General features: G+C 36.9%; 6 protein-coding genes across 6 annotated transcripts in view; 3 read left to right on the forward strand and 3 right to left on the reverse strand.

The window, feature by feature from the left end:
- Positions 1-7,310: 7,310 nt before the first annotated feature.
- On the forward strand, positions 7,311-15,424 carry chgb (chromogranin B). The gene is made up of 5 exons (XM_066705751.1): positions 7,311-7,510; positions 8,054-8,097; positions 8,241-8,334; positions 10,482-12,715; positions 15,016-15,424. The coding sequence occupies exons 1-5, from the start codon at positions 7,465-7,467 to the stop codon at positions 15,097-15,099; spliced, it is 2,502 nt and encodes an 833-aa protein (XP_066561848.1). The 5' UTR covers positions 7,311-7,464; the 3' UTR covers positions 15,100-15,424.
- Positions 15,425-15,853: 429 nt separating this feature from the next.
- trmt6 (tRNA methyltransferase 6 non-catalytic subunit) lies at positions 15,854-21,431 on the reverse strand. Its single transcript, XM_066705752.1, has 11 exons — positions 21,218-21,431; positions 20,424-20,554; positions 19,868-19,977; positions 19,248-19,339; positions 18,823-18,906; positions 18,292-18,416; positions 17,634-17,977; positions 17,320-17,405; positions 17,062-17,164; positions 16,895-16,981; positions 15,854-16,455 (listed from the first exon to the last, which is right to left on the reverse strand). The coding sequence occupies exons 1-11, from the start codon at positions 21,322-21,324 to the stop codon at positions 16,294-16,296; spliced, it is 1,431 nt and encodes a 476-aa protein (XP_066561849.1). The 5' UTR covers positions 21,325-21,431; the 3' UTR covers positions 15,854-16,293.
- An 87-nt stretch (positions 21,432-21,518) lies between these two features.
- On the forward strand, positions 21,519-31,532 carry mcm8 (minichromosome maintenance 8 homologous recombination repair factor). Its single transcript, XM_066705753.1, has 19 exons — positions 21,519-21,583; positions 22,201-22,405; positions 22,658-22,756; positions 23,101-23,183; positions 23,483-23,632; positions 24,159-24,262; positions 24,570-24,768; positions 25,657-25,742; positions 26,510-26,658; positions 27,145-27,343; positions 27,758-27,788; positions 27,942-28,082; positions 28,499-28,640; positions 28,959-29,154; positions 29,504-29,723; positions 29,821-30,030; positions 30,372-30,448; positions 30,600-30,789; positions 31,084-31,532. Exons 2-19 carry the CDS (start codon positions 22,225-22,227, stop codon positions 31,174-31,176), a joined length of 2,550 nt encoding a protein of 849 aa, XP_066561850.1. The 5' UTR covers positions 21,519-21,583; positions 22,201-22,224; the 3' UTR covers positions 31,177-31,532.
- A 595-nt stretch (positions 31,533-32,127) lies between these two features.
- crls1 (cardiolipin synthase 1) lies at positions 32,128-37,219 on the forward strand. The gene is made up of 7 exons (XM_066705756.1): positions 32,128-32,957; positions 33,532-33,669; positions 34,397-34,526; positions 34,858-34,943; positions 35,682-35,750; positions 36,001-36,092; positions 36,806-37,219. Exons 1-7 carry the CDS (start codon positions 32,313-32,315, stop codon positions 36,894-36,896), a joined length of 1,251 nt encoding a protein of 416 aa, XP_066561853.1. The 5' UTR covers positions 32,128-32,312; the 3' UTR covers positions 36,897-37,219.
- On the reverse strand, positions 37,046-41,306 carry LOC136750693 (leucine-rich repeat neuronal protein 4). The gene is made up of 5 exons (XM_066705754.1): positions 41,196-41,306; positions 39,930-40,545; positions 39,688-39,838; positions 39,088-39,201; positions 37,046-38,898 (listed from the first exon to the last, which is right to left on the reverse strand). The coding sequence occupies exons 2-5, from the start codon at positions 40,522-40,524 to the stop codon at positions 37,947-37,949; spliced, it is 1,812 nt and encodes a 603-aa protein (XP_066561851.1). The 5' UTR covers positions 40,525-40,545; positions 41,196-41,306; the 3' UTR covers positions 37,046-37,946.
- A 2,242-nt stretch (positions 41,307-43,548) lies between these two features.
- fermt1 (FERM domain containing kindlin 1) overlaps positions 43,549-53,875 on the reverse strand; it is a 14,668-nt gene continuing 4,341 nt past the window's right edge. Inside the window, exons 3-15 of the mRNA XM_066705765.1 lie at positions 51,642-51,875; positions 50,290-50,433; positions 49,903-50,092; positions 49,593-49,695; positions 49,182-49,289; positions 48,270-48,401; positions 47,746-47,795; positions 46,963-47,087; positions 46,566-46,672; positions 45,910-46,134; positions 45,440-45,564; positions 44,731-44,872; positions 43,549-44,151 (exon numbers count right to left, since the gene is read on the reverse strand). Coding sequence (XP_066561862.1) covers positions 43,978-44,151; positions 44,731-44,872; positions 45,440-45,564; positions 45,910-46,134; positions 46,566-46,672; positions 46,963-47,087; positions 47,746-47,795; positions 48,270-48,401; positions 49,182-49,289; positions 49,593-49,695; positions 49,903-50,092; positions 50,290-50,433; positions 51,642-51,875 — 1,859 coding nt within the window. The 3' untranslated portion in view covers positions 43,549-43,977. The remainder of the gene's footprint in view (positions 44,152-44,730; positions 44,873-45,439; positions 45,565-45,909; positions 46,135-46,565; positions 46,673-46,962; positions 47,088-47,745; positions 47,796-48,269; positions 48,402-49,181; positions 49,290-49,592; positions 49,696-49,902; positions 50,093-50,289; positions 50,434-51,641; positions 51,876-53,875) is intronic.

Below are 53,875 nucleotides of genomic sequence, written 5' to 3' on the forward strand. Positions count from 1 at the left end.
TTAGAAAGACGCAAAATCTCCAGTTTGCTGTCATATCGAGTTTGGGGAATTGCTCTTTCAGTACTTCCAGAGAGGTATCCCATTATTTCTGAAGAAGTGCAACTGACTGGTAATCTAGCTTCTGATATCCTACCTAACTGGTGTTTTGTCTTGCAATTCTATATAGATTAGATATTTGTGGTTATAGTTGTTGGACAGCAATTTTCATCAGATTATTTTTTTCTTTCACCAGCTGGAGACATTCTTTATGAAGATGAACCATGCAGGGAGCAGAAAGCTTGTCAGTCTACATCTTTGGTCAGATCTGAATTCCATTCAGCCCAGGAAACAGTTTCCACAATGCAGAGGAATTCCACCTGCAAGATGTCTATATCACCTGCACAGAATGAGGAGGAAGACCGACAGTTGCAAGAGAGATTGGAAATCTTCTACGGCCATCAGAGTGAGCATCAAAGAACAGATAAAAAGTGTAATTTGATTTCAGAGTTACTTGCCTCCAAAGTGTCAGAACTAAAGGAAAAAGGTGGCAAGAAATATGTGCTGAGAAGTTTTCAAATGGCTCAAATTCTGCTTAACTGCCATGGAGACAGAATCTTTCAGGGTTATTCAAGGGATTTAAGCTCCTCAAGGACTTCAGACACTTTCAAACTAGTTCCAGGGCTGTCAGCTGAAGTGGTGCAGTATGTATTAAGCAATTTGAATGCAAAAGATAAAATATGATGTTTGGTAAGGCAGTGGTATGTGATATATTTCCCCAATCAAGCAGTCTTTCAAAAGACATATCCCATTCATCTGTAATTGTAAAAATATGAAAACGTGTGAAAATATAGATCCTAGAACACATTATTCTTATAATTCTCCTAAAAGTTACAGTGCTGTAGATGTTACCCAGGTACATCACATACACTTCTCTTGTTTGCAGTATATTTCCTCTGTGATTTGCAGTTGTGCTGTGGGGTACAATTATTTGCCATTCTCATCATTTTGCTGTTACAGTACAAAAGAAAAATGCTTCTGAAAAGATTTCTCAGTACAGATTATGAGGAAGTATTTTTTGGCAACTATTTTCCCTGGAATAATGGAGTTCACTAGTGTGTAAAATAATAGTCTAAGCATAAAACAACAAAAATAAAGTGATGAGAAAACCAATAAAAATGTAATGAGCATAAATGAAGCCAAGGAAAGTGCACTTCATGAACCAGTCCTTTATACACAAGGTATACAGTTAATAGGTGTCTCCTTTAAGGCTGTTGTTTTCCTAATTTGTTTCAGAATTTCTGCTGCAGATCAGAAATGTCTCAAGGCATGCATTAATGAAGTATAGTTTCCCTATTACTTCCGATGTGTACATTCCCTGGAAAATCACCAGTCTCTGTATAGCATAATGCAAATGTAGCGATGCCACACTTCAGTCTCAGGGAAATTTCAGAGCCATTGAAGAGTGCCTCAAGTAGGACTAATGTGTAGTAATAAGTGTTTCAACTCACCATAATGACATGTCAAACTTACAAACATAAACATTATACTGTGTTAGTTTTTTTCCTTCATTTGACCAGTTTGTTCTAAATTTAGAAAATAAAGAAGTAACATTTTACATTCAAACCGTTTTGTTTTTGTTTAACAGCAAATGCATTCTCAGAAATGAGAAATTATGTCTATTGGAATGGTCTCCTAGAGTGAATGGGTCTCTAAAAACTGAGTGAATGATAATAAATTAGCCCACATGGAATATATGCATATAGGTATTAAGAGCAGTGTATAATTATAAGCTTAAATGTCTTCAGCTATTGCATTTGTTTGCACCACATTTGTCCTGTCTGTTTGTTTTATCAGCACCCGGAGGGAAATGCAGATTGGTCTTCTCCTGGCGAACTGTTCAATTGTAATTCTGAAACAGAAAGGGCTTCCTTTAGGCCAGACGGCTGAAACTGCTACACTGGCAGCAAAGGTTCCCAAGGCACGCGTAAAACAAAGTCATCAGTGAGGAGTGAAAGTGTTTATGATGCGTCTGAAATATTCTTTTTGAAAATCAGACGGGTACTCTGGCAGTACGTGAAACAGGGAATCTAGACAGCTATGCCAAACCTCAGTAGTCATGGCATACACTGAAAAGCAACATCATTATTTCATTCTCCACAGTGCAGGCAGCTCAAAACTACAGTACCTCTGTATATTTAATGAAGCTCCGCAGAAGAGACTTTGGGATTTTCGCAACGTTTAATACATCTTGCATATCATACTAAATATTTTATTTGTGTTTTGCGTAATGACTTTAATCTTAAAATATCTATTAAACAACTTGGCATAATGAGATATTTCCCCCTGCTGTTATGCTTTTGTGCTGGGCAATAATTATATTTACTACGTGTACAGGCATGAAAATTGCAAATATGCAAATTCATGCAGCCTGTGAAATGTTATATAAATATTGTTGTTGAATGGAACATTTAATAAGGGAAATGCCATCCTTTGTCTTACATAAAGGATTAACATAGAATATATATAAAATAGATAGATGAGAGATTTTTTTTTGTTTCACCGCCTTGCATAGTGTTCTTTGTATGACATTAATCTTTCAGGTAGAAGACAGCAGACAGTTATGTGATCAACCTGGCATTTGTAGGAGAAAGCCGAGTCAAGAACATTTTTAAATCTCCTCTAAAAAAGGTAACAAGATTCCTGAAGATGAATGAGTTAAATTGATTTTAATTAAGAACTGGTTGAATGATCTGTGCTTTCATTTTCAGTCCTATTTAACATGTTTATATCTGCATCTATTTATTAAATTATTAACATTACAAAGTCAACATTCATCCCTTTCCAAATCTACCACACAATTCCTATTATAATATTTTCTGTAAGCCAGTATCCAGTATCTGGAATGCTGTTGATTACTATGTATACACCTACTTTGCAATACACTCTACTAGTATCAGATACAGCAGTAGCAATGCATGAAAACTCAAACACCAGATTGGTAAAATAATTCTCCTAGCTCTTCCATCAAAACTTCTTCATAAAATATTAATCTGGCTATCAGCAACTGAGACGAGCTGGCAGAACATGATTGTGAAATATTCATATACATTGCCAAAGTACCAGCTCAGAATCTGAGACATTTGTGAACTAAAAAGAAATCGACCTATGAAACCCAGAGTAACATCATGTTAACCAAGAACCTGTACAATTATTTCACTAGCAACGCCAACATCTTTTTTTTATATACTGACTGACCTATTAACAGAAAGCAATATTATTTAGGGAGAAGACAGCCTTTAAACTGTATATCCCCGAATTTCAGATATCTTGAAATTACATATATCCATGTAGCACTTACCGCACATTACAGATTTGTTATATTGAAATGAAAATACATTAAATTTACCTAATCATTTAACTGACCAGTGTATTTATCCCCCCCCAATAGTTAAGCCTTTTCAGTAAAACAGAGGCTTCACATACAGCTTATTTTGCCTTCTAATTTTGAGCCCTTTGAAAAACATGATTTATGACTAAACAAAGATTACATGGAACCCTGATTTGCATACAATTGCATATTCCTCCATCAAAGGGGAAATATAAAAACATCACAACTACCCACACACATATATACATTGTGTAGATGAAAGTCACACTAAATGACACTGTAATGTGTAGAAGTTTCGTACACAGAGGGTCTGCATCCATAAGTTAATATAATAAATCCTGATGTATCCAGAATGCAATAAGATGTTTGGTTCTACTCTTATGCTGCTTAAAAATGCAAGACATCCATGCAAAAGTATTTCTCATAGTTATGAAACAAAATACTTGTAGACAAATGTAGACTTATGGTAAAATAGAAGGTTTGAATTGTAACCAAAACCATTGGATAAGTTCTAAACATCAGCATTAACATGATTTGTATAGGAGCAGTTGTTATGAGAAATACATGCTGCAGGGGATTTATAACAACATAATCACATTTTTCTTTATTATAGAAACTAACAATGAAGTCTGAGAAATTCTACATTTTGTTCAACCAACTCTACACTTAGCAACATTTGCCATATGTAACGTTTTAGAGTTCCTTGTAAGTTTTTTATTCAGTAATGAAGCATTGTCAGATTGATAGATAGATAGATAGATAGATAGATAAGTATAACAATAAGCCGATTGTACTGTTAAGAAATAAATAATAACTTCGCACTTCATGAGTCGTGTGATGTCACATATTTTAGTGCATTATGGTGGCTTGAGAATAATACATATTAAAGAGGAAAGTTCTCTGCTGTCCTTAACTTACTTGAAACAGTTTTCTTTCTAAATTGACTGGTTTCCCGTTTTTTGGACTGCCAAGGCTATGACAGTTTTAGTAGCGTTGGAATTGGGTTGAGTACCATCAGCCAGAGGGTCACAGTTTCAGCCATCCTCCAACTGGCCAACCATTCTGGGCTGTCATTATTCCAGAATCTCAGTATGAAACGATGTGACTTCCCAACACGTGTCTAATCATGGGTTTTGGCTCTCCTAGACTGGAACAAGGTTGCATAATCCTATGAGTTAAATAGGATATTAAACCATACTTTAATATTTTGAAAATGTGTAACAAATACAATGTTAACAACATGGTCCCAAGTAATGGCCCAGACCATACAAAAAGATTGATCCACCTGCAATCACAAATTGCAGCTCTAATACTTTATGGCATTTCTTGTTTTGTTTATTTGACAGAGCAAATGGACAACAATTATATTTTTCAGTATGTAATTACAACTCATATGAGGAGATGTAATAGATTGTACATTCCTCATAATAAAACATGTACTGCTTCCATTTAATACAAAGTAATAAAACAACTAACTCCTTTTATGGAAGACTGTTCTCTGTTTAGTCAGATCTGTTTAAGTATGGGATCATTCACAGGCAGAAGGCTTATTTGTCCTGTCAAGTTTGACCTTTTTAGACAGAAAACTTCTGTGACTGTCAGATAAGCTCTTTAATTTGTCACGAAACTGGAACCCCCAAGGCTTTCAATTTTTCAACTCCCTGTGCAATTGTGTTCAGGACAGTGTCCCTTATAAAGATGCTGTAATTGAAATCAATATAAATGCAACCTATCTAAATTGCAGTTGGCCTGTATCTTCAATCTGTTAACCACAATGAAAGACCCATCTACTGCAAACACTAACCAGAGGTAACATTAGCTGTGCTAACTTATTTTCCTTAGCTGATATTTTTTATATCTGTAGTACATTTATGTGATCACGTGTATGCATGATCTTATTTGCATTCACATTATTTGACAGTTGTGTGCAAACTTCCTCCACCAATTATTTTTAGTATACAGAGCAATATACTTGTAGTTTCTGGTTATGGAATTTTCCATAGCAAGATGCAGATATTGATATTCTTACAGTCAAGCAGCAAGCAATTAAGTTGGTAAGCAGCTTCAAAAAATGAAAAAAAATCTTAGTCCTCAAGAAAGTGCTCCTGTGAAGAAAAATAAAAGCCTGAAGCATTATCATTCTTGAGACAATACTTCACTTTTAAAGGAAACCTGCACAGTCACATTATTAAAACAGCATTGTGATTCTGAATTATAAGAACAATGCCTCATATTAAAAAAATAATAATAATATATATATATATATATATATATATATATATATATATATATATATATATATGCAATTTAACTGAGACTATATTGTTAACCAAAAAAGGTGTACATTGCATTGCATAATTAGGGGTATTGGGCACAAGAAATCAACAAACAGAAATCAATACACATTAAAAAATAAAAGGCAGTACATACATACACAAAAGGCCAAGACTTGAAATACCGTAATATGCTTGAAAAGATACCACAAGAGACATGTTATTTAAATCATAAAATACTGAGATATGGTCTTAAATATGTGCCAGCTGGAACATATATAATTAAAAGCCACAGTTTTATATCAGTAGGAATAAAGTGAGGTTGCCTGAATGTTTTTATGAAGATTTTAGGATTGGAAGGTAAAATGGGTGTGGGATTAAAGTTACTAATATAGTAGCTTCTCAAATAAAGAGAAAATGTGTTAAATGCAATTTGAAGTTATTTAACTGGAAATATTAGTAAGATTAAAGAAAATACATTACCTTTTTTTTTCTACCTTAGAAAGTGAATAACTATTGAATGAAAACGAGTATGATACTGTAAGGTAATGGTTCTGGGCTGAGTAATAATTAACACAGTGACTGCATGAATTTGGAATTAGGTCATTTGAACATAAAATTACCTAATCAATAAAGGAGAGGAAGGAATATTTCAGAGATATTGTGTAGTGTAAAAAAAGGCATTCGGTGTTTTGAAAAATGTATGCTACCTAAATAATGCAACAGCAGGGCTTGCTGGAGGAGATGCTAAAATAATACAAAGAACCCCATCCTCTGTGAATGATCGTCAAAATATTGAATAATCTAACTTGTTTAATAGCTTAAATAGCAGAAGAATAACTCACACTCATACTCAGTATTTTAAATAGACTACTCTGGAGAATACCACCATGTTTTTCACAGCTGAGACATCCTTCTGCACACTAGAGCTTCTATAGAAGCTTTATGAACATGTCAAAGTATAGATATTTGAACAGACCCATCCTTATTAACAGTATAAATACTGCATAATCAATGCAGTTTTAGAAAATTGATCATTCAGACAACTAAAACATGCAATGAGAATTAAAGTTTAGATCATTGACAACAAACAAACACAGCTTCCGAATATAACCCTTTTGTAGATCATTTATATTCTGTGGACTTGGACATGCTTTACCGTTTCATAAATTGATAAACAAGATCCTAATATATACACGTTGGTCTGTAGGAAAAGTGCACCAAAATAATATATATATATATATATATATATATATATATATATATATATAAAGTATATAAATTACGAATGTGAATTATTATAGAAGCATCTTTTATTCTTGGAGTTGTTCTTCAAATTTGCATTTAAAAACGCCAAACAAGTTTTCACGAGTTCGACCTTTGCTTCTGTTTTTCAAAGAAACACATTTAAAAACAACTCAAACAAGAGAACAAATTCAAGTCAGGGAGGTGAGCATGAGGTAATATTTCCCAATGCTTCTAATTGTGGAACAATAATGGCATTATGCATGTGAACCCACGATGAAGACTTGCATATGGAAGAGCGCTTTTCTTGGTGAGGACTACATGACGCAGGTTTGGAAGGAGAGTCAAGCCGCCCCCGCCTTCTCCAGCTGGAGCCGCGTTTCGTGTGCCCCCCCCCACACACACACCTCCTGGTTTATATCCAACACAGGGACCCAGCCTGCCGTAGTGAGCCGGAGACCCCCGCTCCACAGCGCACAGCCGGAGAAGACAGCGGACCGGATTCCTTAGGCTGCCTGAGCAGCTACACTACTGGGGAAGGCGACCAGATCTTAGGAAGCGTTGCAGCACCTTGTCACTATGAAGCTGACGCTCCTGGTCGCGGTTGTGGTGTCTTTTCCACGAGGTAGGAAGCCACAGCAAGCACGTCCGCGCACATCAATGCGCAGTGAAGGAGCGCGCCGCTTTCAGCACCGTGGACAGCGCCGCCGCCAACCAGCCAACAGTAGGACTGTAGTCTCAGCTCCTGGCAGCGCTTTAAAATACAGCGTGTTTACACCTTAGCATAGCGGTTGCTGGTATTATTATTATTATTATTATTATTATTATTATTATTGTTGTTGTTGCTGTTGCTGACATTCAACAATTTACTCATATTAACTCAAAAAATATTTCGATGTTTCCATTTTATTTCAAAGCTGTATTTCGTTATAAATACTAGAGCACAGCGACGGTCCTTATTTCAGTATATGCATAAAAATAAAAATAAAACATGGAAACATGCGGCAGATTTCTTTTGTTTTCATGTATTAGCCCACCACCACCACTACTACTACTACTACTACTACTGGTAGTTGTAGCATAGTGATAATAACATAAACACCCTTTTCAGTACTGTCATCAGTGATTGCACGGACTTATTCTAAACTTTTTTATTTGTCTTTAACAGTTACCTCATCTGTACCTGTTGGGAAAGAAAGGAAAGAGGATTTGGTACGTTTGCTTTTCTGAAACTTGATATCAATAGGCAAACACCAAAACATGTTAACGGGGCAATTCGTAAAAGAAACTAGAACTAGTATCCATGTGCATTTGGGAAATTAACGAGGCTAACAAGCATGACTGTTGAATTACAGGTGACTCGCTGTATAGTGGAAGTCATTTCCAACGCACTTTCTAAACCAAACGCTCCGCCTGTGGATCCAGAATGCAAAGAAATTCTTAAATCGGGTAAGTACAGTCCTGATGTTGTCCAGATACTTTGTAAATATGATAATAGCGTTTTAACGCTTTACTTGGTTTAATTTTGTGACCAAGGCACTGAAAACGCATTTTGTTTGTCTTTATTTTTAAAGTGTGAAAAAAATAATAATTAAGGAATCAAATACATTTTATATACAACCAAATGGATAAGTACGCAAATTATTTTGGTGAATGTTTACCCCAGTGATAAAGTGGTCGATAAAAGAAGCGTTACTTTGCAGGCGTGTATAGTATAAAAACTGCACATAGCATAAATCTGGGTATTTTCCTGTACAATTACTTAAAATGCTATACAAAGCGGTTTACTCACCGGTAGCAACATTTCCTTGATTTATTATTTTACTTGCACCCATCAAAATAAAGCTAAAATATTGTCAAATGTATTGACATAAAATAGGACATATTGGTAATTTTCTGCTCCTTAGACCTGTTCTCCCTATAGAAAGGTGTGTGCTTGAAATAAATGCATATCCATAAATAGCTTGTTTTTAAAATAAATAAATAATACATTTACTACCTGTACATTGTCGACAAAAGGCAATAGCAAAAACCTGAAAATATAAATAAATATATATATTTAATAAATCTGCTGTTTTTTATGCACCTGCAACTCCCCTCATTGATTCCCCATGAAATCAGGCAGAGCTTTCACTAACAAAAATTGGTCAGATAATAGGATGATGTTTACTGCATTATTACCCTATACTACTAAGTGGTTAAGAAAAAAACGAACATGTATGGTGCTGTTTGGTTCAAATGTATTAATAGGAGGAGACATAACCCTTCAGCTGTTTAATATCTTGTTTTTGTCTAAAACTAAATCAGCTTCATTCTATTGAGAATTAAATATATCTTTGAAAGAAAACAATGTGATTTAGAGGTGGAAGGTGTTCAGAAAAAAATGGATTAATGTCCATTTTAATTATTCACAATAAAAAGAGATGGGGGTGGGAGTGGGGGAATCTGTGCAACAATCATCTTAGAGTCTGTGCATCCTCCACATTTTACACCAAATATCAAAGACCTGTATAGATCAAATAGACAGCTATTGTTTTAAAAAGGTTTAAAAATGTTTATATTCAGATTTAGCAAAACCTCTTGGAGCAATAACCAGAACTGTGGCCTCTTGTTAAAAAAACACACAGTTGTAATTATTAAAATATAGTCTAAAGTACAAAGTGTGTTTTTGAATGTTATAACTTGAATTATGTATTTTATTAATTGCTGCTCACATTACTATACACAAATATATATATGTTTTGCTCACTAGGGATTTGTACAACACACCACAGTGTGTGTGATATGCTCCAGGCATTCTAAACCATTGTACAGTTTCTTCTACAATACCTAACTCCCAACTGAACAGTTAAATAGTATGCATTTAAAAAAATATATTAATTTGGTTATGAGGTTATTAAGCTCCACATTTTTTTTTTTTTTACATAAACCAACATATGCAGTCAGTGTGAATGTTGCTGTCTATCATCATTCACACCAGCATTTTAAACGCAAGATCAGAGGGGTAGATTTAATTCACAATGGACACAATGGTTTTCACACCTCGAAAGTGTCATGTTATGAGTATACTATTTTGGAATATATTTGGACTGGATTACAACTACTGAAAAATGTAACCATTTACCTTGAAAGATATCAAACAAATTACTATAACATTAGGCATGCATCTATTTCCAAAATATTGTTCCCATTTCTTTATTTTATGTACCTTACATGCACTGAAATTAAGACAATGAAGTGGAAGCATTTTCATTGCTTTTTACAATTTAAGAATACAATATATTAATATCTATCAAGAAAACATTACATAATTAATGAGTACAGTTTATGCTTCTTCCCAGTTGTAACTTCAGTTGCTTCAACAGAATGTTATATATGATTATTAAATGTCAATACTGGATATGGAAGAATGAAAAATAAATGTAGCAATCAATAGTGTATGGACCACATAAGTAGCATTTTATTAATTTTAAATAAGCACAAACTGCCAAGCTCTCTCATCATAGTGTGTATGTTTCTCTCAGAACAATTCATGAACATATACTTTTATTACAATCAATCAGTTGCTTACTGTTTTGTTCTTTGTTTCTTTGAAGGTTCAAGACATGAAACAGCAGAGAAGAAGAACAATGAAGAGGTTGTGCATTTTGAAGAGAGCCAAAGTCAGGAGCCTGAAGAACACTTACAGAGAAACCAAGAGGAGCCCAGTATCAAGGAAGAAGGGCCTGGGGAGAAGAGGAGCCACCATGAGGAAGAGAACTACAGCAAAGCAGGTGAACAGAAGCAGATCAGCACAGAAGACAAAAGAAGTGAGGAAGTAGTCAAAAGATCTGAGGAGAAAAGGCACCACAATTTGGAAGACAAAAGGCACCTCTCAGAGAGTGAAGAAGATGACGAGGAAGAAAAGGAATTCTCCAAACGCAGCCACCACAGAGAACCTGAAAACAAAAGACACCAAAGTGAAGAGGCTTCTCAAGAAGAGAGTGAGGAGCCCTGGAAGAGATCTCACCACTCACTCAGCCAAAGGAGTGAGGAGGAGTATGAGGATGAAAGGGCCCAGGAGGCCCATGAAGGGAAGAGATCTGAGGAGTCTAAAGAATGTGAGGAAAAAGAGAAGCGCCGCTATGGGGGCAGTCACAAGCATTACCACAGGAAACACAAACGCAGCGGCACTTCGTCCGAAGAACTGAGAAGCGAAGAGTCTGAAGAATCGGAGGAGAAAAAGCATTTTGAAGAGGAGGAGGAAGAGGAGGAATACAAGCAGCACCAGGAAGAGAAGAGACACTTTGGAGAGGGGAGTGATGAAGAGAGGGAAGACAAAAGACATGGATATGCAGAAAAGAGACACCATGTCCCAGAGAAAAAACACCACTGGGAGGAGAGTGAAGAGAGACGGCACCACAGTAGGGAGAAAAAAAGGCATCTTTCAGAAGACAGTGAGGAACAGGAGGAGAAACGCCACCATGGGCAAAAGAGACACTACTCCCAGGAGGACAAAAGACACCATGATGAAGAAGAGAGAAGCATGTGGGATGATAGTGAAGAAGAGACAGACACGCATCATGCTGAAGAAAAGAGACACCATTATAGAGAAAGCAAGGATAAAAGACACCATGCCTTTGACAAAAGACATAGATTTGACAGCAGTGAAGAGGAGGAGGAGAAGGAAGACAAACATCACCATGAAGACAAGAGACACCATTCAGATGAAGAAAAGGAAGAAGAAGAAGAAGAAGAAGAAAAGAGACACCACAATCCTGAGAAAAAACACCATTGGGAGGAACCAGAGAGAAAGAAGAGACACTCTGAAGAAAAGAAGCACAGTTTGGAGGAAAGTGAGGAGAATGAAAAGAGACATCATGAAGACAAGAGGAGACACTTTCAGGACAGCAGAGAAGATGAAAGGCACCACAGCTCAGAGAAAAGACACGTCTCTGAAGAAAGTGAGGAAGAGGAAAGACATCACGGAGAGGCCAAGAGGCAAGGTTCAGAGGAAAGTGAGGAAGAAGACCAGCATTATGAGGAAAAGAGACACGTATTTGCAGACTCTGAAGAGAAACGGCATCACGCCGATGAGAAGAGACAGCAGTCAGAAGAATCTGAAGAAGAAGAGAAACGCCATCCCCTCTCAGGGGAAAGCGAAGAGGAGGAAGAAGAACCACAACACGGAGAAGACAAGAGACACTATAATGAGGACAGCCAAGAAGAACTGAAACGGCATCACCTAGAAGACGACAAGGAGCTAGAATTAACAGAGAGGCACCATCCGTCTGAGAAGAGACATCATACTGAGGAGCAGAAGAGGCATCACAATGAGGAGAAAAGACAGGAAAGTGAAGAGGAGGGGGAAGAAGAAAAGGAACAGGCCCTTCAGTACCTTGAGGAGCAGAAACGGAGTGAAGCAGAGAGACACCTTCCAAGTGAGGAAGAAGGCGGTTATGACAAAAGGTACCCTGGGGAGTACCGGGCATACTATCACCCTGCATGGTGGAAGAGACATTATGAGAAAAGAAATGGCCTGAAAGAGAACAGGTTTGAAAATGAGGAGGAAAAGAGGCATGTGGAAGAGAGACGGCAGTACCCAGGGGCTGAGGAAGAAGACTGGTGGGACAAGAGGCAAGCAGAGGTCGATTATGGAAATCATGCGTATGAGGAGAAAAGGAATTATTTTATTCCTCATCATTTCCAGGAGAAAAGGCCCTACCCAACAGGCAGGATGGATGAACTAGCCAAATTGCTGAACTACAAAAAGGCAGTGGAGTTCCCTGATCTTTCTGAGGCAGAGGAAGAGAAAAGGAACCTTCATCAGAGGCCGCTTACACCAGAAGAGGTAATGCTGTTTCCTGTTAGTCAGCCCCAGCCATATTAAAGCACATGAGTCAGTGATGTCAAATGGTCAATAATATATACAATGGTCACTTTGGCACTTTAGATTAGGAAAATGAACACTTGTGTACAATTTGTGTAAATTGCATTATTATTATTATTATTATTATTATTATTATTATTATTATTATTATTATATTATGATAATAATATAATGTGCTACCCTTCCACCTAATGGTTAAGCACTGAAACTGCAGGTAATCCATTATGAAGTTCCTATTGAAAAATCTAAACTATGTATGACTGTAATATATATGATTTTCCTTTTTGATGCTTATACATGCTGGGAGAGCTCAAATATATTCAATTGTTATGATTCTGATGCTGATTATGATGATGCTTTAAATCTCCATAATAGGCTTTAAATTAAATGTAAACCATATGCATGTCCCTCACAGGGTTAGACCGAAGGCCTTAAATAATACTCAGATATATACTTAGGACTGTGACAGTACCGTTTTCATGTATCAACCCTGTTCACTATCACTTGTGCCGAGAGTGCGTTACTGAGGTCGTTAGGAATTTTCTGTTTTTCTTTGACATTGTAATCTTGTCATTTAACTTCTTAAACATATATTTGCCTATAGCATAGTTTTTTTTTTAAATCAATTAAGATTACTGTGGTTGAGGGGGGATAACATATTAAGTCCATACAGAATACTGCATTATTTAAGCAAACAGAGGAATCCAGAGGGAATGCTGTCTATAATACCTGCATTCAATGAAACAGTTACCATAATCCACTTGGAAAAGCTGTAATAAAAACTAGCCTGATGGCACCCCATGGTCCCAGGGAAATACTGAAGTATAAAAGGAGTGGATTAGCATACAATATAAGATCATTATTATTATGTGTACATGCACATTTCCTCAGGGAGACAAGTGTGTTTGTAAGAATAAGGTCAAGCAAGCAAACGATAAAACAGAATCTGTTTTTCAGGCATTGTGTAAGACCTTAACATAGATTTAATTTCTGCAGCACAATGGGTGGCAGGCACTGGGCTAGAATCGAGAAGTTGTTAGTGACTCGGTGGTAGAAAATATAGAGTCTGCTCTGAAGCATTGGGAGCAAAACGTTAACAATGCAAAGACTGTACACTCTGGAGGCCGTTAGTCCAATTTGTGAAGAAGTGAAGTACAGGATTCTTTTAAAAAAGGTAGTCTAAACAGGGAAGCTGATATTGAAAAGGTAGAGCAACTGAATTGTCTTCAACAGCAATTAGCAGCTGGGAAAGCAGGAGAATGGGGAAGGCATCGAAAGCCAGAGCTGCACTAAAGCTTTGGAGAGCCGAGACGGGCGAGCTGTGATGCTGAGCCCCATTCACATAATTATACTTCAAACCATTAAGCCTTCTGAGAGCCGCAGTGTCAAACCTTTTTCTATGGCAGGAGGTATCTTTTTTTTTTATTCCCGTGCCAGGTCTGTCAAAGCAAACATTTAATTATAAAGCAAGCCTTTAGGAATTAATAGGACGGACAAGGATGACTTGTTCTCTGAGCTAAGGATAAGAGCACTAGTCCTTTTCCACCGGGACCTTGGGCCTAGGACTAAGTGACACTGTTCATTTCCACTGAAATCCTAGTGGTGCAGATTCTCCTATGCTGTAATAGTCATGCAAATTGGAACATAATTAGGCAGCTTTAAACTGGATAACGAAAGAAAGTGATCCTTTTAGGGAAGTATAAAGAGCATGCATTAGACTTCCGACTATCTTGCAAGATCTAACCCAGATAATCCTCACTTCTTTCCACGCAGTTCAGTTGATAAATCAGAACAGACACTAAAATCTGATACATTATTTGTGGATTATGGAGTCTAACCCAACATTTCAATGTGAAAGTCTCCCTTCTCTACAGATTTGATACAGATGTATAATTTGAAGTGTATGTAGCCTTTAATGCTTAGATTCTGTCAAAGATAAAACACAAGTATTAGACCCTTTGGAGGACTTCCTTAATTAAATTCTTATTATACATTTCAGTCATTCTTTACAGTTGATTGCAGTGGAAGCTAGAAATACTATTACAGAGCTAGCATAAGACCTTGTTGATCAGTGGTGACCAGTCACATATTCCAGCATGTCCCCTTTCACTGAGCAGATAAGAATAATGATTAACTACATTGGACTAATCGATTTTTTCATTATAGATCTCATTATGCGCCTCTTATGTTCTCTGCACAAAACAAGAAGACAGAAAATAATAAATAAAACACGTAATCTTTCTTTTCACTCCCTCTCAAAGGAGAAAGAACTGGAGAATCTGGCAGCGATGGACAGGGAGCTGCAGAACATTGCCGAGAAGCTCCACGAAAACCGTAGAGGCTGAACGACGTCCGACACCCATACACGAACTAGAGCCGATCATACCTGACCTACAAACCTGCCGTGTTGTTGTGATTTTCACTTAACTTGAAAAAATGACATTATTATCCACTACAAGCAGTGTTTTTAAGACATCGGTGGAACTATTTGTATTGTGCAATTTTCTTATTTAAAGATACCTGGCATGGGAATTGTTTAGAACAATATAGATACATTTTACAGAACTATGTAATGAATATATATTATTCTCAAATGATTTGTTTCTGTTTTTGAACGTTCTTTGTTTTTTGAGTTTTGCATACAATAAAATCCAACATTCTGGGACCAAACTCGTGCTCTCTTGGGACTATTTAAATGCAATTAAAAATGAACATGAAAATAAAAATCTAATATTAAATGAAAAAAATAAAAAATATTCTCTTATAAATAAAACTGGTAGAAATATCACCACTGTATCTATACTAATTAGTCTGGATTCAGAATTTCTTGACATATGCTAATAGTGCTTCATCTAATTAAGCACTGAACCAATAAGTATGGTATGAAGTGGGAAAACAATTACAGGATATCAGACTTTTCTCTAGAGACTTGGAGATTTTCCATAACAAATCTATACTTAGACTTTTCAAGGTCTGGCAGAGCTCTTAAATATAAATATCTAATGAGAGATTATATAATGTTACATAATACAAAAACTATTTTTCATGAATATTTTTGACAATCAAATTGACATGCAGTCATTAATACAAACGACACAATCCCTAATAACACTTTATTGAAAAGATCTATGTACAGAAGTGTTTTGTTAGCACAATTCTGTTGTAGTTAAATGCTCATTTTCGGCTTGGCACTTACTGTGAAATGAATTCATTCGACACATTTCAGTGATGCTTTCGATGTGATGGGAGGAAGGAGTTTAATTATTCTAAGTAAACCTTGGATTTTAAATAAAAAATACAAATAAAAAAGGATGGTGCTCTCATTAACATTAGCTCAATGTTCCCAATAACGTATCTGGGAGAGGAGCACTAATCGAACCCAGCAACGGTTTCCACAAAATATATTTAGGTGCATTCCACAGTACTCCAAGAAAAGCATTTACAACATATCCTAAAAAAACACAGATGCTCATTTCATTCCCAAAATAGGTTTACGCCGAATAAAAACTAAAATAGAGTGTGGGACTTTACTACGGCAGTCATCCTTGCGTCTCTTCAAGCTTGGGTCTTTTCGGTGCCGGCTCGTCAGCTTTCTGAGGTCCCAAAGGTTTAGCAGCATCCATGGCAACAGTGGTTCCCGACAAAAGATACCCTCCACCTCCACTCATCAACAGCTTGGGATGAGTTCTGTTCAGCAAAACCTTTCAACACCAAAATTAGAACAGGTATAATAAATATAAATCGCTAATTGAGGTCAAGTTCATTTCCTGTATGAGAAGACACTGTATAGTTTCAATTCCTCTGGGCTAAAGAGACCTTAAAGTTGAGGGGAAAAGCAATACCCTTATATAATATCAATCACTTACCCCTACATGACAGATCTGTATATGAAACTAAACATCAAAATATTATTACTGCAAAAGAGATTCAAGTACAGCTTAAATGAAAACCACCAAGGTTTAACACTTTGCCCCTAAAGGAGTTAAAATCAACCTTTGTAATGGATAATACAACTGCTATCCAAACCAGACTTAAAAAAAACAAAAAACTTCAATATTCAAGCATAATTAGAGATTCGTTAGCAACAGTAATCCCTCTTCTATAATGTTATAATAATGAAGCACAAAGAGAGCAGCTTACCTGATAATGCCTCAGCCAGGTCTCTGACAGTCTGAGGCTGACCACTCCTCCCTGTTCCCTGAGCTTTGTGTAGCACTCAATTAAAGGCTGAAATTAAAAGACGTGTGAGCTCAGAACCAACCTCAAAGGACGCTAAGATAAAACAAGAGCATAAGTAACCAAATTACCTCTTTATACTGGCAGTATATCACAAAAGGTCGAGACGGAGAGACAAACTTCAATAAGGTAAGGACCACCGGACATGGGTGAAACCTGCTGGCTATGACTAACCTGTCAGGAAAACCAAACAAATCCAAGATGAGTTGTCAGTGATTTTAATTAGTATACATGATACTTACAGATCTGGACAGAAAAATACTGTTTGTCCAGTATATAATAAAGTAGGATATAAAGCACTGATACACGCTGCAAATAACTAAACTCACCCGTCTGCATCTCTTCCTTGTAAAACTGCAGCAGCAGCCATCAGTTTCTTTCTTTTCTCTTCAAGTTTGACTTTCCTTTCCTGAATCTAAAACACACAGCACCAAGGGGACAAACAACCGCATCCAAGTGAATTCCTAGTTTTTCTTGGTCAAAATCAAGTGCAAGCTGCCAACCAGTATAAAATCGCTTTCATCATTCCAGACAATGTTATTTTATTCTTTCCCTCGGTTACATTAGAATTGAGACATTTTCTGCAGCCGTTTTTAAGCCGCTTATCTTTGACAGAAACTGTTAAGGCAAAGACATGGCCTACTTTACTCTCTCTCCGGTTTTCTCGGTCTTCTTTCTCCATCCCCCCTGGTGCCTCTCTGGTCACCTCCATAGCTTCGGCGGCCGGCCTTTGCTCCCCACTGTCAGTCTGTGCCTTCTCGGTCTTCAGGACAGCGCTGCTAGAAGGCTCTGCCGATGCCCCTGTGCTCTCCTCCATGCCCTCCCTCTCTTTACTGTCCAGGCTGAGAGTCCCAGCCAGCAGGGCATTTACTTTACAGAGAGGGAACTCGTGAAGCGTCTGGTGAAAGTGCTCTGGAAAACCAAAACTATCCGTGGCTGCCCTGACTGGTCCACCTCCAGGATACATCTGTATCACTGAGCCATAACCTGAAAACAAACATCAGGAGGGAAATAAACAAACACTTTTATTGATGTACTAGAAATATTACATTTCATGCATCAAACATCAGCAGATTATTTAGAAGTAACCCAGTTTCTCTTTCCAGTCTCAAATCTCAATTCAGTAGGGAGATTCATGTTTAAAATGACGTGGGCTCTTTTAAGATGGTAAACATCATGAAGTATTCAACAGAGACCAAACAAACATAAATAAGGCTTCCCAGAAGAAAGCCTGGCCTAGATGTAGTCATGAAAACGTCCTTTCCATATTTAAATGATACTTTTTCATGCAGAAATCATACCTCCCATTCTCTCCATGATGGAGCCCAACACCAGGCCAGCACAGGTCTCGAACACGATAATTTTGCTGCCTGCATGAATGTTTCCTAGGGTCAACATCTGCGCAAGAGTGTCATAACGCAAATGACTACAAAGGAAGAACGGAAAATATATATATATATATTAGGGAGAAAACCTAAATCCACCTGAAAACTGTATACTTATCTCATAGAACATCTAAAATCTGGCTCTATACACCAATTGTTAAATGATTGTAGGCTGTTATATCTAGAAGAGCTGGATTACTGCTATTCTCATGCACTTTCACAATACATTTATATTGCTGATTTTAATAAGTTCATTTTGATGGCACTGCAGGGGAACGATGGCCAGATGAATGTGTGCACAGGATCCCTTTACGACATTTCACAATCAATACACGCAAGATTGCTTTTTACTTCAACATAATAGTTTTTGGCACCTATTCCCATTTTAATGAGTTTCTACAGTTATTGAATTCATGGTGTTAAATTTGACGATTAAAAGCAACATACCAGATTTTTCCTGGTTCTCGACCATGATACATCAGTGCTAAAATGCGTGTGGATGGCTTCAATATGGTTACAATATTTTCATACCTGTAAACAAAACAATTAACAAAATAATAGTGTTAAGTCTACATACATAAATATGGCAGCCTGGTTAAAGCTGATTTGAAACAGTGTATGAAAACACAGCAGTTGTTAAAAGGTAGACAATGTTAATGCATATTGCAGTTGTATTTTAAGTCAATAAATATATGTAAAACTATACAGGTAAATGGAGATAGATAAAATATTATAATTTTTCAAAAAAGGATTTACGCACGCACACGTTCCTTTTCAAAGCCTTGACATGCTAGTTCTTACACAGGATACATATTAAGTCACTGCAGATGTTCTATATTAAGGGTCTAATTCTGAGATTAACTGAAACCTACTTTTTCTTTTTCTTCTTAATGTACTTCTCCTGTGCAAACTCAGTTTTATCCCTGAAGGTTGTACTGTTCTCTATTAACTGCTGAACAATGTCCTAAAAGAGAAAAAAAAAAAACTTTAGCAATCCAGGAATAAAAACATCAAAAAAAGTACATATGCAAGTGTGACATTTCAGAAGTAGGCCATCTGAAAATAAGGGATAATGCATACAACTACAATACATACAAAAATACACCTAGTTAATTTGTTATAAATCCTAGTCATTATCTCTTGAACTGTCAATCAAAGGATAGAAATCAATTAGACAAACAATATATTCAGTCTTAACTCAACCTTCTTTGAGGCTGAACATTTGTTCTTCTTATGAAGTACCCCCTTCAATTTGCAAAGACAGATCTTAGATTCTAACTGACAATCTTTATTATAATGATTGATCAACTTTTCTGACTGGAAGGTTCTTTAATCATCACTCAAGTGATCTAACATTTGTTTCTGTGTAATTACCGCAATTTGAGGAAGACTTTAGCTCACGAACATATACATAAAAAAAAAAAAAAACATACACTGTAATATCAAAACTTAAAATAATCAATCCAGTAATTCCTGGAGGTTATGTACATACCTGTCCCTTCAATCCTTGCTCTTTTAAGGTTTCAATATCATCTCTGGTGAGCTTCTGGGATCTTCCGTCATCTACTATGTTTCGGTTATCCAACCCGGCTTCCTTGGTCTCTGTTGTTGAGAGAAAATAACACATTATACCACAGTGCAGCTATGAGTATGTTATTTCTAAGACTGTAAATTGTACTTTTAAATATTGTAATGACTGATATTACATTTCCTCTTCTAGACAGTGATGCACAATGCACAGTGATCCTTTCAATACAACTAAAAAAAAACATGCAGATCTTGATTTCAACACAACATACAGTAGTTCCTTTCAATCAAAGGATGCAGAATGGGGAGAGTTCATACGAAAATAAGCACAAAGGCCCACAAAACATCTGAGCTCAATAGATCTTTAATTCACATGTAGACAACTGCATGGTTAAAATATGTTTTTATTTATTTATTTATTGGCAGACACCCTTATCCTGGGTGACTTACAAAACATAAGAGCAATACAAAGTGCAAAAATGCAGTACAGGTAGAACTGATTAAGTCAATTTGGCAAATACCTGTAGGGTTATCCTCTGCATTCCCTTTTCTGGGCTGAAGGGTTCCACCAGAAACAACATCAAATGTAGTCCCATAGAGCTCACCAACAGCATTATCAAGGAAGATCCACTGCTTTTCAAAAATTATTTTCCTGTGTAGAAAGAGGTAGCATAATAAACAAATAAGTAAAAAAAAAACTATTATATTCTGACTATTTATTTTAGAGTCACTGATTGACAGTTAATTGGCCAACAAATACAGAGAAAGTAAATCGGAACAGTCTTTGATAATGGTTTTATTCATATATATGTGTGTGTGTGTGTGTGTGTGTGTGTGTGTGTGTGTGTGTGGAATATATAAACTATGCACATACGAGAAAGAGTACAAGTAGCATAACACCACCAATAAAAATACATTACTGTAAGAATGTGAAACGTATGCGTGAATAACACTAAAACAGACATTTCAATGGGTCTGGATTATGGTGCAACAGGATTGAATTTAGAATTGCGTTTGGTCCTTCAATCTAACGAGCGATTAATAAACAATTTTGCCAACCAGGGATAATACACCAGCTCATTCGCGATTATGCTTCACAACAGTGATTCAATTTGCTGGTGTTAAAAAAAGTTTTGATAACTAAAAAGAGCGCCCTGTCAAATAGCTACTAAAATACAATAAAAGTTGTGCACTGACAAGCTTTAAATGCAAGTAAGTGAGAATACAATGATGTACAGTAGAAAAACACCCGCACAAAATGCATCTGATAACCTACCACACAGTAGTTTACAACACGACAGTCAAATGAGGTTACCTTTTCTTTTGAATCTGAACGGCTTTAAACACATCTTCTCGTTTCAGCACGACGTAATCGCCTTCTTTGATTGTCCATGCGACAACACTTTCCCCATTTTCCTCCATTCCTTAAAATCCTCCTTTCCCTGCGGACTGGCTGTTTTCTGGGGAAGCGGGGGGTGAAGCGAGGTTAGGATTCCTTCTTCCCCACGTGTGTGGCGACTTCCTGCCGGTTTCAGGAGAAATACGCAGCCGCGCATGCGCATCGTGCGGTCACAGCCGGAGCAGCAGAGCGCAGACTTCTGATCATAAGCGGAACCGGTAGTGACGCAGTTCACGCGGCAAACCCGAAAATGTCAACATAAGCTCGTGAGAGTCACTGCAGGTATTTATTATCATAATGTCTCTGTCGGGTTCCAACGAAAATATCAATTATTTTGACCGAGTTCTGATTATAACACTAATTTTAAAACACCAATGCTGCTAAAATATATAAAAGTATATCCAATTTAAATAATGTTTTGTATTTTTACAAACTGTTGAAAGTATTGTCTCGTTAAGAAACTACGAGTTTAAAGATCTAAAAGTGTGTACATTAGTAGGGGACAGACAAGCTGGTTGTAATTGTAATTGAAATGAAGGTGAAAAGATGCGTCCTCTGTGTAGGTTATAAACTGAATGTGATCATAGACGTACAATTTTCTCTAAAAAACCGTATGCACTAGTGACACAGTTTAGTTAGTAGCTATTTTCCAACTGTAGTCATACAGTAAACAAGTCCTAGGGAGTCATGGTTTGGGCTTTCAGATCAATGCGCTATAGATAGATATAGATATAGATCTAGTGAATAGAGTGCCTCCTAGTGGTTGTCCATAATCAAAAGCTAAAGTTTTTCCTGTAAGGGGCTGCTATATCCCCTCGAGATTGAACAAAGGGCAGGTATCAATGAACTATTCTCCAAAAATCTGGATTTGTCATTTTATTTTATTATTTATTTTGTAGGATCTGAATGGGAGGCTCAATAAAATGAGTGGAGACTGGCGAGGCAGGGGGTCCTGGAAGGGAGGGGGACAGAGAGTCTGGAGACGTGGTGGAGGGGACAGTAGGGGTGGCTCTGGAGGCTGGAGAGGTGGGAGAGGAAATGGGGGCTGGAGGCCAGGGGGCAGTTCCTGGAGGGGCTCTACCCCAAGAGGCAGAGCTGAAGGAGGTTAGTCTCTTTTTGTCTTGTCTCACTCTACGGTGTTTTTACAGTTTGTTTCCTTGTTATAAAGAGTAGTGAAATGAGGCACAAAATCAAATAAACACACAAAACAACAACACAAATGTGTGTGTGTATATGTATATATTATATAAACACACACACACACACAATATTTGTGTTCTCTGTTTCTCCTTAATACAAGTTAGAAAGGTTATAAAAAGAGGTGCTGTAGGTCCCCTTGGTTTGTCTTTGTTTTAGATGGAGGATTTGGAACACCAGCTATTCGGCCTCGGATGACACAGACAAGGCTGGACCAGGTTAGCCAATACAAAGGCTGGAAACTTTACTTCTCTGAAGGTATAGTTATTCTGAATTATTATTATTATTATTGTTACTGTGATTTGCTTTCAATTGTAAATTCACCAAAACAGCAAAAGTATAAGATATAATTTCTGCTTGGGTGGCTGAATATGACCCAATGAATATCCATTCAGTTGTTGCAAGTGTATTACAATTTCAATTTCAATTACAGAGGTCTTATACAACAACAATGATCTATCTAATCAGTCAATGCTTTGTTGCTGCTTTTGAGTATGTATGTTATCTTCTTCTATAAAAAAAACTAAACAAACATTGACACCAAAATCATCTAGTTCATATTTATAATTGTATGTGGATTTAAGCCTCAATTTTATTTCCAGGTTACAGTGAGAGTTCTCCATATGTTCAAAAGATTCGGGCATTTGAAAATTACTTCATGAACAGAATTGATCTTTATGACAAGGTGAAGAAATTATGTTGTGTATAATGTTTATGTTGGTCCTAAATGTTCATGCCAGATGTATTTAATTTTTTTCCAAGTTGTGTTAGTTAATGACAAGAATATCACAGTACTTACAAATAAAACATATTGTAAGACAATGAATAAAGTGATTGCAAGCATTTCTTTCCTGCTATGTAATTACAAGAAATAATGCTACACATTAATTCATTGCTACAGTAATTTAATGGATACTATTTTTATAAGACTCAAGATTAATGTTTCTTGCCATTTTAAACTTTGACTTTGAATTTATTTAACAGGATGAAATTGAAAGGAAAGGCAGCATAATGGTGGATTATAAAGATCTTTTACAGGATAAAAATCTCTCGGACGCAATACCTGATTTTGCAGCAGAGTTCAGAGACATGCCAGAAAAGATACTGGACTGTTTGGGAATGGCCATACACCAGGTATGATTTTGTTTCAATATGTAGGTGTTCTGTTGCATAATGAATAAAACAAATAGTGTTTCTAAATTCTGATCTGGATTTTAAATGACAGAGATGCATGCTTGTTAACACATAGTATAATAAATTAGACACCTATGATTGTGAAAAATGGCTACATACTATTCATGTGTCTGCAGAAACAATAAGGATTTCCATTGCTTTGTACACCTACATTTTTTTTTATAGACCTGGGAGTTGATCACCTTTAATAAAGACCTTTTGATTGCCCATTGCAATGCAGGTTTATCATCAGTTATACTTTTAGAGCCACAGAGTTCTGGGAGGGTCTCCATATTTTCTTTTGCTCTCATTCAGTCATCAACACTTGATGTGGTTTTACTAGGATTTGTGAAGATCTAAGGAAACATACAGATCGTCTAGATGGCACTGTTGAGATTTTGTGACTCTTGCAGAAATACTTCGATGTAGGATTGACTGTCTTGTTTGCTCATGGTAATATTAAGTTTGGTTTGGTTATATTATTAAGGTTTTAACAAAAGATCTGGAGACGCATGCAGCAGAACTGCAGCAACAGGCAGGTCTTCCCAGTGGTGCCCCACCTATTGTCAACATGCCGTACATCCATGCCAGGTAAGAAATCTTTATACACATATCATGATGTTCTACAGCTACTTTCAGGATTAGTAAAAATGTTTGGCTTCTTGATGTGCTGTTATAAGAAATAATCTATACAAAACTTTATGTACACATATACAAAACCAGCAATGCCTCAATTGCCTAAAACTATTCAACGTGAAATAAAGGTCAATATCTAGAAGACATATTTTTTACCTTTCCATTTAATTTGATGCATGCATGTATTCATTATAATAGGATAGTAGATCATTAAATAGCTCCACTTGTGAATTACAGTGTTCATATTTATATATTTTTGTAGAGTTTACAACTATGAACCACTGACCCCATTGAAAAACCTCAGGGCAAACTTTTACGGGAAGTACGTAGCCCTTCGAGGAACTGTGGTTAGAGTCAGTAATATCAAACCGCTTTGCACAAAGATGGCTTTCACCTGCAACACGTGTGGAGATACACAGAGCTTTCCCCTCCCTGATGGCAAATTCATGACACCTAACAAGGTAGGTGCAGGCTAATGTGTTTTCTCTCATTTGCCCTTTTGCCTCTGTAGGTCAAATTGTGTTTTTTCCTTCAATCTATAATGGCCTAGACTGTGTTGAATTAAATGTCACAATCCTGTTTCATTCATTTCCTGGCATGGTTGCCCCAAACCAAGCTCTGTGCAGGATTTTGTAAGTAATGTGAGTCCATGGGATGATACCTCTGTTTTATCCTATAAACCTGAGCTTGCAGTTTGTCCTTCAAAATTTTATTTTAGACACAATTAAATGTAAACCCTGTATCACTTGGTATGCTGATTGAAAATAAAAAGGCCTCAACACAACAAGAAGAAACAAATCAGATACATAAGCGCACCGCATTTGTAATGTCAGACACATCTGCAGATGGGAGATGGTGGCCCAGTTTGATTACTGAAAAACCTCATGCTTTATTTGATAACCATCATAGGTTGTTTCTTCAGTGGCCTATAAATTCCTCTTACTCCAATGTTTTAAGCATTTGAAAGATGCTAATCCCTGATGCTTTCTGTTAAATATTTTATTTGGACACTGATAAACATGACAGTGCTTCCAAAACTGACACAAACATGTTTCTGGCATTGACTGCAATATAAATGAGCTCCAGTTCCCTGTGTCTGATGACAAACTGTCCTGGTGTTGTAACATATGATATGATGTTTAAGGTTCCTCTCAAAGCAGTTTGAGTTTGTCATTGCAACTTTGATTTTCTTTGTCAGGTTTGTTTTTAAACAAATATTAAACACTTTTTCCAGCAATGGAAAAGTGACAGTTTTTCTTTTCTACATTCACAGGTCATGGAGAGCTCTTTTTATGCTTTTAACTTCATATTAAAATGCTTTGTTGTTGTTGTTGTTGTTGTTTTCTCAGTGTCTGCAGCCAGAATGCCGTAGTCGATCATTCACACCAAACAGAAGTTCACCTTTAACACTAACTGTGGACTGGCAGACTATTAAGTATGCATTTGTTTTGCAGTTTGACACAATTATATAGCATCGGGTTATATTTTGTAAATACAAATGGACATCAAAGTGTGAAGAACAAAGGTGTTATGTACTTTGAACATAGAATCATTATAATGTGAAAGCACATCAGAACCTATTTAAAGGAATACTTGCCTAACAATCACAATATCTCATGATGTCAGTGTTATGGAAATCACTGTTTTAATAGCACTGCAGATGTCATTATCATGCAGCATAGGTTTCTAGACAAAGTGTGCTATTAAAGCTCGACGCCTAGGTATTGTTCTGTATTCATCATTGAATCGTTTGATTATCAGAGATTCATCAAGGGGAAGGATTTCATAAATTAGTGACTTGCCCCCTCATACTTATTTGCATTATTTATGTCACAATTGCAGAAAGTAAGAGAAACAGGAAATAAGACTAACTTACAAATGAGCAGCTTTAGATATGTATTCTGGAACAATCTCTTTATTTAGCAACCCTATCTGCCTTTGCTCGGGAAACTGTATCTGTTCATATTATTAGTTAGTGTATGTAACATGATGCCTGTTTGGCACACAGACAGACAGATCCAACATAAATGTGTTCTTTAAATGTTTACTATTAGCGATGGATGATCAGTCTGTATATGCACTCCCAATTCCATAATTAAATCAAGCACACAAAACAAAACATGCATGTATTTATATCTGCTTTGACAAGAGAAATAAGCTTTGGTTTAGGCTTAAATAGCCATACATTGACTTTCCACTTAGGGTTCAGGAGCTGATTTTGGATGACCAGAGGGAAGCTGGTCGAATTCCCCGGACCATTGAGTGTGAACTTTCGCAGGACTTGGTGGACAGTAGTGTCCCGGGAGACATGGTGACCATCACAGGGGTTGCTAAGGTGTGCAGTGAAGAGGGTGAGTTATTTTCTCAAGTCTACCTTTTGTTATCTCCCCTACCTTTTAAAGGTGTATTATCTGTCTGTGTGTTTTCAGAAAGACAACAAATGAATAAGTAGCCATGTTGAATTTTAAACTTCCATTTCAGAGAAGCTAATTCTTATACATTTTGTTCAATATCCCAAATCCCCTGACATCCCCTGGCAGGCGCACACCCTGTAATATCCTGTGTGTGGCTGACCCTTCTCCAGCAGTAGCTATTCTGCAGTGGGGAAGTGCCTGCTGTTATAAATTGGTGTAAATATACAGCAATTATAGTCACGTACCCATGATACATTTGTGTAAAAGTCTATTGTCCTCAAAAACATGTAACATATTATTGAAGCTTGTTACCATAGTACACAGATCAAGTGAGAGATTAGTCATGTCTTTGCAAAGACAGGATGTATAGATTCCTCATATTACAGAGCATGTTTGTCATTTTATCTTTTGCTGTATTCTCAGGAAGTGGAAGGAACAAAAAAGATAAATGCATGTTTCTGCTGTACATTGAAGCGAACTCCATCAGCAACTCCAAAGGCCAGAAAGCAAAAGACATTGCAGGGTCTCGGAGCCAGGGGGCATCGCTAGAATTTTCTCTCAAAGACCTCTATGCCATTCAAGAGATTCAAGCCGAAGAACACCTGCTGAAATTAATTGTCAAGTGAGTGTCCTTCACTTTGTTTAGGATTTCTTTATATATACACAAAACGAAACATGCGTTTGTCAGCCCTTATTTTCTATTTGGCCCCAGATGGCCTCATCTGCCAAAGATTTCTGACAAAATTAAAACCTTGACCCACTCGTGAATCGCAAAATATGAAGTTGTACCTTTTTGCTTTATGATTTACTTTGTGATTACATTTGGATTTTGGATGTAGGGTTAAAAATGTAATTCTGTGGCATTATACCTTTTCTGTACTTGGTTAATGTATTCAAAAACAATCTAATAATAATAATAAATGGAACCTAGAATGCAATAACAGATGAAACAAGAAAATAATTAACTTTAAAATATAAACACAATTTTTTTGTAGTTCCTCCGAAACATGTAAACTTTTTATTTTTTATTTTCTAGCTCACTTTGCCCAGCTATCTATGGGCATGTGGTAAGTAAACATTTAAAGATTTTGTTTGGTTTCCCTGTAAATTTAACTATAGACAAATTGGTGTTTTTTCAACTGGAATAGATGTGTGTATATATTGAATTATTTGATATTGATTAGGATAAGATAGGCCTGGCTTTGTGTTTCTGATTTCAGCTGGTGAAAGCAGGGTTAGTCCTGGCTTTGTTTGGGGGCTGTCAGAAGTTTGTGGATGACAAGAACCGCATACCGATAAGAGGAGACCCTCACATTCTTGTGGTGGGAGACCCAGGTCTGGGTAAAAGTCAGATGTTACAGGTACGGGTAAAAAAAAGTTTCAAGTTTAAAATCAGGAGTATTTTTATTGTACAGTAATGTGTAGTGTTATCCTGTTGATCTTTGCTGTTCAGTGCAGTTGTTTTAAGCCTTTTAAAAAAACAGAAAGTAAGTAAGTTTAAGTTTAAGAAAAACGGAAGTAGTTTTCTGTCTGAAGCAGAGAAGTGTTCGGATTTAAAATAGTATACAAATTATTAGAATTTAGCTTTTGCAGTTTATTAATACAGAATTAAATTAAAGAGAGCCCACTCCAAAAGCAAACAACACAAACAGTCAAGTCATATTTTAGGTGATTCTGTTTATGTGAAAGTGTAGGGAATTTGTATACTACAGGTAATTATTTAATAATAATTATATTTTGTTTATATTTCCTAAATCCATTCACTGTTTTACTTTAGGCTGTGTGTAACATTGCTCCACGGGGGGTCTATGTGTGTGGAAATACAACCACCACGTCTGGTCTGACTGTCACTCTCTCCCGGGACGGTGGGTCAGGAGATTATGCATTAGAAGCGGGAGCGCTGGTACTTGGAGATCAAGGTACAGACTGCACAGAGACATACTGTCGGGGCCGGGTACAACATGGCCGATCACAAATTAATAACCCGATACGATACTTGTACTTGCAATGGCTAAGATCAAGCTTCTGATAGCTGAACTGTCTGTAATCACCCCCCCCAAAATGATATTAACCTGTAACTTTTTAGTACATCGTCCCTGTGTTTTGCTTATCATGTAGCTCTTGCTAAATTCAAATATAAAGCTATAATCTATTGTACAGATACTTCAGAGATTCTACCATTGCATTGAAATTGTGTGCAATGCATTCCTATGTATCACTTTTGATGTGTTTTTTAGGCATCTGCTGTATTGATGAGTTTGATAAGATGGGGAACCAGCACCAAGCCCTGCTGGAAGCCATGGAGCAGCAGAGTATCAGCCTCGCCAAGGCTGGGATTGTCTGCACCTTACCAGCAAGAACCTCCATCATTGCAGCTGCAAACCCTGTGGGAGGACACTACAATAAAGCCAAGACTGTCTCGGAGAACTTGAAGTATGCACATGTGGAAGGGACTATATGTCTTGTGACTAATTCTCTAAGAGTGACTTTCATTGGAAGTCTTGTTTCATATCCCATAATCTACCTAGTTTATTTACCCTACTGGCTAAATAGTCCAGATTTCGAGGTAGTGTCACATTAATTAGTGCTGTATGTCTCTGAAGCCCATTGCAGCTGGATTATTCTGTGTTCATTTCACTGATGTGATTGTCCAGCTCTTTAACTGAGACCTGGAAATAATGAGAGCTAATCAGTAATAATGCATATTACCTCCTCAATTAAATCTTTTCTGTCTCTCTCTCTCTCTCTCTCTCTCTATCTCTGTCTTGTGTGCATTCCTAAGGATGGGGAGTGCTTTGCTATCCAGATTTGATTTGGTCTTCATTCTGTTAGACACCCCAAACGAAGATCACGATCACATGCTGTCTGAGCACGTCATGGCCATGCGCTCAGGGAAAAAAGGCTTCTTCACCAGTGCCACTGTCACCAGGAACAGCACGCAGGATCCCAACACTTCCATCTTGGAATTGCACTCTGATAAACCTCTGTCTGAGAGGTTGAAGGTATTTTTTGTGGTGGTGTTAAAAGTACATATGGAGTAAATATGCTAAATACCTATGTGATGTTTGTATTTATGTATAATATTTTAATTAACTTCAGGTTCTACCTGGAGAAAGCTTTGATCCCATTCCTCCGCAGCTGTTGAGGAAGTACGTGGGTTATGCTCGCCACTATGTCCAACCCACAGTGTCTGTAGAAGCAGCTCAGGTGCTGCAGGAATTTTACCTGGAGCTGCGAAAGCAAAACCACGGAGCAGACAGTACCCCTATCACCACTCGCCAACTGGAGTCTCTCATTCGCCTCACTGAGGTAAATTAACTGAGGAGGTTAAACGTTTACATTTTGCTGTTAACTGGGATTTAGACATTGGCATCACATGTAACTTTGTCTTTAAATGCACACTATGGTATTAAGTACACAAAAACCATTGCAAATGACCACTGGACAGCTGAGATTTGGCCAGAATACTGCACTCCAACCTAGAGTGCATGGTTAATTGTATTTCACCTGGAGTTTGTTGACTAGTGGCATAGCTTGACTTCAGCCAGCATGCTGAGTGAAGGCATTTACTCGATGAGCGGCTAATATTATGTGTATATTTTTGTGTTTACATTTTTACTGATGGCCACTTGGTATTTAACAAATTAAAGGCAAGAGCAAGACTGGATCTTCGAGAACAAGCTACAAAAACAGATGCAGAAGATGTTGTAGAGATAATGAAACACAGGTGAGATTTCATTTTGTAGATTTTTTTTTCTGTATTGCATTTAATGTTTCTTCAACCTGAGAGTGCTAGTTAGTTGAAGAAACAAGCAAAACATCGATCTTTAATTTGTAATTATACGACATTATTAACCATGTAACCGTGTTGCCAACAGCTTACTAGATACCTTTTCGGATGAGTTTGGGCGACTAGATTTTGATCGCTCTCAGCTGGGCTCTGGAATGAGCAACAGATCGCAAGCAAAGAAGTTTGTGGCAGCTCTCAACCAAATAGCTGAGCGGACCTACAAGACTATGTTTGAATCCCAGCAGCTCCGACAAATTGCTAAGGAGCTGCAGATACAGGTGGGCTGCATGTGTACAATATGATTTTATCAGTAACGTATTAATTTGTGGGTAATTGAAAATTAAATAGTTTTTCTGTTAAGCTTTAAATAAAAGTATTAAACTGACATTAAACATTTTAACTGTTCATTTCTCTTCCGTTGCATTCTGTGGCAATGCTTTAGCTTAAGTGGAAGGTTTTTTTTTTTTTTTTTTTTTTTTTTCTTGTATAAAATAGTGCTACAAGTGAGTTTTCTTTTATTTGGAAAAACCTACACCACAATCATTAACCCAGCATAATTCTTGTTTTTTTAGGTAGCAGATTTTGAAGGCTTCATCAGCTCCTTGAATGAACAAGGCTACCTTCTGAAAAAGGGACCAAAGGTTTACCAACTTCAGACCATTTGATTTGGCTATGGAGTCCAGTTATTAATACCAATTCTACAATGTAACAAAAATTACTAATCTTGATTTTTACACCTTTGTTCTATAGACATTTAATTAATGAACTGTGTAATTTTTAATTGGTATGACACATTTTTCTGTCCTGTTCTTGTAAGTTCTGATGTTCTCTGTAATGTATTGATAACTTCAATCACTATGTCAATAATACCTTCATTTTCTGTAACATTTTTGTAGAAAAAGAAAAGTTCAGGACATGCCATTTTAACCTCACGTGCTGTATTTGTTATTTCTTTACTGTATAGTGTTTATTATTTGTGTTCCTATTTAAAATATGAATTTCAAGATTACTATATATATATATATATATATATATATATATATATATATATATATATATATATATATATATATATATATAATGTAGTTTTACAGTTGGCTTTTGAAGTAGCACACATGCAGTTTTTGAGACTCAAGAAAACAATAAATACATAAATAAACATTGCATTGTGTTGCTGGTCTTGCTATATTGCATTTTTACTAATCAAACACTAATCAAAGTAAACCAAAGTACAGCTTGTTGCATTAGCAAAAACGTGAATTGCTTAAAATGTTACGTTAGTTTCGTGTATAAATACAAATAATGTACATTTAATGAATTATTGATTGTCATATTAATTTTAGTAAAGAATGGGTTTAATTCATAAATGTTGCAGTATAATACAGGACTGTATTTTATGGATCACGTTAAAGCAAACAACCATCCTGAAAGTTCAGCCGACAGCTGATTTATTATTATTATTATTATTATTATTATTATTATTATTATTATTATTGGATTACTGTCGTCTGAGCTCATGTATGAAAATAGTCCTATAACACCTGAACCATTTGCATTGCAATGGGCGGGACTTCTAGGTACAACGTGCTGCCGAGTAGTGTCGTAAAATCCAAAACGTAATACGGCACAGCCGAGATACACTTTAGATTAGAGAGTGGGATAGGTTGATTTAGAAGAGAAAATGTAAGTTATTTTTCGTCAAGACCTTACAAATATGGTTAATCGGCCCTGTAGATTCCAGAAAACCTGTAAAGCTGTGTATCAGTCCTTTTGAAAGCTAGAGGTCATTTGTTTTTTTGCGATGCTTTGGGCAGTTTACAAAAGTAACTTGATAAGTTCTGTGAAAGGACATGCACCGTGTCTCTTTGCAGCCAGTAACGCTGCTGTCGCTCGGTGGACTGCTGTTCGCTGCTCAGAAACGTGTGGACGGAGCACACTGATAAACACTGCCAAAGCCGAGAGGACGTGGCTCCAGACAGTGAAACCCCCGCTGCCCCTCCATGGACAGCCGCCCTCCAAGAAGAAGCACTTTACCGATATAAGACAGCGTGATGGTCGGCCAACTACTGCAGGATTGTGTGCAAGGTGGAAAGGGCATTCAGCCGCAACAGCGTCCCTTGCCTTCCAGCCCAAACTTGGGGCTATTTCGTGTCAAACTCGGGGGACAATAACTCATAACAGCAGATTAAAGGGGTGTTGGGGGGACAGGACCCACTATTCCCAATGCTCTCTTCCCTCGACAAGGGGACTGCTCGTCCACGAAGGTGCCAAACCAGGACGTCCGGCGTTACTGCGGGGTTGCAGGGGCTACAGCAGCGCCGGTCCGGAGGAGCCGGTGGGACGGGGGCAAAAGGTTTCGTCTGAGGACAAATGTGAAGAGGACCCCCCTCCGCCTGGCACAGGGGACACACCGCGCCCCGAAGGGCTGTCTCATTTTAAAGAGCTGGTAGGCGCACATTGGTGTACAGCTGTGGGAGGCATGCAGACTTTGTGTTGTGTTTGAGTACTGCAGTATTACACAAAGTTCAGATTGAGTTTCATCGAGCTTGTACATGAGGGATCGTGTTTGCAAAATGTTCAGTTTCAGTTTGACCTGAAAATGTGCCAGACCAGTGTTGATTTGCTGCTTTGATTAGTGCACTTGTCGGCGTCATTCATCTGGGCAGTTCAGTCCTTGACTTTTAATAACCCCAGGTAGTCGGACACAGACTTGCAGCAGCAATAAAGTAACCACTCTGTCCAGTGTGCATAGTCTGCATGTGACAGTACTTGTTGCATACAAGTATATCATTGAAAATCAGTGTATCACAAGAATGAAGGAAGGATCAGTATACTTACAGGAATGAACAGGAGTACTGTATAATACTGAGGAGGAAGCAAATAAATGATCTAATATAGCAAGCACATGGGTGACTATTATGAAAAGTCTACCCCAGGGGTCTCCAGTCTTGTCCCAGAGAGACCCAGTCATGTAATTTATAAAGCACATATAACACCATGTTGTTCTGATTTTCATGTAGTATGAAAACCCATGGACGATCCCAAATCTGCTGTGCATTGCGAGGATCGGATTGTCTCCAGTACTGGGATACCTGATTGTAGAGGAAGATTTCCATTTATCTCTTGGCCTCTTTGTTTTAGCTGGAGTGACAGACTTGGTAAGTTTTCTAGAGATAAGAAAAGCAAACAGAACATTATATATATTCAGAAAATGTCATTCAAAACTCTACATTGTTATAAAGTTATTATTCATTCTTGCAGCATTATAGCATTATTTGGTAATGGAGTTTATTGTTATTATTAATCATTACATGTTGCTGGGAGCATTGGTTTATAAGATTTGTGAAGTTTATTAATAAATATTATTTAACTGTATTCACTTTCTATAATAATCAAATTTTAGGTTTTATTTATCAAGAAACTAAAATGTATTTAAATGTATTAAATATTAAAATCTGTCTTAAACCTACTGTAGATTTTCAGAGCTAAATGGTTCAGTGGTGTAAAGTTTGGAACTCTAATGATATCAATATGATATTTAATGTTTACTTACTCAACATCACCAAACAACAGCAATTCACTTAGCTTTAAATGATTTATAATGAAACTTGCCCTTTTTTTTAAGTACAGAAAGCCTCATAGAGAGTGTCTACTACCTCTGAAATGCCAGGTGTACTTTTCAATGTTCAACTATATTTCAGATTGCTCTTCACAATGTAATGATTTGGAAAACAATTGAATAAAATGTAGTAATTTGGCGATCCTGATAAGCAAGCTAATTTATGACATTTTATATTGATAAGTTAGGTTATATGAAGCCTTTAATTAAAGTGAAATGTTAGCTTTAGATAACATTTCATCTTGGGGTGCTGTTTTTCCCTACAGTTGGATGGCTACATCGCACGTAACTGGGCCAATCAGAAGTCTGCTTTAGGAAGTGCTCTGGACCCATTAGCTGATAAAATCCTCATCAGTGTCCTGTATATCAGCTTGACCTACGCACATCTCATCCCAAGTAAGAGGCTGCAGCTTAATGCAGGGTCATTTTGCGAGTCTCTTATTTAATTGAAGAATTCCACTAATGTTATCTATACATCATTGCTTAAAATCAGATAATTAAAGATTTAAAAAAAAAATTGAAAAAGCTGTTTCACAAATTCTACGAATATATTAAAGCAGTGAAGTGTTTTACAAAGAAGATAGTACAAGTCTTGGTTAAGTGGCACTCATAGATGGGTTTAATAATACAGAAGGAAACACAGTGGTGTGACTGCGGTCAAATATAGAATTGAGAAGCACTATTAACATTGATAGTATTAATACTTTCTTCTGTGTTTTTTTTTCAGTCCCACTTACTGCGCTGGTCATTTCAAGAGATGTTGCTTTAATTGCAGCTGTTTTTTATGTTCGCTACAAAACTGTTCCACCACCAGTAAGTTCATAAAACTGAATGTGTACAATAGCACCGATGATGATTAGATTTTTTTTTTAAAGACCATGCACCTCCATTTGATAGTTATTTGTGTCCACAGTGTTTTGTTTAGAGTGGTACTAAAGGTTTCAGGTGTTGAAGGATAACAAAAGGGCAGGGCTGTGATTCTCATTCATTCATTCATTGGCATACACCTTAGCGTCTTAGTTTACACAGCACTACAAAAGTGCAGAAATACAAATGAATACAAAATTCAATTTTAGCATTATAAAAGTGTAATAGTATAATCAATACAAAGTTCAATTTTAGAATTACAAAAGTACAACTAATACAAATACAAATACACAGTAAGCAACAGGAGATCTAACAATGCATAACTAAGCAGGAGCATATGAAGGAAAAGTTAAATAAAGTGAAAACTACAAGAGTTTAATAAGCTGCTATATTACAGGTACAGTCTGTACAGATGTCTTAAGTATCTGCCGGAAGGGATGTCAGTAACTGTATTCCAGCTAGTATTCACCGTCACGTTTCCGTTTGAGTTGTTTTCCATTTTTAGATTCGTATGCATAGTTTCACATTTTAATCTCTGGTCAGAACAGACCATAAATATTGGAGATCTTGATCTATTACTGACGCATAATATTGCAAAACAGGACTAGAGTCACATTACATTGGAGACTGACACCATCTGCAATATTATTTGGTTAAATGTTTTTTGTTTCTTTTCTTCTGCAGAGAACCCTCAGCAGGTTTTTCAACCCATGCTATGCTACAGCTCAGTTGAAGCCAACATTTATTAGCAAGGTAAGTAAAGGATAAATGAAGTCAGAGACTGATTGAGTTACATTTTTTGTTCCTAATATTCCACTTTTATATAACTCAGTCAAATATGAGCGTCGATTTTTTTTATTTTATTTAATTGTCAGTATGAATTGTACTTTACCTGCTCCTTTACACAACGTGAGGCCAGAGAGAGCCTGTAATTCATTTATATTAGTTTAATAAACGTTTGAGCCTCAAGATGTCATATGTGTGTTTGCTTTTTGCTGTTCAGGTAAATACAGCAGTGCAATTGGTCCTGGTGGCAGCTTCTTTGGCAGCACCTGTCTTTCAGTATGTAGACAGCATACTTCTTCAGTCACTGTGGTAAGTGTTTGATCCATTTCTAGTTCTACAAGCTGCAGGTCCTTGTATACATTGTGCTGATGCGGCAGAAGGCAGTAGACCTGAAATATATTCACATGCAATGGCTTAATGTCTTAATTTCCATACCTGCTCACTGTATTTATTTTATGCAAGTTATTTTTAACTTGTGTGGGTGCTCTGTGAACATCCAAAATATAAAAAAGACTTCTGATTGATGTAGTAAGAGATTGTCCAGCTGACAGAGTTTACAGGCTGCAGTTCCCTCACAGCAATAAAGACAGTGTGAGGGAATCTGAAGGACCCCCAGCTGAAGCATGTATTTTTAAGGCGAGTTTTGAGGTATAGTTAAGTTAAAAGATGTCATCCATTGCTGTGATTGTGCAGTGTTAATGGCCATGTTTAACACCGTTTACTGTTGCAAGGTTCCTAGGTTTTTGTGAAATTATAAATTCTCAGATAAAGCCTGTGTTTTTCTGTGACTGTGATATTGAAATTAAGTATTCCTAACCAGAATATACACAAACACGATATATTGAGTTTAATACTTTTACTCAAACATTAACCATTTTAATCAAGCTTGAAGCCCATAGAATACAATCAGACCCTGGTTATCAGTTATTTTGCTGCTGTTTTATATGTATGTATTTATTTATTTATTTATTTATTTATTTATTTATTTTAACTTCTGCCTGCCATTTGTTTATATCTTCTAGGTACATTACAGGACTGACAACAACAGCATCAGCATACAGTTATTACCACTATGGTAAAAAGACTGTCCAAGTTTTAAACAACACAAAATGATGGTATTGTACAACAACAGTATGTGAACACTATATAAGAATGTGTGATTGAAAAATGTTTTTATTAAAACCAAGCTGTTAATATAAAAACCTAGACGTTTCAATTTTATAAATTCCAAGGATTCACAATTAAGGTATGCATTTGCTATATCTGTTGCAAACAGGTGATTTATTTGTTGAAGTAAGACAGTGTCTTTTTGTGCAATTCAGTCTCTTGGTTGTGGGATCCTCATTAAAACTTGTCAAATGCACAAACAGTTCTGAAGGGTTTATATCACAGTTAAATAGAAATGAACTTCTGAAGTCAATAAAAGATAATCATTAGATTTGTTTTCCTTCAATCTTTGAACTTGTCAATAACATGCAGAGGTACATATATTCTTGTATACCATAGTTTAAAATTGTTGCCACATAGAAATATTGGAGAAATTAATCTATACAAAATTGAATAAGTCAGTATTCTATACTGCTTTCATAAAAATACATTTACAAAAAAAAAAAAATGCAACAAAGGCAATATTTAGTCGACATTGGCAGTATGTGATTGCCTGTTTTTTTCAGTCAGTCTGAACTATCTGCCAGAGCATATTTTGCAGCTATCTCTTTTTCAATGGCTTTCCTGTGATGCAGTGACTGTTCAGCAGGGGGTGTTTATAAGTTGGTAATCGTGGTTGAGTCTGACAGTGTTAATGGACATTATCACTTTGAAATAATGTTTTTCCCTTAAGTAGCCATTCCTGAGGCTAGTGTATGACATGCAGAATGAAATTAATATGTTCCTTTATAAATGTATTCCTTATTTATTTCTACTGTATGGGTAATAACAGATGCACAATCATATTTGACCTCTGGGAGCCATGGTGGCTGGCTTTCTGTTTATTTCTCTACTCTATTTAATAGTACCAGCTGGTAATTGCCCAGCCTGTCAGCGTATCAAGGGAACTTGAATGATCCATTATTTGAAGGAAAAATAAAAGTAAAATGACGGTTATATATTGTATTACATTTAAGTATTATGTAAAAGCACTTATTTCTGGGTAACATGGAGCAGTCAACATATACATTCGTGTTGTATCTTGTAAGCGTTTGCAGGCGTTTCCTGCTTTTCTACAGGATCGCAGAATCCTGGATTTGGGATGGACATTAAGTTGATAAGGTGTGGAGTTCCCAGTGAGGGATGCCTACACTGCTTGTATAGACAGATGGACAGCACACACACAATGAGCAGAAGCAATGCAGAAGCCGCAGCTAAGGCATAAATATAAACCATATTGTTCGAGTGGGTTGTGAATTTTGTGCAGCTATCCTGAGAGGCTCCCACTGTGTTCTTTGCTTTGACACAAATGCTGTATGTCTTGCCTGCCAAAAGTTTGTCTATAGTGTATATTCGAAAGCTGGGGTCAATGTTATCAATTTCCTGCTTTTCTCCCTCCTGCTCAATCTTCAGCTGGTACTGGCTCACGACAGAGGTGGGGGAACACCAGCTAACCTGCGCTGACGTTTGTGTAATCTCGGACACCCCTGCTATTTTCGGAGGGTCGGGTTGGGCGGTATCTGCTGATAAACCTGGGCATAAGCAGTTATGAATTCGTGCCAGCTCTGCGCAGGGCATTTGGAGGTGTCTGCATCGATCGTAATCGCATAGAGTGTGGTCAGCGTCTTTGCCATGTGTGTCGTAATAATCATCATAATCCATTGTGAAAGGCATTATTTTAACTGTGTTTTTTCTTAACGTTTTCTCAGTAGGCTTGTTTTGCAGCTGGCCTTTATGTGTGCTTCCTGTTGTTGATTCAGTGGCACTGGTCACTGGTGCTAATGTGGCAACTGTCCTCTCTGTCATCCCTGTTGACTCATGGGTATTCATCCCCGAGGTCGATGAAGTGCTTGTCCCACCTGCCCTCAATGGTGTGGTTTCTGAGTCCAAGTGAGTTGTAATGACAACTGTTGTAACAGCTGATGTTTGATGCTCAGTTGGCATCAAAGAACTTGGTGATGTTTGGTACCTATTGACACAATATGGTGCAATCCATTAGGGAGTAAAATATACACAGACGTTTAAGGAGACTGGAAAAATAAGTGATACAAATGCAATGTGTGCATATGTTGTGTACAAACAGATATGATTTCAATGTAGGATATGATCACAATTTTAGTTTCATAAAGGAATTATGTATTGATATAAGAATTCTTACCAATGGGTTGCAGTAGTTGGAATCGGAGAGCAGAGCATGATTATAGCTTTGCTGTCATTATCCGTTTTAGGCCCAATAAAATGTCTTTCATTAAGTAAGTTGATTAAATCACAGCTGAAAAATAAGAGTACATACATTTAATAATTGACTGTATCATGCATGTTTAAATACTATATTTTAAATACTTTATTTTTTTAATTATGTAAAATAACTACTTTTTAGTTGTTTTTCTTTCCTCTCCTCTCTTGCCCCACATTGGTAGAAAGAGCTTCCCGTGAGCAATGATTTTCCAATCTTCTCTCATACTTTATTTTATTAACGGTAATGTGTAGATTACTTTTTATAGTGATATTGTTTCCCTTGTAATATTGCACTTTTATACATAGAACCGTTTCGTGCCAATTAATAGTAATAATATGGTGCTGGTATGTGAGACTGCTAAGAAATAAATTATGATAATAATGTGGTGGCCACTGAGAAACTTTATCCACCTCAACAATGTAAGGTCTGACTGCATTGCATGATTCATTGCCGGATTATTATTATTGTTATTTATTATTAAACCATGATTTTCAGTCTTTTTTTAATAACATATCTTACCTGATAAAATCTTCATCTCGTGCCTCTGATATGTCATCTGATATGTCATCTTTCTCATTGCATTTGCAAACACTGTCTTCAGGATTATCCGTAGTATTCAAATGTCCAACAGTAAGCTCCCCAGGAGAAAAACATAGGCACCGTAATTCATCTGCAAATTAAGAGATTTTTCATATTCTGTTGTTAAAGCTGTATAGAACACCACTCTTTACAGCTACTTTATACTGAAGACCCATACGCACCTTCTCCTGAAGTGGTGAGTATATGCCAGTAAGGGGGGGCGGAAAAATTTAAATTGACATGGTTTCCTGTTAAATAAAGGAATCTGAGAGCTGGAAAAGCCTGTAAGTAGCTCACATTGAACACTGTCATCTGATTATTTGAAACAGATAAGTGTTCAAGCCTTGGCCACTGGGGAGTCTCTGGAAATTCCTGTAGAGTATTATTGATAAGACTCAATATTTTCAGGTTCACAGGTGTTTGTAGAGAAACCCTTCTGATGTAATTATCATCGAGTATCAACACTTGTAAATTTGTAAGGCCCTGCAAGCTGTGGTCTGTTAAGGTGGAAATATTATTTTTGCTCAGATCTAGTCTTCTTAATGTAGGAGGCAAACAGGAGGGGATCTCCTCAAGGCTGTTGCTGGACAAGAGCAGACTTTCAATTTTAAAATTGCTGAGTACTCCACAGGAAAAGTGTCTGGATGTTAGATTTCTATCAGAAAGGTCTAAGGTTAGTGACATTTGTTTTCCACAGGTAATGGCATCGGCTGTTCTTTGGCATCCAGCCTCCCAGACCACAGAGATGATCAAAACAGATCTTAGAATCAGGTGCATTTTCACTGCTGTTTATTTGGCCTGTAATAAGAGAGAACATATATTTAACTGAATTTAATTTTTCTGCATTTTAATTTTGAGATATTCTATCAAACCTATGTACAGATGAATAATACCCATGAAGCCACGTGATCTATATTGTACACTAACAAATTCCTTGATTCGCTACCCCATTCATAGGTCACAATTCCAGTACTTCCTAATGCAGATCTGCCATATTGTGTTTTAAAGTTTTATTACTGATTAAAAACACTATTGCAATATTTTGCTTCAATATTTTATTTTGTTAAAAGGTAATGCATTTATTTTTTAAGTCTTTGTTAATTAGTTAATACTGTACAGTAATGTTGCTTGAAAATATTGTAGGTTTTTTCAATGCAATATTGCAAACTCATTGTTTCTCAGAGCAAGCATTAGAAAACAAGCATTACACTGTTAAACTCTCACAGCTTGTCTAAACTTGTGATGAAATGCTTATTGAACAATTTATTTAGTTGTAAATACCCCTTTATAGAGTCCCTGCAATAACTCTTTAACATTCCTTTCACTATTAAGTTACACACCCATCTTCAGAAAACTTTAGTGTAAAACCTTTGGTATAAACAACTGTATTTTTTACCCTGTGATGTATCTATAGTAGACCTACGAACTGTCTCATGAAATATACTCACCGGAATTGGAGTGTGTCTGTCTTCAGTCAGGGGGATTGGTGCGCAGATGTTTCTTATACTGAGTGTCTGACACCACTAGTCTGCAGCTTGTTTTTCTACCACCTGGTGAAGCTGAGAACATTGTGAGGGAGGGCAGTGCTGCCTCTTGGGTAATTCTATTTGGTGGGGGCAGCTGAAGGGAGTGAAAGGTATGTTTGACCAATAAAATGTTAGGTTTTCCCTTTGATATTCAGGTACTTCTTAGAAATCAAACTCAATAATAAATAAAATGCTCTCTCAGTGTAAAGTGTTTTAAAACACCACTCCAGATGTTTTATTAAGTTGTTACTTTTGTGGGGGATTGGTTTCTCTTACCAAAAAAAAAAAAAAGAAAACTGATAAACCATTGGGTGATATCCATTTGGTGATAAGTAAACATTCCTCCAACAAACACTAAACAGTCTTCCAAAAGGGGTGCTGACAAGCTGCGGATAATGTAATCGTCATTAACGTGATGCTTTTTCTTGGAACTATTTTCTTGTTAGACAGAAATAATTACTACTTGTTTTGTTCAATGGAGTTCGATCTGCAATGAAATGGATAATTAATGCTAAAGGATACTGACACCACTCAACATTGGGTTCTACCTTACTTAGGACAATCAACTGTACACATTCATTTTATAAACCTTTTTTTTTTTTTGTATGTCTCAATTTGCCGTTATATGATGAGCATAAAACAAGTTAATTTTGTTATTTGTTCAGTATACTGGATGCCAGTACAACTCTATATATTAATATGTATATATTATGCAGACATCTTAAATAACAAACAGTAATGGAAATAATTAGTAGATGTATCTATACACAAAATAGTATATATGGATATGAAAATACATGAGTGCCATGTGAAATTTATTTAAAAAATGCTGCTGTTGTGTAATGTCGTAGTGCTCCGCAGATAGATGGTGCTGTACACTGGCCATGCCCGGCACTGCCTTGCACGGGTCACGGAACGCCAACACCGCCCACGTCGGTCTCCACAGTTACGAGACAAATGAGTGAACTGAGTAAGCTTCCTCACCCCCCCCCGATAACATTCAAACTAAACTGTCCAACCTTATTTGCAGGAAACTCATACTTACAGGACTTGCAAACATTAACTTATGCAGCTGAAAGTATCTTTAGCTAATTTTACGAAGTTGTGGAAGGTATTGTCTGTTGGTCAGAGCACCCTTTGAAAGTAAAAATGAGCATTTAAACAAACTTATAAAAACCCTTTTCACTAAAAAATGCAAGGAATGTGAAATTTCCAATAGCCTTATCTGAAAGACTCCTCAAGATGTTTGCATGGCACATACCACTTCCTTATCAAGTTTGCAGGGGAAGTAGCTTCATATAAACCTACCCCAACACTAGCTGGTTAAACCTCCAGTTAGGCAAGTATCTTGCATAGACGTTAAATTAAACACAAAATGTTCTTAAAAAGCTAAAAGTCCAATGATAAATCCTATTGCAACATTGAAATAATAGATATTTACTGACAAACCAGAATTCCAGCTCTACCAAGCAAGATCTAGCAAGATGTTCCCAGTCCTTTTTGTTTGGACAAAATTGTTTTCTGGGGTTCATTGCAGCTCATGCTTATATCAATTGTTTAGACCCTTAATTGAGCGCATTATTTACTTAATTAGATCATTTCTGTAAATAGTTGACAAATGGCTGAACTTGCATAAAAACAAATAAAAGGGAGCACTGGTTTCCTAAAGATCAGGCACGAGAGCTCGAGTATAAGCAGTGACTGCCTCAACTATTTGGACATTACCTTGTAGTGCATTTTAAAACTTAATGGCAAGTTGAACTGGTAATATTGAAAAGCTTTACAGGTCCATTCAAGCAGAATTCAAATTGACCATCTCTGTTGCACCAATCTGTTCTATAGATTGCAGTCACTTTCCTACAGCATGTACATGTTGTGTCTCTCTGTGGCCAGCAGAGGTCATCTTGTTACACTATATAAGGATGATACTTGTCAAGGCAATCATTTTTAAATTGGTTCAGAGTTCAGACTTGTTATTTGTGCCCCATCTGTTTTATTGACCACTACACAGCTTAAAAATGAAAAGACAATATATAATGTTAACGTTTTATTTCCTGTTAGAGATATTCTGTAAATTCTGTCCGCTTTCCCCCATATAATATATTAATATCAATATCAATTCATATTAATATAGTACTGTGAAAGTACTGCAATTTATTGTATGGCTGCAAGTCTAGATGAAAAATGTAACATTATACCGAATCTGATTCAACTTTAGTCTGAAATGAATAAGATAAGCAATACATGTTAATCAGAAAAAAATAAAGAAATACACTGGGGATTCAGAGATTTTATTTGTTGACAATTATTCACGTGGATCAATAATGACTTCACCCAAAGACTGAATTAGTTTCTATCTATAAAACACACATGAATGTTAACCTCATTACTAACTATTATTATTTAAAAAAACACTTAGTATTCTATGTATTTACAGTAACTGCATATGATTGCGAACCTCTTAACAATTGTATGTATTTGAATGTGGAAAGTACATCCCTACACTTAATATCCCCATTGCTTCATATGTGCTACACTTTTTATTCAATGGGCAGATATGCGTGCACTGCTTCTGTCTTGCGGGAAACAAATCTATAAACAGTAGAACATGACTTCCATTGTATTTCTCTGTTTTCACTCAGCTTCAAATACAAATGCATGCTGTGGCAGTCAGAACTCAATACTTTAGCTCAGTAGTAAAAGCTTATTCCTGCCCACCAGTGAGTTTGTGGAACAATTCTTCGTCTAAACTTTCATTCTGGTCCTTGGATCTGGTAGACAGGAAAATATATCCTCCGATGTATTCATGAACCACCTTACAGTCACACTTCTCACAGGAAAAGGCAACGGACACATTGTTGTCAAACTCAATAGCCACCTGCAAGACGTAGAAACACACCTCCCATGAGATATCATAAATCAAGGGCAAGTTCAATTATTTAGTAATAATATTTCTCATTTAATACACAGTAACTACAGCTCTAGAAAAAATTGAGACCACTGCAAAATGTTCTTAAATCAGCATCTCTACATGTATGGCAGCCATTCCATTCCATTCATATTTGTATTTGGAATTTGGGAGAAATGTTGTCCGTAGTTTGTAGAATAAAACAAAAATGTTCATTTTACCCAAACACATACCTATACATAGTAAAACCAGAGAAACTGATCATTTTGCAGTGGTCTCTTAATTTATTCCAGAGCTGTATATTGTTTCACTCTTAGGTAGGCTGGATACTACATGTCTGATTGATTTGTTTGGCATTTTGATCCCAATGGGGGTAGTTTCAAAAAGAGGCAGGAACATCTTAGTACAAAGTTGTATTATCTCTTGCTCTATATTTTGATTTGGTAAACTGTTTAGAGTGCATTCCATAAGTAAGCTGTATTTTTATATAGGACATGAATTATGCCCACCTTCACTTAAAGGTTCTGATTGGTTAGTGTGATACAGTACCTGTTTAATGTCCCAGTTGACATTCCACTGTTTCATATTTGAAAACCTCCACGTTGTAAGAAGCAGGCCTGTCGACATGTCTATCCGTATCATTCGGTTGTAGGAGATTCCAAGTAGATCATCTTTCTTGCTTCCTTGAAATCTGTGGATTTCAGCACATGTAGTTGTGTTAGACAGCATGACGGAGACCAAGAAAAGCTGACAATAATGTACAATGTCATAGAAAACGTCATCTTCATCATCAATTCCAGCCTCTGCCAATCCACTGTTGAGGGAAGTGGCTGAGAATCACCACATAGGCACGCTGGGCTGATAGGTGCACAGGTGAGAGTGTACAGGGATCGAACCCTAGGCTCAAACCAACCAAGACACTCGATTCCCATGACAAATAGACACGTACACATTAAGAAAAAAACAAATTGGTAGTTGTTGCTCAAACCTTCAATTCTCTTTGTTATTAAGAAATCAAGTAAGCATGAGGATGATCAGCACACAAGATGTACTGAAGAACAGGGAGTAGGTGTTTGTTAACACTCCCAACATTTTTTATAAAATAGTCACTAACTTTCAATACCTTATTGCATAATGTTCCTTGATTAGTCAACTTATGTTATGGACTCAGGACATGCACTAGCTTCGTATTTCATACTGTTTGGGCAAACGATTAATATCCTCCTCATCCACAATGTGCTGAAGCATGTTTTATTACCTCACAACATAGTATTTAATGCCAAACTCAGGCAGGGATTGCCAAGCTTGTATGAAGCGCATCTTCGCTTCCATGAGTGATAGCTGGGCGACATTCTGATGGGCTTCCAGGATTCGGGCTGTCAGCTGTGCAAAACAAACAATTTCAAGAGAAAAGGGCTTAGCTTGTACAAAACAATTAAAATACGTTGATACATTCAAATATAGCATCTAGTGTTGATCAAAGTGTTTATAGCTGAGCCTTTCTTCTGCCAATGACTTTGATAGAAGGTAACCTAGCTGCCCAGGATTTGTTCTGTTACTCTATTGCAAGACGAAGAGGCTCCCTGTAAAGATTGAAAACTGAACATTGTGTGGTAGCAGGAATATTTCTGAATGCTTATATGTTTTTGCATCTGGAAACATTCAGTAATGTCCTACTATTGTTGTCCTTGAACAATACACTGTCCAGCTCTGAGGATCCAGCCATACCTGTTTGGTTTTGTATTTTTTGGCATATCTGGGAGACACAAAGCAGTCTGCATTCATGTCCATGGAGTCCGGGTCCGGGGCTGCCTGTTTTGACGTAGCTGTCAGGCTCTTCATCTGCAGGAAGGACTGGATGTTGCGGACTTCACTCCTGTATGAGCTGTAAGCCATTGTCTTCCCTTTCGACGCAAGGATGCATGCAGCTTTCCACTTGGCGTACTGGCTTTCCTTCAATGAGCCAGAAAGGAAGCACAAGCTCAGCATGCAAAGAATCCAGGGAGTTAAGACAATAAAACATCCTGAAGTAGCAAAGCTTCTTATTCTTTCACTTTACTCACTATGGTGTGTAGTCGTGTTGTTAAAATAAATGACAGCCAGATCTCTCAGACTCCTGGAGCTAACCTGTGCTATCTAATAATAAGGCAACAATGTTTGGATACTGAATTTCTGAATGCATATCCGTGCATGTAATGTAATAGCAACAAAGCATTCAACTGGTTGTGACATGTAGCTGAACTTTAGAATAGTGATAGTCTCAACTCACACATTTAGTTTTGGAAGTCAAAGAATGTGAAGTAGCTCAAAAGTGCTTTAATTTTTAAGATATTTAAGATATTTAAGATTTAAATAATCAATAAAAAGTTCTGACTTAAGCTTACATTTTCACATCGGATGTACACCTCATTCAGGCCATCAGCTACAGGAAGCAGGAGCTTAATCCCAAACTTTTTGTCTGTGACATTAACATCGGGAACAACTTCACAACCTGTGGAAAGTTTAAATTATATATTTCTTTAATAGGAAAACTGGAATAATGGACGGTGATTTTTACTGTATTCCTTAAAATTAAGAAACCCCCTGTATTATCATAATCGGTTGTGGGTCGATCTCCTATCAGTTTGAAGAGTGCATACTGTAGAATGAGATTTGAATGCACTCGGAAATAAGGTGACAGGAAAAGGCAGATTTTATCTCTTCTATTTGTCCACTATGTTTATTTTTTCACAGTGTTTCTGGAAGTGTGTTAAGTGTGTAAAACGCAGTTTTCACCCATACCTCTTAAATGGAACTGCTCAATGGGCTCCCCAGTGGATGACTCCTTGTTCTTATAGTACGATATTGTGGTGTCTTTAAAAATGAAATAATACTCTTTGTACGGCCTCAGTGTCAGTCTTTTGGGCCTGAGATGAAAATGAAAATAATGAAATGAAATGATAAATAATGAATGAAAATAAATGTTACCTTTGCAGAGTATTTACAGAGAAAGCATTTTTACTTAAATTTGTTTGGTTATATATTTTTTTAATAACATAATGAAAATGTCAAGACAAGCAATAGCCAGGGACGGATTTTTTTAAGTCAACAGCAGGTTCTAGATGGAAATATGTGGATGCATGAATTACATGACAACAAAACCACAACCGCAGTGCCCCATTTTACATGCTCTCTGTCTCAGTGAGTCTCTGCCCGGGTCCTGCAGCCTGACCACCTATTCAAGAGCTGAAAACAACTCGCAGGGTTGTCATTAAGATAAACATCAGTTCAATGAAGAGCTGAGTTAGCATGAAGGCTTGTGATCCACGGCCCTGTCCCATACTCTAGAGAAGGATAACGGCAATATTGTCTGTGAAGTAACATTATATCTCTGCTCTCCAGGAGAGAATGTTCTCTCTCCACAGAGAATATTCACTCTCATGCAGAAAGGAATGTGAATGCGCTTTTTAATGAAATGTATTTAATTAATTTGTTTTTTGAACAGGCAACCCTTCTCATTCGGATACACAACATTAAATGCTCCTCATCTCTATGTGTTTAATTAAAGAGGCATCTCACACTTACCTAAACAGTTTAAGAGTGTCTGCTAGCTTTGGGATATCTGTGATGTCCTCCTAATAGGCAGAAAGAAAATATGTTGTTGTTTTATCCGCCCACCAGCACCTTCAACTACATAGTCAGACACTCAATAGAAACAGACCTCAATCAAATCAGAAATGTATCTGGCTTACCAAATGCAAATTCCAACTCCAATACTTGGTGGTGGGCTTTTGTTTGGCCAATTATTTTCCCTTCTGCCCAATGAAAAGCCACCATCCAGTAATGTGTCTTTAAAATGCAATTGGTAGGTGGGTAAAAGTTTTGATTTTGCCCAGGCCTAGCTCTCAGCCTAAGGAAATCTTCATAAGCCAGAAAGTTATTTCTAAATACCTTATACTGTTGAAATCACTAGATAATTCTGTTACAAATCTATAATAGTTAATTCATTACATTAATTAGTTTAGCACATTATTACATACACAAATTAGCTATTTAACAGTATGTATTATTGTATTAATAATTATAGTAATCCCCGCTAGAAAGCATACCAGAATTCTGTCTGTATTTCCTCCTTCAAGCGTCACTTCTAGATTAGAAAGGGCAGCTTCTACTTCATCCACATCGGCTTCTTTGGAAAAATCCAGTGGCTCAGATGAATTGGTCAGCTTGCTTATATGGTACTGAAAATAAAACACAATGTCAGCTGAGTTTGAGATTTTTTTGACGTGTAATCAAAAATAAACACTTTTTTTGTTTTCATTTTAAAGTGAGACTGATGTAATTTGAATCTCGTTGAGGCACAAGTGCCTATGGATTGTCCGACAGAATGGAAAGGGGATCCCAAATTTCTAAACCAGTACTGGCGGTGCAAGCCGAGACTGGGATTGACGACCCAAACATCACTGGGTTGGGTCTCATCTGAGCTGTTTCATAGTCAAATGCGACTGGGATTTCCCCATAGCTGAGAGTGTCTGGGGTTGAGTGTGCTCAGAGGCAGACACAAATGACTCCACTTGCTGCCCAAAAGACAACCCTGTGGTTGACTGGGCATGTGTGAGCCTGCAGAGTATAGATGCTCCCTACAGTACCCAACTCTGTGTGTGCATCAGACTCACAGTACGAACAAGAGGAGTGTCCTTTTACAGGAGTGTCTCCAGCATTCCTTGTCAGTCAGGAGTTGTAATAGGGAGCAAAGGAGATCAACTATCGTGTTCCCATACTGACAGGGAATGAAAGCTAAACAGAATATTGGCGACTACAAAGTAAAAAGTCAAAGATAGGGAGAGGGCGCAATTCTCACACTTGGTGCGTTTGCCCTGACACTGTTTCAGACTGAAACCTGAATCCTAGCCACAGCTGGGATAACAGGCCCCCATCTATATTATTATATTCCTGTTAGGACATGCTCCCACCAAGATAGGAAAATAAAACTAGTTCTGCAACTCCAGTCAAGCACATACCTGCAGAGCTGCAAACATCAACATTTCTTCTTCAGTGCAGTCGATTTCTTCTAGGATAATGGCCCACCTTGCCTGTTCATAAAGCTGGTTTATTCTGACAGCATCATACTGGTAAGAAATCCAGAAGGAAATTTATTTAGTAGCCATCCACCAAAAATCCTGCTGCAAAAGTGCTGCTCTCCCTTGGTCTTCTGGCTTTTACACATTAGCAATGTTGGACATTTTTTAAACAAAGTGTTTTTTTAAATATGAACTAAACATATATACCTCAGCTTCCGTTTGTGTTCTCATGCCCCCGGTGGCCAACTGACAGACTGTCCAGGCAGTCAGAAAGCCACATACATACCTACTATTCTAAATCCAGAAAATAAGCCACTCAGACCTATCCAGGCAAACATGTTAGGGACTTACTTTTGGGTTGAGGTCAAAGAAACAGTGGTATTTGAAGCGCAGAAGCAGTTTGTCACACTCCTGGATACCTTGCTCCATGAGTGACTGAGAGGAGTTCAACCACCTGTGAAGACACCAAATATCAATATAAAACCAAGCGACAGGAAATGTGAAACTCTCACCGTTCCTCAACTAGGAAACACACATGACTTGTTGAAACACATGAATGCTCTTTTAAGTTTAAATATGTTTACCCATTTTCGGCATACAACATTCTGTGTCCGAGCCCAGCTGTACATCTACAGTGCCCATTTAACATCTGTATTCTTACCCCAAGTTGAGGACTGCTTTGTCAGTGAGCTGTAGAGGCTGGTACAGTTTTGCCAGTTCCTCAGCCGGCAGATTTGGCTGGCTGACTGTTAAAGGATTGTCTCCAAACCACAGGCTGGTAGCTGTAGCAGGGGTCCCGTTCTCTGGGTCATATGTGGGTATCATCGTTTTGCTGTAGAGACCAGGACTCGCTGCATTGAAAAGAGGTGGTTCACTGTTGTCAGTTACTCCAGGTAACTGTTACAATTCCAGTTTCAATGGTAGTTGACACCTATATTTCACCCCTGCTACTTAAATAAGGCAGAGCTTTGTTGCATGAATTACCTTTGCAAGACAATTTGAATAATTTACAGAACATCTGCCTCTTGGTCTTTGCACCAGGATGTACCTGCATTTCCTGATGAACTGCCAAAGACATCCAAATCCAACACTTCCTCAATAACAGGATCTTTGTTCTTGTCCTTCTTCTTCTTTTTTTTTGATAGCTCATCTGGTGGTTTTATTAGGGAGAGTTCCTCTGATCTCCTGATATCTAGAAAACAACAGTAATCCACAGATTATCCTGATAATTTTTAGAAATGTGTTTAACTCAAGAGAAGAAGAAACCACCTAAAAGTACTAAAACTCAGAATATCAGCAATAACACCTTGGTTGGTATAAAACAATGCTTGTCTGAAAAGTTATGTCATCATACTAGTGCAATGTGTGAGGTTTATCACCCCTGCTGATGTGAAGAAGACCATTCTTCCATGCCAAGACTGAGGGTAAACTAAGGTCTTGCTATAAGGATGTTTTTTTGCTTGCTATAAAAAGCTGTGTCCTGGAGTCTTTAAAGACACAATACATTTAGAACCCTAATGAACTCTTGGAAGGAACATTGAAGTAGGCAAACCATGTAAATAGTAGCTAAAGGGAAAAAAAATGTATACTGAAGTAGTGGTATTTGCCTTCAAAAGAGCTGGTTAAACATTGATGGCTCAAGCTGAACAAATACACAGTAATGCAGTGATAGGTGCAGTTGCTTGTGTGCCATACTCATATGGTGTAATAAAGAGTTTAAAGAGAGTCAGAGTCTGATACTTAGGAACAAAGAACTTCTTGTTATGTTTTGACTCGGACATAATCTATTGAAAAATCATTACTTAAAACAACATAAACTTTATAACAGTTGCAAGGTAATGCTCTATTATTCACTCTGCTAAGTGGTTGTCATTAAGTTTGCCAAGATAAAATAATCATTTATCAAAGAGGTTTTATAGATCTAACCTAACAAATTTGCAACAAACAAATAAATAAGGGCAACATCTACAGAATATATTCTAGATTACATCCTGTATAGCAGAGTATGCAAATTCAGATTTTATAAATTACTTTAATATTCAAGATTATTGCCAATGCGTGAATGAATACTTGAGAAAACACCACATTTTCTAGATATCTGGTAGGATATTTTAAAGACTCTGCTTGGGTGATCAACACACTTCTGAATTACTGTAATTATGAAGCAGCTTGAAAACATCTAAAGCTTGTAATGAAAGGCCAGCAATGAACTTGAGTCCTGTTCTCTGTAATCAGTCTTTTATAATATGCCTATCAAATGTGAATCTGGTAGGTGCACACTAATCCCCCTGTCACCTCAGATAACAGTGAAACTATTGCATTTCTAATAATGGGGATTAATTTGCTTCATATTAAAATAACAAAATTCTGTGACTTGTCTATCTTTCACACATGACTTACTCAGTGCTTTGCAGATCTCAGTGACTGCCTTGAAGACCACAGCAGAGAAGCTGACCGTCAGTTTTACAGTCTTCATGTTGGGAAGCTGCAATTGCAGGGGCTTGTGCTGGGGGGTGTAAAGCAGTTTGGCATCAGCTTGCACACCATACTTATCCAACGTCCAGTGTGTTTTCAACAACCAGCAATTCTTCTGTTGCCACCACAGAGCATAGTCAGACCAGTCCTGAGGAGTCTCTGAAAAGGAACACAGTAGCTGGTGACCCCTATTGGCTACACAGTAAGTGGTATTGTTCTGATTCTGCTTCAGCCCATGATTCTGCTACAGGGAGTTCTGAACATACTGTGGTCTCTGATCCAAACTGACCTCTAGGCACATAATGCCTCACTTCTGGACTCCACAAGTGAGTAAGTGTCATTGTCAAAATTCACAAGTAAAAAAAGTGGCAATGTTGTGAGATTGATCTGATATTAATCCCTTTTCCTGGCATGTGGTTTTCAGGAGATAATGTTTTTAGCTATCCAAATGAGGGAGAAATATGAGGAATTTGATTAATCATTGTGCTAATATCAATATATATCGTGCAGCAGCCAACATTTAAACATAATTTTAAAAACAGACTACGTTAAATAGTTTCAAAGCTTTAATAATATAATCAAAGTAAGTAACAAGCAAAAATAAGCATTTTTTTTCAAACACATTGTCGTGTTGTGTTCATTGATAGTTTGGCCAATGACAATCCCCACAAATGGGAAAATGAACATATAGAAAAATGAAAAAAAAGAAAGAAACATAAGAACATTGTATGACTCATGCTAAGAACATTTTAAGCCATTGTAAGAGAACACTGATATAATGATATTCTATAAATATGTAATGTCCTGCCTTTATTTATGATCTGTTATCAATCAGGAAGTGAACAACACAAGTTGTGTACGGATTTAGTCATAACTGTTGTTTAAAGATTGTAGTATGACTATGTAGTGACTCAAGACACTGCTCAGTCTGTGTCACATCCTTCTTCAGTGTAAAACAACATATAACAAGAAAGACATTATATTTATATCATTTATACATTTTACATATATCTGTATGTATGCATTTAAACACTGAGATTCCTTTGAAATACATGCAATCAGTTCCGAGTTTTGAACACAAGGAATGCACATCAAATGGAATATAAGCATGTAGCATGATATAAATGAAAACATGAATGACATCTGGTACACACATCAGGATTGTTAGCTGATGACCTAAATAAAAATTAATATTACATGAGTAATATAGATAAGGGAAATATAAGGTACTGGGATTTTGAAATGTACATGTACCACACTCCACTAATTCTAATAAATAAATAAAAAGCTTTAAAAGTAAACCATCTACATTCCATAGATAATGTGAAACTCTGATTCATTATGTGCAATTCCAAGATTCCAAGAAGAACTGAGTGAACCAGTCAACCTACAATTCTCTGAGACATCGCTGATGACAGGGTCTGTGAGTGGACCCCGGAGCAGTAGGATTTAAATACTGAATGTCCCTGTTGTGAATGGCATAGTACTGTGTCCATGTTTAAGGCCTATTTTATGTATATGTTTGGAAACCACTTCCCTTTATAGCAAAAAGAAAATTCCATACAGAACTCTGAAAAGTAAAAATGTAACTAAATATTTTCAAATATATTCAAGCGTAATAATACTCTATCACAAAGATTTCTGTGTATTTGAATGGGAAACAAATGCATCATTCAGGAAGTAAGATTCAACATTATGACTAATGCTGTGTAATCAGCCTTTGAAGACATATCAAATGTAAATGACACAGTGCCTGGGTAGGCCCCGACCATCCAAATCCCAATTGATTACTCAGGTCTTACTCATATCTTTTGTGGGACACCAGAAAACAATCAGCTAATTTGGCTAAAACTGAAAGAAAAACTGCACCCAAATCCAACCAAACATACATTACAACACATAAAGCATATATACTGTATATATTTAATGTTTAATTTGTATTATTTTAACAGTATACTGTACTCTGCCTATTTTATTTTGTAATGTGACATTCTGTATTATACAATGCAGGAATCTATGCATTAAACTGATGGCAGTAATTTTATATCCTGGAACTGTGTAAAGTTTAACATGGATGTTATAGACCAGGATCATAGGGTTACAGTCATGGTCCCACAGTGCTTTGGCACCAACAGCTCAGGGTCTTTCTTTTTGTGACC

Source organism: Amia ocellicauda, chromosome 1 (assembly GCF_036373705.1).
Source record: "Amia ocellicauda isolate fAmiCal2 chromosome 1, fAmiCal2.hap1, whole genome shotgun sequence".
Taxonomy (NCBI): Eukaryota; Metazoa; Chordata; class Actinopteri; order Amiiformes; family Amiidae; genus Amia; species Amia ocellicauda.

What these genes read in the sequence shown, in the direction of transcription:
- trmt6 (XM_066705752.1), bottom strand. Translation starts at nt 21,324, where the DNA reads ATGGAGGAAAATGGGGAAAGTGTTGTCGCATGGACAATCAAAGAAGGC. An exon ending in GTTCAGATTCAAAAGAAAAG is followed by an intron (nt 20,555 to 21,217) that starts GTAACCTCATTT and finishes CTTTCTACACAG; the next exon opens with GAAAATAATTTTTGAAAAGC. An exon ending in CCTGGCTGAGGCATTATCAG is followed by an intron (nt 16,456 to 16,894) that starts GTAAGCTGCTCT and finishes TGGTGTTGAAAG; the next exon opens with GTTTTGCTGAACAGAACTCA.
- crls1 (XM_066705756.1), top strand. Translation starts at nt 32,313, where the DNA reads ATGCTTTGGGCAGTTTACAAAAGTAACTTGATAAGTTCTGTGAAAGGA. An exon ending in CTACGCACATCTCATCCCAA is followed by an intron (nt 34,527 to 34,857) that starts GTAAGAGGCTGC and finishes TTTTTTTTTCAG; the next exon opens with TCCCACTTACTGCGCTGGTC. An exon ending in ATACTTCTTCAGTCACTGTG is followed by an intron (nt 36,093 to 36,805) that starts GTAAGTGTTTGA and finishes TATATCTTCTAG; the next exon opens with GTACATTACAGGACTGACAA.
- LOC136750693 (XM_066705754.1), bottom strand. Translation starts at nt 40,524, where the DNA reads ATGCACCTGATTCTAAGATCTGTTTTGATCATCTCTGTGGTCTGGGAG. An exon ending in ACTCACCACTTCAGGAGAAG is followed by an intron (nt 39,839 to 39,929) that starts GTGCGTATGGGT and finishes CTTAATTTGCAG; the next exon opens with ATGAATTACGGTGCCTATGT. An exon ending in CGAGATGAAGATTTTATCAG is followed by an intron (nt 39,202 to 39,687) that starts GTAAGATATGTT and finishes CTTATTTTTCAG; the next exon opens with CTGTGATTTAATCAACTTAC.
- chgb (XM_066705751.1), top strand. Translation starts at nt 7,465, where the DNA reads ATGAAGCTGACGCTCCTGGTCGCGGTTGTGGTGTCTTTTCCACGAG. An exon ending in AAGAAAGGAAAGAGGATTTG is followed by an intron (nt 8,098 to 8,240) that starts GTACGTTTGCTT and finishes GTTGAATTACAG; the next exon opens with GTGACTCGCTGTATAGTGGA. An exon ending in GGCCGCTTACACCAGAAGAG is followed by an intron (nt 12,716 to 15,015) that starts GTAATGCTGTTT and finishes TCCCTCTCAAAG; the next exon opens with GAGAAAGAACTGGAGAATCT.
- mcm8 (XM_066705753.1), top strand. Translation starts at nt 22,225, where the DNA reads ATGAGTGGAGACTGGCGAGGCAGGGGGTCCTGGAAGGGAGGGGGACAG. An exon ending in GAAACTTTACTTCTCTGAAG is followed by an intron (nt 22,757 to 23,100) that starts GTATAGTTATTC and finishes TTTTATTTCCAG; the next exon opens with GTTACAGTGAGAGTTCTCCA. An exon ending in ACTGTCTCGGAGAACTTGAA is followed by an intron (nt 29,155 to 29,503) that starts GTATGCACATGT and finishes TGCATTCCTAAG; the next exon opens with GATGGGGAGTGCTTTGCTAT.